The sequence below is a fragment of the Miscanthus floridulus genome, chromosome 8 (genome assembly GCF_019320115.1).
Source record: "Miscanthus floridulus cultivar M001 chromosome 8, ASM1932011v1, whole genome shotgun sequence".
Classification (NCBI taxonomy): domain Eukaryota; kingdom Viridiplantae; phylum Streptophyta; class Magnoliopsida; order Poales; family Poaceae; genus Miscanthus; species Miscanthus floridulus.
The window spans coordinates 85,066,325-85,127,272 of NC_089587.1; the positions used below are offsets into that span (position 1 = coordinate 85,066,325).

Consider the following 60,948-nt stretch of genomic DNA (forward strand, 5'->3'; position numbering starts at 1 on the left):
CTCCGCGTCGTGGTGCCCTCGTCCTCCTTCCGTGCACACGCACCCGCGTCGTGGTGCCTTTGGATGTCGATGGGAACACAAGCCAGAACCCTAGGCCCATCCTCCGCCACCGCCATCGCCATTCGCTGCATCCGTCGCTGTCCTCCTCCTCCGGGGCCGGTGTGCTCTCTGCGTGGGCACCGTGTACCTCTGTCCATGTCCCCACGCCAGTGTGCTATCCTCCCCCATCTCCCATCCTCATCTCCGTCCACCTCTCCGTCTCCATAGTCATCCGGAGCCCCGCACCGTCCTCTATGGTGGCCTAACCCTAGCGTCGCCAGCGCCGCAGCCGAGCCCCAAGGAGACCGCCCCGGTAATGTGCCAATTGCTCCCCTAATCCCTCCTATGGAGCAATGCCAACTATGGATGTTCTTCTCCGATTTTAGTTTTCCTGAGCAATGCCAACTATTGCTGCCTATGATGCAATTCTATTTATTGAGCACTTGATGCCACTGCCTATGATGGCACATGTTGAGATGAATTTGGAAGAAAAAATACTAAATGTTGCCTATGATTCGATTCTTGTTAACTGAGCACTAGATATATATGATGCCACTGCCTATTTGTGAGTACTAAATTATTAGGCATACATGTGCACACCCATGTCCTTTGTTGGATCTGCTCCTTTTAATTTGTACTACTCTTGAGTGGGTGCTCAGTTTCAGATAGCAGGAAGGGAAGAGAAGGGGTTGGATTTTTCCACTACCTATGATTTGTACTTATCTCTGAATCTAGGAGGATACTTGCTGCTACCACTCTACTGCTATCTACTACTACTATACTCTACTACTATCTGCTACTACACTCTACTATTTGATTTTGACTCCATCTATGTGGCATATATATGCAATGATGAACTTTTAAAACAAGAGCTGAGGCAGTGACTCTATCTTGATGGCCGAAGGACTTACCCTTTGGGGCCGAATTTTGAAACTATCTTGATGGCTTTTGTTTGGTATTTGCAATGATGATTCTTTTCACACTTCTAAGCTGAGGCAGTGGCATATGCAATGATGTGAACCCTTTTATGCTGAGGCAGCGGCGATGATGATCAAGTGCCCCCGCTAAACTAGGATGGCTTGTATACCAGATACAAGCAACCAGTTTAAAAGCGATGTGATGACAATGGGGCAAATCTGAGCCAACTACTACTACTTTACTACTCTAGTACTACTCTACTTTACTACTCTAGTACTACTCTACTTTACTACTCTATAACTGTGTCTATACAACTGAAATATATATTCATTGTAGCTTTCCAATGGTGGAGGAACCGATAAGTGAATGGCGCGACCCTACCCCTAGTGCATCATCATCAACTAGCCTCGAGAGCCACGTGTCCGTGACCCCAAGGCCAACAAAGAAACATCGTACAGAGGACGAAGATGATCCGACCTACCAACCGAGGGACGATGAAGTTGAAAGTGCGTGGTCTCCAAACCCTGAACAGATGCCGGTGGTGCCTCGAGAATTGAATTTCGAGGAGGAACAAGTCAGGGACAACGAGCCCCCCGCTCCATCTCCAACCACTTTAGGCAAGTCTAGGGGTCAGAGGACAAAGCTGGGAAGGGGGGAACATGGGAGGCACCGGAGGGAAATCCATGGCGAAGTCCATGTGATCCATGAGGTGGGACCAGAGGGAAACCCGTTGTCGCCACCCACGGTCCTTGCCAAGTTCAGCAACCAGGTGGCATGTATAGTCAAGGACAAGGTGGAGATCACTTGGGAGGACTAGAATAATGTCCTGGTCGACTACAAGACACATATCTAGGGTGAGGTGACGAGGAGCTTCCATTATCCCGAGGACGCCGATCTTGACAAGTGCAGGGAGTGGGTCATGCACGTGGCAGAAAGAGCCTTTAGAAACTTCAAGTCCATGTTGACCAGGTACTACCTCAAGCTAGGCAAGTCACCCTATGTCAAATACACTATGGTGAAGAAACATCACTGGGAAGAGTTCTACAAACAAAGAACAACAGAAGAAGCAAAGGCAAAGAGCGCCAAGTTCAGCGCACTCGCGAAGAAGAACCTGCACCCCCACCACTTGGGCATGACTGGGTTTGCTGGTAAGAGGCCCTAGTGGCAAGAGGAAGAAAGGGCTAGAGCTGCCATCGGGCTTCCTGATCCGTACGACGGTGTAGACTTGAGGGCTAAGGACTTCGTCTATGCCCGCAAGCCGAAGAAGCTCAAGGAGGGCGCGAGCAAGTTCAATGAGCCCAAGTTCGAGGAGGTGGAGAGGGCTGTCATCGAGGCCGCTAAATCTAAGGACAGCTTCGAGGTTCACAGGGGCCAGGACTTGCTAACCCTGGCGCTGGGAACCCCCAAGCACCGTGGCCGCGTTCGTGGCATGTCATCGAAGATGAGCTGGAACTCAGTGGAGTCATGGCAATCCGACGCTGCCACATACCGGTCAAGGCAGAGGTACAAGGAGGGCATCTTTTAGAAGGGCTATGATCAAGGCGTGGCCAAAATGATCAGCTGGTCCATAAAAGAAGCCTTCACAAGCAATGACCTAGATATGGTGTCGATGAGGTCACAGATGCTTCACCAGGCTGGCGTGGTCATGCCTCAAGTTCCACAAGGGCAGACACAAGGGTAGCCACTACTGATGATCGAGGATCGCCCAACGTACCCCGTCGATGACATCCAGGAACCCATGCGCGTCCACCTCACGATCCCGTTCGACAGGGCGAAAAAGTTGACTGTGGGTGAGGGTTACATGCACCCCAAAGAAGATATCAAAGATTTCAACCAAGATCAGATCCCTGCCAACTATGCTGTCGTGATACTTACATGGTATGCGACCGAATACGAAGAATTTGAAATGGAATATCCAACTGCAGAAGGGGTAACGATCCTTGGAGCTGCCTTGGGTTCTGAAGTCCTGTGGAACAAGGATGACATAGAGATTATTCTCTCGACGCCGACTTCTACGCTGACGACGACACCAGCACCACAACCATCTATTGCCGGATCTTGTCCCCCCGATGATCTGGATCACGGCGACGGCGATGACGAAGGCAATGGTGGGGATGACAAGGGAAGCAACTCACCCCGAGGCACAAGCCCTCACCCTCGTTCTCCTCCTCCAACAACAAGTCCACCTCCACCTCCCGGCAGTCCGTCTAAGGGCACGAGCAAAGGACTGGGAGGCACAAGCCCTCACCCTCATTCTCCTCCAACAACAAGTCCACCTCCACCTTCCGGCAGTCCATCTAAGGGCACGAGCAAAGGACCAGGAGGCATGGAGGAACTAGGGGCAAAGACACCGCTTGCTACCATTGCGAGCACAAGCCACTGTCCTCCACCGTCGGCGAAGACTAAAGGCGACCAAGGGCAGCTCACATACTCACTTGAGTTCGAAAGATATGGTAGCGGCGAGCATAATTTGCTAATAACTTTTCTTTGCCATAATATGGTACTAACATTTCTATCCTAGGCCGAGATCACCTTTCCATCTATTTCCTGAATCGGATGACTGCCCCGGCCATTACGGGCATGGGAAGTTCATGATAACCAAGGCCCAACTCGTCGATGAGGAAAGGTGGGAGACAAGGAGGTTTCATCTCTAGTACATGGAAGCGGCAAAAGCTGGCCTGCATGGTTTTCTAGTCAAGGTTGTGGCGGAGTACTTCCACTTGCCCGGCAACGATGTAGAACTCCCCGTGGACTTCCACGACATATATAGACTACTGCGGGAACAAGACCTTGACATCGCCCAAGTCACCTTGTTCTCTATGTAAGTGCTGAATTGCGAGTTTCACATATCACCTGCCTTTGAATCTGTCAAGACTACTTATATATGCCACAATGGCTTGTCCTTGCAGGTTGATGGCCTATATATCTAAGGAACTAAAACTTGATGTTATCTATCTATCTCCAATGCATATTGCTCAAAGAATCATCATTGGTTACCACCTAGATGACAATTATCCAACCATGAAAGACTTGACCAAGCGACAGAGAGAGGCGCACAGTAAGAAACTGATGGACAATGAGAAGTTGAACATTTCAAGATACATACTAGGAGCAATGAAAAAGATCAGGGGAAATGGGTGTATCCTAGCTGCCTACCACTTTGGGTAAGTCGAAGACATGCCTGTAGATATAAGTGGGTAGCTAGCTAGTATTATTATTTCTCATCGTAACCTATATTTTGTTTCAATGGCGCAGCCAAGGCCTCGAGGGTCACTAGGTTGCATTTATCATCTACCCTCAAGATGGCAGGGCCTGCGTATTTGATTCGTTGACAGTGCCAAACTTAAAAGGGTACAAGGCCTTTGAAGATTGCCTCAGAGTGTAAGTGACTGAACTGTCTTCTCATATGCGTTCTAATGCCCTACCTAATACTAGTACATTTCATATAGCGCTTATAAGGAGTACATGAAGGATCCTAAATGCTATGATCGAAGAACAGAGAAATTTAAGGCTAAGCATAAGAACCGTATCAAAATCAGACGCAACTTTCCGGTAAGTATTTGAAAGGTTTAATTGTGTTTTTCCGTTCATATGCGTTCTAATGCCTGTGTTGTAATGCTTGCGTATCGATCATGTAGTGTGCCAAACAACCGGTAGGATCACAAACCTGTGGCTTCTACGCCTGTGAGTTCCTGAGGGTGTGCAAGCAGTACAGCAGCAGTTGGAGGGTGCTCAAGAATGAATTGAACTGGTCGAGAGACATGCAGAGCATCCAACACAGCTTCAACCAGACAAAGGCGAACATATGTAAGTTTGTCTTAGACAAATACATGCTTGAAGGGGGCACGTTCTTCCATGAGAACAGCCCGCTAGCGATTTTACCAGAGTACGAGAGGCTGAGGAAATGGCCCACGATGATGCGTCCGCAGGATTACACCTTAGCGCATGTATAACGACTTTAATATGTAAATGTAATAAATTAACGATGACAAGAACGACAAAGTGAATGTATATATATGTATATTATCTCATATGTAATGCCTGCATACTTTTTAAGTTTAATCTGTGAAATCTGGATGTGATTTGGATTTGGATTTGAATTTATATGCCTGCTGTATTTTATTTGAATTTATATGCCTACTGTATTTTTTTTAATTCAGAAAATAATTTACCGAGGCGGGCAAATAATAAAGCCTGCCACGGCTAATCCACATAACCGCGGCGGGCCACAAAAGGTGTCCGCCGCGGTAAAATAATTTACCGCGGCGGGCGGTGTAACGTGCCCGCCGTGGTAAAAGTATATTTACCGCAGCGGGCACGTTACACCGCCCGCCGCGGTAAATCGGTTTACCGCGGCGGGCAAAGCCGCCCGCCGCGGTTAAGCCACGATTTACCGTGGCCTCTAGGCCGCGGCGGACGGCTTTGCCCGCCACGGGAAACTCAAATCGTCTGCCTCCAGTAAAGTTTGTGTAGTAGTATGAAGGGGTTTCCCAACCGGGAGTACATCTTGTTTCTATACTAGTGAAGCCCGACTGGTGTTGGTTTGTTGTGAGAGAAAAATATTGTACCATGACTGATAAGTCTTGGCTGAAACCAACAAGTAAACAAGACTAAATGAAGAGGGCCAGCAGCGGATTTAAAGATGTGTAGCCTTGTACGTATAGGATGGAGCACATGGTATCAATGGTCAATGGAAGAGTGCATCTTAAGGCAGGGGGCCATCATCAAAACCCCTTCCAGTCTGCCCGTGGCATGCTATTTCTTTAGAGCAAATATAAGAAGATGATGTAAAGGGGGTCATCATAAAAATGTCATATCAGATTTGTACTAACATAGAATAGAGAGTATAAGAGAGAGCAAAGAAGGCGCAACATGTAAAACTTATAGTCAGCTAATGTATAGCTCCGAAAACTTATAGTCATTAGCTAATACGTAGCAGTAATTGTTATTAAAAGGCTCCAAGAACGAATGCGGTATCAAAGAATTCTCCTGTTGCTGCATCATATCAGTTATTACTGGTGCAACCCCCCCCCCCCCCCCCCCCCCCCCCACCCCCCCCCCCCACCCACACACACACACACACACACCTCGGGTGGATCTCCAGTACGTGATGCAGTCCCCGTGGCCGTTAGGAAGGTGTTCCTATGGACTATGGAGCACGCCGGCCCCACGTCCGTCCGGTGCGCAATGGCAACTAACGTTTGTCATCGACACCGCCAGCCAGCACCCAGCGAGCGAGGGGGCGGAGCGGGCAGGCCGTTGGCAATTGCAAAGCTGCTTTGGAAGAAGAAGAAGAACGCAATCGTGATCAGACATGTCACGAATGAATAATGAAGAAGTTAAGCAGAGCTTATTATCCTATCCAATCATGTACGGCATGTGTGTAGAGGCGGGCAGCAGAGCACCTTCAATTCGACGACGTTTTCTGTTGTGCGGGGCCGGGCACGTACTGTAGGCTTTTGTGCCTGGCTACTGTTCGTTCACAAAGGCATTTGTACGTGTATGCTTTTCAGCTGAATATCCAGGAAGTATACTGTACCTTCGTTGTCTTGTTCTCGCGTAGCACTTCCCCAGTATAAACTAGCGCAGCTAACTAATAGTACGTCTCGTGGCGTACACGTCCCATCGGGCGGGGCGGGCGCACACACGTGACACGCCACACGGCAGCGTGCTGTGCTGTGTGTCTCTCTGTCTGAGGCTGTGTTTAGTACCCAAAAAGTTTTCTAAAAAGTGATAATGCAGTCATCACATCGAATCTTATGATATGTGCATAAATCATTAAATATAGACGAAAAAAACTAATTGCACGGTTTGGTTGGAAATCGCGAGACGAACGTTTTGAGCCTAATTAGTCCATGATTGAACACTAATTGCCAAATAAAAACGAAAGTACTACAGTAACCAAATTTTTACTACAGTAACCAAATTTTTAAATTTCGCGACCTGACCTGACTACTGTGTGATGTACTGCTGGTGTGGTAGCTACACGACCATGGACCACAGCAGTTCCGAACTTACGGGAGAAAGACACTGTCCTTTCGAAAGTTTCTTCTTCCTCCTCCTTCTGTGAAAACCACTTCAGCTTGGACGCCCCGTTCGGCTTATCCCATATTTGGTTTGTTCGGCTTATTTTTTTAGCTAGAATAATGTTTTTCTCTCACAACAATTTAGCCAGAATAGTGTTTTCAGCCAGTTTTAGCCAAAATTTAGCAGGCCGAACGGGTGTGCGTGTTGTACTATGAGGCGGCGATTGGTTGATGGAACCAAATCATGCATGTACTGGTGCATCCTGGATAACCATGTGGGGCCCACCTGTCCCAACGTTTGGTTGCTGGATTGAACAACCCGATCCATGACAGAAGCAACCAGATCCGATCCATGCGCTGAAAAAGAGCGAACAACGACACCCAAGACAAGACTATCGCTGCCCCGGGGAACCGAATTTTTTACATTTTAGCTCTTTTTTTAAGTTTTTCATAAATAGACTTCTGGTGGAAAGAATTCAGAAAATGGATCCTTAGCTCGGCGTCATTGGTGCTGGCGCCGAGCTAACACGTCTCGGCGTCAGCGTCTCTAGCGCCAAGCTCCTGGGCACGGTAGATGACATGGCACTGAGCTTGGCACTGTAGATCTTGGCGCCGAGCTCGGCGCCAAAGTGACTGGCGCCAAGCCTTGAATAACTATGGCCCACGCCTCTCTTCCTCTCCCTCTCTCACCCTAGGATAGCCGAGCTCCGCGCCGCTGCCCGCGCCCTTCCTCCACCGGCCGCCCTCGCCCGCGCCGCGCCGCGCCTGTGCCCGCGTAGCTCCCGAGCCCGCACCGCGCCTGCGCCTGCTCCCGCGCCCGCGCCGGTCAGCACCACGCCACGCCCGCTCGCTTGCCCCGAGCCCACTCGCGTGCCCCGAGCCCCGCGGCCGCCCCACGCTGCGCCCCCACCTTGCCGCGCCCCGCCTTGCCACCCTCCACCACCGCCCTCAGCCGCGGCTGTCGTGCCTCCCACACCCGTCGAGCCGGACTCACCGCGTGGAGCCCCGGGCATCACGCGCCCGCCGCGCGCCACCGCTGTCGTCGGCCGCGCCACCGCCGATCCCGCCACCCGCAGCGGCCGGCCGTGCCACCGCCGGCCCCGATCGTCGGCCTAACCCACGCCCTTCGTCCGCTGCGACTCTGTCAACATCCACGGATCAGTCGTTGGAAATGTAAAAATTATGAATATGCAATGTACCTACTTAGTTGGCATTTGTTATTTACTAGTTAATGTGATGACTCCGGTAGTTAATTTAGTTAGTGATCTAGTGAGATATATATGTCGATAGATAGAAACATAGATACATAGGTACATAGATATAGTTAGATAGCTGTTTAGATATGTAGTTACATATTTAGTTAACTACATATGATCTAGCTATTTAGTGAGTACACTGTATATATATATATATATATATATATATATATATATACATACATACACGTAGTTATTATCTTATTTACTTAGTTTGTAGTTAGAAAGTACTTGTTAGGTACTATCTATCATCTAATTTAGACTAAATGACATGTGTTTCGTTACATGTTTGAACTAGATGGACAACCTAGTTACCATATATCATGGAGGTACCGTTGAAAGCGATCGCTATGGATATATTGAGTTTGTTGACATACAAAGCGTGCCTGTGCTATTCAATGATAGGCCTTTATTTAGTGAGATGGTTGCAAGGGCTCGGGAGGAGCTGCATTGCCTTAGAGACGATGGCATTGCAGTTGACGGTGTACTGCACCTAGGTTCTTCTCCCAACATATTCAGGCGAATGATCTCAATTAGTTGTGCGGATCAGTGTGAGAACTATGTGAGATTGGCTATGAAGAGCTAGCTACAATGTTTGGACGTGGTTGTGCGTCGGGTGTTAGTTGATTCCATCCCTCATGGGTTTACCCTAGCAATAGATCATCAGGCACATATCGACCCTCCCATTCCGAAACCTTATCTGCATGTGGAGATTGCACCTATGGTTCTCGATGCTCAATCTGCCCCCAATGCGGTAGTTGGAGATGGTTGTCAGACTCATGTTTTCGTGGCAGATCCTCCTTATGAGATCCCTTTGACACAGAATCATCCGAGTAAGTGTCTTAACCGCATGGTTTTTGGGAGCTTACCTCGTTCCTTATATCTATTTCTTTCATTCTTTTCTCATTTCTCTACTGATGTTGCAGGAGACATTCCTGAGAATGTGGATTTGCCCCCTGTTGCTGCGTAAGTGCATTTTGGAGATGAATTCCGTGGCTCCAATAGTATTGAAATTATGCATGATTCAGAGCCATATGAGATGGCTAGGGCTCTTGATTCTGATGATGATCGCCCTATTGGAGAGCTGACAGAGAGTGATGTTGAGATGATGAGGCATATCTTTCCCGGCCGTCGTGATCCTAGAGTTCACGAGTTCAGCGATCTTGCTCATTCCAATTAGGCGTTTGTAGAAGGACGTGATGATGAGCTCCTAGAAGCTCCTAAGGCCGGTCCTAACATGGTAATTGAGAATGGAAGGGTGTTCAATGACCTCCCTGCTTTGAAGAGGTGGTTGTAGGCTTTTGTGGTGATATGAAAGAGGCCTTATAGGGTATTGCATTCATATACAGAGCGCCATTACATAGTTGTGTATGACAAGGAACGCTGCCCATGGAGGGTTTGTGCAAGGAAGCAACAGGTAACCAAAAAATGGAAGATCACAAAAGTTGTCGAGCCACACAATTGTGCTGACCATGAGCTGACACTGAGGCATCGGCAGTTGACATCTACCCTCATTACCAAGCGGTTGATGGGAATTTTGCAGGGAGAACCCAACATGAAGGTGAGGACAATTATCAGGACCGTTAAGGCGTTGTATGGAGGATATGTGATAACTTATGGTAAAGCATGGAGGGCTAAGCAGCGAGTGTGGAAGATGATATATGGGGACTGGGAGGATGGGTATGAGCAGCTATTAGTTCTTTTCAATGCAATCAAAGCTGTGAATCCAGGCATGCATTATGAGTACATCCTAAAACCTAATGCATGGAAGGATGGGAGGCAAATATTCTTCCATGTCTTCTGGTGCTTCCCTCAGTGTGTCGATGCCTTTAGGCACTGTCGTCCCGTCTTCTCCATTGATGGTATGTTCTTGATTGGCAAATACCAGGGCACACTTCTTATAGCCATATCCTATGATGCGAACAACAAGTTGGTTCCTTTGGCATTTGCTTTGGTTGAGAATGAGAACAATGATAGTTGGGGATGGTTCTTAAGGCTAGTCCGGATACATGTGGTTGGGCCTAGTAGAGAGGTTGGCGTCATATCTAATAGGCACCAGGGCATACTTAATGTCGTGCGAGAGCAGATAGAGGGGTATGCACCTTTGCACCATCGTTGGTGTACTCAGCACCTTACCGAGAATCTACTCCGGAAGGATGGTGTGAAGGGTAACTTTGATTTGTTCCAGGAGACTACTCAATAGCTTGAGGATAAGTACTTTCTAGAAAAATTGGAGTAGGTCAAAACCGCATCAAATGTAGAAGGTAGACAATGGATCACAGGTTTGATGAGGGATTTGGAGAAATAGACGAGAGCTCATGATGCCGGTGGATGGAGGTATGAGTTTTAGTGCAGCAACATGGCGTAGTTATTCAATAAGTTGCTATTGGGGATACGTGGTATGCCCATGAATGCAATCGTTCAATTCACTTTCTATAAGCTTGTTGCCTGGTTCAATGATAGACACGCTCATGCATTGCAGTTGTGGAGTGATGAAGAGATATGGGCTCCGAAATCAAAGGCACACCTAGAGAAGGCAAGAGAAAGGGCTAGCACACATGAGGTTACATGCTTTGACCACGCCATAGGGACTTATCAGGTCGAGCATAGGGCGGTACAATGTCTGATGGTGAGGTCCGAGAGTCGAGGATACATGTGGTTGTCCTCCAAGATTTCAAGTGCACTTGTGGTAAACCAAGGCAGTACCACTTTCTATGTTCTCATTTGGTGGCAGCAGCTAGGCATCGCAACTATAAAATCAAGAGGAGGATGCCTCACGAGTTCAGTGTCGACACACTTGTGCACACATGGAGCCCCCGCTTCGTGCCTTTTCGGGACCCTAGAGAGTGGCCTCCATATGATGGGCCGAAGTACATTGTGGACCCAGTTTACCATTGGAACAAGCGTGGATCAAGGCAGAGGACGAGGCACATGATGGTTATGGATCAGATACCTGGAAGAACGAGGCATGAGAGAGAAACTCCATTTGTTACTGACCCCGAGCAGTACGAGTGCGGCAAGTATGGTAGACTTGGCCATAATTCATGAAGTTGCCATTGACATATTAGTGAGGTGGGACTATTGGTTGATTTTATTATTTTATATTTGTCGTATTCATTTAATTAATTATTCATGTATCAATTTATGCTTGTATTTGTGTCAATTACTTATACATTTCTAAGTTCATGTTTCATTGTATATTGAAATTCTAATTCATTCACTTTTTTCTAGGATGGAGCAATTCCACCTACTCGACCCGACGTACGAGGCGACCCACCGAGGACATCTCATAGCACTAGGGCAGGTAATAATCTTTAAGTTTTGTTCAAAATTTGGTGAGCGTACGTGTGTTCGTGAAGTAACAGGAGACTTTGTTTTGTTCGATGCAGGACCTTCCGCTCCTTTGTCCTAGAACGCACAATGGGTTCTTGGACATGCGGTACGATGACAGGTACACTCCTTTCCTACAAAGAGTTGCCCAAGTTCAACTCAGCGGCCATAACTGCATTGGTTGATAGGTATTAAATTGAATCATTGCCTCCATTCATGGCCATTTGTTCATGTGATTGACTTTTTGATAAGTAATCTTGCTTTGTCTTTAATATAGGCGGCGGCCGGAGACTCATAGCTTCCACCTATCTTTCGGGGAGATGATAGTCACGCTCTAGGACTATCAGAAGATGCTAGGCCTAAGGATTCATGGCAACCTAGTCACCGGGCAGCGCAGGTCAGAGGGCTAGAGAGCATGAGTGGAGGCCTTCCTTGGGCGTGAGCTTGGCAAGCAAGGGGCTCGCACTTCTAGAGTTCCCATCTCCTGGCTACGGGAAGAGTTCGCATAGTGCCCCGAGAAGGCAGATGAGGAGACAGTTGGGTACTACTGTAGGGTATGGATCCTACACCTATTTGCCCGCGTTCTCTTCCCCGACGCCATGGGTGATAGTACGTCCTGGATGTGGATCCACTGCCTCAGTGACTTGGACCAGGTGGGTCACTATAGCTATGGCTCTGTAGTCTTGTGTTTTCTATACCGGCAGCTATGCGAGGGGTGTCATCGGTCTTCATCCAACCCATCACTTGGTGGATGCGTGTACCTGTTACAGCTGTGGATGTGGGCTTGTCTTCCAGTTGGTCGTCCAGAGGTTCTGGCTCGTCGTGAGTGGTTCCAAGGTTAGCCTCCAAGTCGGCAACCGATGTGGGCGTACCTTTGGGACCAGATTAGGGTTCCATATGCGAGGTTAGACCGGGCATACATTGAGTTCATGAACAAGCTAGACACGCTGACGGTGTCTAGCGTAAGTAAATTTTATTTTCTATGCTGCTTTGACAATGATTAGTATACCATCTAACATCCTTTTTGGACATGTTGCAGGTGGAGTGGGAGCCGAACGGTGGAGAGGGCGCACTTCCTTTTCAGTTGAGCAACGTTTGTGGGTTCGACGACAACTTCTATAGGATGAGGTGCCCTCTAATCTGCTTCTATGCTGTCGAGTTTCACCTGCCAGATAGGGTTGCACATGAATTTGGAGTGAGACAGCTTTGGCCTATGGCTCTGTTCTCGACTAGCGTTGACTTACACAATTAAGTGTTTTGATATTTTAAATGTCTCATGATGGTCCATTTCTATTAATATGGTTACATGTACATGAATTCAAGTAACGATGACATACGTGCTGGTTGGATCGTCAGAAGAACAAGAAGATTTTTGACTGGGAGAGGCACCACCAGTCCTTCATTAAACAATGGGAGAAGATGCACGACAATGTGGACGGCAACAACGAGCCGCACACAAACCGTGAGTTTAGGCGGTACTAAGCTTGGTACCAGTGTGCTACACATTGCAGGCTGAGGGTATAGTGGACAGAAGATGACTACACTGACATCGAGTCCTCCGACGATGAAGACACGGCGTATGACCAATCGACTCGTACAGGAAGGCTGGTGGAGGCAGGACCGATCTTAGACAGAGTGATAAGGCAGTTGCCTTATTTTTTTACGTTAAGTTGCACAACAGTACATTAGGCGTTCTTGACCAACATTAGGAGTTATCTATTTTAGTTAGTGCCATCTTCGAGCTGTATCACCCATATAATACATTAGATTCTTGTACAAAAGAAAACAAAATCTATTGCTATCTGTTCAGAAGTATTATTACTGAGAACTTTGTTGTAGGGCAATACACTCAAATGCTCAGTTGAAGAGATTGAGCGTATTCGGCCGAGAGTCAGTGATGACTACATACTTGGCTTCCTGGACGTAAGATTAAAAATATTCTTTCAAACATATCATTAATACGTTAGATTCTTTAAGTTAACATAGTTTTGTACAACAGAGGTTGTCCCATCGTCTACGCCGTGTGGCTGGTCGTTGTGGTTGCAGGGCAGACACGACGCAAGATGTGTACGTTCCTTCTACATGCAGAGGAGGCTTAGGTTCCTCTAGCCAAGCAGCTACAGGGGACGGGGACGAGGACAAGGAAGACGACGACAACGACGACGTGGACAAAAGGCACGAGGAGCTTGGCCCCTCTTAGCTCCATGATGCTCCCTCGACTCATCCTACACCGCCTCTATGCACTAGGCGATGCCATCCGCGTGATCCTTACACTCCAGGTACGAGCGCTCTAGGTCACAAGGGTAAGGACAAGAGTAGGAGGCAGTGAGGGATTTGGTACCTGTTAGTATGCACTATTATGGATTTTGTATTTACTTTTGTATAACTATTTGGGACTGTATGGATATTGTGGACTATTTGGACTGTGCATGACATATTATGTTGGTTGCGATGTTCGTTGTGGTTGCATTTTGCTCCTTGGATGATGAAATGTTTGGAATATATAATGATGTCTCTGTTTGTAACTGTGGATGCTCACAAAACAAGGGAAACCCTTGCGCTTTTTTTCTGTGAAACATTAATCATACTATACTGCTACAAAGACACAAATATAGTACAGAGATTAACTATAAATTTATTAGAATGTGTATAATCCAAACATACCATACATATGCTTTGTAGATGAATCTAGGGTTACCAAGCAACAGTGAATGAATCTATGCTTTTTAGACAATAAAAATAGACTTTTCAGATACAAGGACAGCAGTGATTTATCACATCACTGACATAGTACTGGCATGCAAGGAAGCACAACTCCACTCTATCTCCACCATCCATCTTATGACTGTTTGATCCAAGGGCCGAGGTGAAGAGGCACACGAATCGCTGGCATGGCACATTGAGAGGCCTCCATTTCTCCTCTCAACCTATAAATAACCACTCGCTCCCTCTCATTCACACACACAACAAGAAAGAAGAACACTCCTCAGTATTTTATTTCGTTGTAGTACCAATGTCTGGAGGGTCGTCCAGAGGAAGAGGAAAGGAGAAGGGAACTACCATTAGGTGGGAGGGTCCTCTTGGTCCCGATTTCTTTGAGGAAGCTCTTTATGAGAGGTTCCTAGTTGAGAGCAAAAGTGATTTCACTAAATAGGCACCACTGAGAGGATACGATAAACGAAAAGAAGAGTGGCCAAAATGCATGCATGGTGAGGACTGCCTAGTGCAGATGTTCACCGAGGGAATAGATGGAGGTCATCGTTTCTTCAAATGTCCGCGAGCATGGGTAATTGCTATTACTATTAGTTTCTTCAATATGTTCCTCTTGTATATAACTTACACGACATACTTATTATAGTCTTCCTTGGCTGAAGACAACTGTGGGTTCAGTAGGTGGGTCGATCCTCGACCTATTTATCCATATGCGGAGTACATCTACTACCTATAGGACCGTATCTTCGATCTAGAAAGGGAAGTTAGCAGCAGTTACAAGGACGACAGACAGGACGACAACAATAATGGTGCTGATTCACAGGAGGCACTCTGCAATGATCCATATTGCACCTGCCCTAACCACAAGAACAAGGGGCCTCCCCCATCACCCCCGCCACCACCACCAACAACAACGGGAGGCTACTATAGAGAAGGTGCAACACAATTTGCTATGTGGCCACACTACCAGGACGACTTTATGTTATTCACATGCCACATCTATGTGCTTGTTGTTTGGTTTAATTACCTAAGGCATGTTAGGTTTACTCGAATGAAACTTTGTACCTAGGTTCGATACATGTTCTCACATGCCATTTCATTTGTTTCGTGTGTTGAATTATATAATGTCGTACGTCATTAGGTTTTATTTGCAGCACATGTTCACATTTCAATACATCCGTATCATTAAGTAGAATAGTAAGACCATAAATAATGAAAACAACCACATAATTAAAAGTTCAATACTATGCCACATTACACAATATAATAATACTAGAAGTACGTGCCAACAGTAGACATAGGGGTAAATGCACTTCTAAATCCTTAGTTTGAAATGTACTGAGTAAGCAACTCATCATCCGAGTACCAGTCCTCTACTACAACCCTGTTGCCATGACTAGGCTCACCCGTGTTGCTTTGACCTACCTATCACCTGTAGTAAGCGGCCTCCGCATCATCTAAGGCCACTGCAGCCTGAGTGAAGAACGCATCGTTATCCTCCTCCGCCTGTAAGCCCACCTCTGCTAGACCGATGAGCTCGCTCAGTGTGCCAGTGTCTTCCTCTACCTACTCCGCCTACAACCCCGCCTCTGCTAGAGCGATGAGCTCACTCAGTTTGCCAGTATCGTCCTCAGCCTCCTGCACCTGCAAGTCCATCTCTGCTAGAGTAATAAGCTCACTGAGTCTGCTAGTGTCGTCCTTATCCTCGTCCCTCTCATCAGACAACACAATCGGTGATTGAACGGTGCGACCAACTCACGATCTATGCTCATCTAACTTCTTCTCCTTATACCTTACACGAGCCAGCTCTACGGCATGTTCCTCGCTGCAACCAATCCCTTCATGTATAAAATGCAACAAGTTAGCAACATGATTATATTATATTTAAAATCATGCAACAAAAAAAATACTTTGAAGCACTCACTGCCACATAATGCAACAACATGCTCGTTCAAGACCTGCATCTGTACTCTTGTCTCCTCCCTTGCCTCATTCCTTGCCCTCTCCTCCTCTAACGTCATCCGTCTCTCCAATCCTCATTTGTTAAGCCCAACATCGATCGGGTTACAAATACCGCGTTGTCTAGCTTTTCATACATCTTTTCTTTGTGATGTTTAACGAATAGGTTGACGTAGTCAGATCCATATCCCCTCTTCCGTGCAATTACTTGCCTCTTCTTCAGTTTATCCAAGAACTTAGCTTGACCATCATAACATTCCCACCTGCATTTCATAGTGATCTGTTCAAACAGAAAATTCTATCATATATGTCTTAGCAAAAGAAACAAAATACGATTTCATGTTTACCACAAAAATAACCAACCTCATCATACTCAACCATATGGCCGCAATAATGGCCTATTCCAAGCTCCGAAGGGACTAGGCCATAGTTGGATTTAACACCACATTCGCACATGACAGGAGGTGCTTTGTAAATTACCCTTTCTTTCTTCTTTTCCTTAACCTTTCGTGGTTCTTCCGGCCATTGGTTCTTAGGACCATACAACCACTCCTTGAAACGACACTTCGCCATTGAAAACACCTAAATAAGGAGACATTAGTACATGAACACATATAGCTCAACATTTCAACACATACACACTTACTTCATGCTTGTTTGGACACACAAACTCCAACGTATTCTCAGGGTTTATCACAGCTCGATCTCCATAATCGCACAGAGGAGGTTTCTCGAGTCGTCTAACTGTGGCTAGGTGCTTCTCCTTAGCCGTCATTGGCGGAGGGTTAGGGGGGGTGGAACCCACCGCTTGAAGTGCTCATGTGGATGTCTCCCTCTAAACCAATCGTCGAAAAGGAGGTACCTAGGATCAAACTTGTCTACACCGTCGATCCACTAAAAGAAAAAACACCTCTCATGGTCCTACACAACGAGATTCCAACATAATATTAGTAGCACACTTACACAAATAAAGAAAAAGGATAGTGGAAACAATTTCTTACATTAAAACGTCTGCATGTGTGGAACCAACGCGCCGCTGTGTCTGGATGTTTCGATTGAAAAACATGGGCCGGGAAACCACAGTCACAGTTAGGGACAGGGAGGTCAGAAGGGACGGGGCATCTTTGCTAGACGCGTCGGGGTATAATTCTCGAGGACGACCCTGTTTTCGCCAAAACTCCTCCCGAAATATTTCTTGCATCTAACAAAACGGATGTAATTTAACAAACATAAATCAAAACATCATAAATAAATGTCAATGAGAACCATAACTACAATACAACTAATTTCGTTCTAAGAACCCAAAGCAGTTAACATTAAACCATAAACCTAGGGTTTTCCATTTGATGCACAATAACGAACCCATAACATAACTACATGCGCCTAGGTTTGCTAGCTTTTCCACGCCTTGGCATCATCCCACGGTTGTATAATACATATATTGATGGATACAATGAAACCCTAAGTGATGACGATTATTACGTTCAAATATTCGACTAATACATATCGAATCGATGCGAAAAAATTAGGAGGGGAGCGAGGATACGTTGCTTTCGAAGATCTATGACTCAAATCAAAGTTCCCAAGGTCCAATATATCGATTCGTGAGGTAGCGTGAAGTGGGGAGAGAAAAAACCCGAAAGGGAGGAGAAAGAAGAGAAAGAACGCTCGGGGGTTGGCCGGGGTTAAATTGCAGTGAGCTCGGCGCTAGAGTGACTGGCGCCGAGCTCAGTGCCATGTCATCTATCATGTCCAGGAGCTCGGCGCCAGAGACGCTGGCGCCGAGACGTGTTAGCTCGGCGCCAGCACCAATGGCGCCGAGCTAAGGGTCCATTTTCTGAATTCTTTCTGCCAGGGATCTATTTGTGAGAAACTTTCAAAAAAATGGTCAAAATGTTAAAAATTCGGCCCGGGGAACAAAGAAATATTTGCTGGGAAGTTATCAGGAGCATTGAAGAATTTTAATTTATGAAGCCATGTTTCTAGAAGAACGGTGGAGTACTACGTTTTGCTCTGTGCGTATTCACTTTGTCAGATCCAATCATCTGTATTGCAAATTGTAGATGGAGGATTGGCTTTTTTACACGTCAACCCATGCAACCAACCAAACATGATCATGTACCAAATCGTATCATTCCATACGACCATCCTAACAAAAAAAACATGTGTCGTGTCATCCTATTCAAGTAACCAAACAATCAACATGTACCATTTTATCCAAAATGACCTCATCCATAATCTAGGGGACGGTACTGTACCGGCCTGTCAGCACAACGCTTTTCATTCGCTTTGTTAAATAAATACGTATGACACTCCTATTCCTAATATATACTCCGTAGTAACTGAGAGCAGCTTTTGCTGTTTGCTGAAGGTGTTCGTTCGTTGATAAGGAGGACGCCCCGCCCCACGTCCGGAGTGCTGCGTCTGCTGTCTGCAGTTGCAACTGTCGTCGTTTGTCATCGACCACCGCCGGCAGCAGCGAGCACGGCTGCCGGGCTGGAGGACGGTGCCCATGCCTCGCGCGGCCCCACACCAGCTGACCTGACCCTGACCAGCAGCAGCGACTGCCGAGTGCCGACTGATGGGGCCGCCGCGCGCTGTGCCTGTGCGTGTCTCTTCACTTTGCGTGGGGGAGTCCCAGTCACTCTCACCAATCTGTCTCCGGGAAAAGGAAAACAAAAACCGCTAGTACGTACTTGTAGAGTCTCAAACAGCGTATCATATCAATCGGCAGAGCAGAGAGATGAGGTCGTCGTTGGCATGCAATGCAAAGCTGTCTCTGCCTGTAGGCTTGTGCTTGGATACTGTTTGGTCACAAGGCAATGTACGTATGCAGATGGCCATATATATATATGGAGTGAGTCCTTTTCAGCTCCAGGAAATGTACCTCCTTCGTTGTCTTGTTCTCGCGCCCTGTGTACTCCGTAATTAAACTAGCGCAACAGCGTGCTGTAGTGTGTGCCTGCTGTGTGGTGTGGATGCGGTGGATAGATACTCCTACTACACGTCCAGAGCAGCTAGGTGCAGGTCCTACTAAGCCCTGTAACTCGGCCGTCAGATGGTTCCTAATCAGGGTTCTACTTCTAATGTAGTCTAATCTAAACGCCATCCAATCCAATGATACCGCCCACTAACAGTAACAGTGTAGCACGCCATAGATAGCTAGGGGACTCTACCGTTACCTGTCAGCATCACAACGTACGCTTTCATTCGCTTTGTTAATTATAATTAAAGAATGAGAGCAACTTTGCTTAAACACTGAGACGACGAGCAGGCAGGGCCTGATCTCATCTCATCTGAGAGCTTTGTCGGAGCTGGTGGCATTCAGCGAGAAAAGGTAGCGGTAGCGGGGGCATGCATGGCGCGCGCTTGGACTGACATGACGCGGCAATGACCACTCCGACCGACCGCCAATCCGCCATGTGTTGCTTGGGCGCATGCATGCACAGCGACAGCGATAGCACCCATGTGGTGTGGATGTGGACCGACCTGTGGTCCGTGCTAGCTGTGCTGCGCCTGCTGGGCTTTCTTCGGTTTCTGTCTCGCGTCGCTGGTGGAAATCGGAGAAACTAAACTGTTGGTATCATATCATAGAAAGAAAGAAAGAAAGAAAGAAAGAAAGGTGCGGTGCTTGTGGTCTCGTCGTGGACATGCAAGCATAGGCACCTGCGCCGATGATGATGAGCAGCGTGCGTGCCATCGTCGCTCTCTTTCTCTGGGCTGGAGGTGTGAGAACGGAAAGCGCGACCTGCCGTGCCGGGGGCATGTGTGCTGTGGGCGCCGTGTGCCGAAGTGGGCGACCCGCCCGACCGTCATCATCGTTCATCAGGCAGGCGGCGCGTGCAGCTGCAGGTGCAGGGCGTCTCCAACACTCTGCCTGAGAAGTGAGAAGGAAATGCTTGCCGACGCAAGTGCCGAGAACGAGGCGGGATACGGGCGGCCACCGCGAGGAATCTACTCTCCTCCCCGGCCCCTTTCAGATATGCCTCTGCCCGGGGGTTGTCGTCGTCGGCTTCGGTTGCGGGCGCGCGCACCGCGACGCACACGGCGCCGGCGGCAGCCTTTTCTTTCGCCGGGACCGAAAACACGCACGGGGCCGGGGACCGCGAGCGAGGTGGGTTGTGAACTTGTGACTGTGTTGTGGGGGCGTCGTGGGATAGGTGGAGTGGGGCAAACCGGCAAGCCAAAGCATTGGGCAGCAGCAGCTAGCAGGAACCGCGGCCGAGTAAAGGCGCCCGGTGCGGTGCTGGCCCGGCCGGGCCCCGGGATGCTGGAGCCGACGCCGGCCGCTTTCCGCTGCCGCAAAGCAGGCAGAGCCGCAGAGGCAGGCTTCCGTCGCCCCCTAGATCTCACTCACTGTGGCCCGCCTGCAGGCCGGTCCCTCGCCTTCCTTCCTGCTGCTCCCTCGCACTCGCAGGCTCGCGCACGGCGCACGCACGCTCCGTCGTCGACTCGTCGGCCTCGGATCTCTGTCTCTGCCGGGGCGAGGCCGCGAGGGCTGCATTTGCATCGGCGGTGGGCTGCCCTCTGCCTGCGGGCTGCAACATGTTGCGCCGCTCAGGATAACTGGGCTGGGCCCTCGGGTACGCTGGGCCGCTCTTGATTGTATCCGCGTCACGCGTTTCAGAGAGGAACAGGTTTATTTGCCCTCCCTCAACAATCACATAGGTTTTGCTAAAAAAAAAAATCACAAAGGTTTGATTTATCTTCCTCACTTAGGAATTCGGTTTTCTAGACTCCTTCAACTATTGAAACCGTCCGATTTATCTCCTCGAGCGGTTTGGAGAGTGGTTTTAGCTGATGCGGCGCAAAGTTAGTCACAGAGGAGGTAAATCAGACTTTCACGATAGTTCAAGAAGATCAATTAGATTTTATAAAAAAATTGTAGAAATAATTTTCCAAAACCATTTTGTCCCTTAGAACCCCTTAGGTATAATTTTTGAATGCTTGAATGAGCCATATTACAGGACGAAGGGAGCCGGCATGTAATCTACTACATGTTTCCTATAAAAGGTAGAAATCATGTTGTCTTCTTAATGCATTAAATTTATAAGTGTTATTTTGTTCCACACCTATGTAAAAGGTATATAAATGTTCTCATCTCATTTTATTAGACTAGAACAATTAATGTGCATAAAAAATCGACTTGTCATTTAGCTTTTGAGCCATGTTTATTCCTTACCAATGTGGGAGGATTTTTTTTCATGTTGCAATGTACAGATATATTTGCTAATCTAATGCTAAAACAAGATTTTCCGAAAATTGCGGTTGGCATTCTATCTTGTTTGTTAAAAATTACATGGCCTATCGATAATATTCGGAGAAAATTAATTTTTTGGCCCTAAATAAAGTTGTGCTTAGTTTTTTGGCCCATTTTTCGTTTGAACTTTCCTATCTGGACCTAAAATTAATTTCATTTAATTTCTTGGCCCTTCCGTTATTTGTAACGAGGTTAACTTGTATGTGAAATTACTTTTTTACCCCTGACGCCAAATGTAACAGATGGAGTCTAGAGCCGCCATTGGAGTCCATGTGATGAGGACATACAGCCTTATGGATTACCCAGGTTTGGTTGGAACACTTTTAAATTTCATTTCGAATTAAAACTTAATTTTGAGCATGTGCTTTGTTAAGGAACTTTTGATTTTACCTACAGGTATATACACTGATAAATTTCTTGAAATACTACTTTACATACCATGAATATAGATGTTTTTAGTCCATTTTAAGGCTAAACACCTAAGGCTCGAATATAACGTTACGAGAAGAATTTTTTAATTTCAATTCAAAACTACAAGAGGTATGATGCAACTCAGTCGTGGCATAACTTTTATAGCATGACTAAAAAGGCTACTTTTGAAAATTTATTAGTTTGATACTTCCTCCGTTCCAAATTATAAGTCGTTTAGACTTTTTTATATATCCATTTTATTACGTATCTAGACATATATTGCATAGCAAGATGGATGTATAAAAAAAAGTCAAAATGACTTATAATTTGGAACGGAGGGAGTACATGCTTAGTATAAAAGCTTGTTTTTTTAGGTTATTCAAATAAAAAAATTTCGGTTTCCTCTGCCCTCGTTAGGCCGCCGCCGCCGCCTCGGTGCTTTTTAGTGTTCGTGCTCGTGCAATCCTGTGAACTGCGAAGGCGGCACTCTCTCCCCCGCGGCCCTCGGCGTCGTCTCGTCTTGATCTGCCGCTATTCCTTTGCTAGACGGCCTGCTATTCGTATTTGTTAGATTAGAGTTATCGCGGCATGTCTTCATTGAGTTCTCGGAAATCGCCCAGCGGCCTTGGTCGTGTGTAGCAGTACGCGCCGGTGGCGGAAGGTTACCGCCGCCGATTCATCCCCGTGGGCGTCTCTGCACGAGGATTTGGTGAGCCTAGTCGGATGGCGAGTGCTAGCCGGTGACTTCCAGGACTACATCCTCTTCCGAGCCGTGTGCCGCCACTGGCGGTCTAGCACAACCTGCCCGCGCGGCCACGGCATCGTCGACCCGCGCTTCTACCCGCGCCGGTGGATGATGCTACCGGAGGGCCACTGTCAGCGGTAGGCAAGGAATAGAAGTAGATTGGGAAGAGGTTCAGACGAATAGCACAGTAACCAGGCAGGAAAGGTAGGCAGGAAGGACGAGTGCTTGATAGTTTAGAATCTGATTACAATTTTCCTGATCTCCTCTCCTCTCTCTGGTAGCATCTATTTACAAGGCTTTTCGCCCGTAGGTGCTCACAGGCACACTCAACACCACTCAGCACCAGCTAGACGAACGTTGGGCCGGCGAGCGCGTGATCCAACCCAAGGTACTTGGGCCGCTTCTTCTGATGTAGCTGCCGTAGATGGCCGTTAACACCCCCCGGTCCTTGGAAACCTGCTTGTCCCCAAGCAGGAGCTCTTAGGAAGGCTTGACGCAGGTGAAGTAAATTCTCCCAGGTTGCCATGTCCGATGGCCAGCCGGACCAAAGGATCAGGCCTTGCTCCACCGAACCATTAGCAGTAGGAATGACACAACGCTGCAACACTTCCATAGGAATCCGAGGCAACTCAATGTCAGCCGGTAAGGATGGAGATACCTGAATAGGAGGAAGAACCGTAGCTTTCAATTGCGAAACACGAAACATCGGGTGGATAGCAGCTGAACTGGGCAACAACAACTTATAAGCCACAGAACCAATGCCCTCCATGATCTGGAATGGACCATAGAATTTGAAGGACAGCTTCTGATTAGATCGAGGGGCCAGAGAAGACTGAACATAAGGGTGAAGCTTGACAAACACCATATCACCAACAGTGAATTGACGTTCAGAACGTTTCTTGTCAGCTTGACGTTTCATACGTTATTTGGCTCGAGCGAGGTGCCGACGGATCAAATCAGTCATAACTTGACGATCTTGAAGCCAAGAATATAGTTTAGGTATAGGCACATCATCCAAGACAGATATTCCAAAATGAGGAGGTGGGTAGCCATAAAGAGCTTCAAAAGGAGAACAGCCAAGAGCAGAATGAGGAGTAGCATTGTACTAGAAATCTGCCAAAAGCAATCCAAGCGGACCATTTAGCCAGGCATGCATTGACAAAACAACGTAAGAATGTCTCCATGGTCTGATTGAGGTGCTCAGTCTGACCATTAGACTGCGGGTGGTAGCTTGAACTCATCTGCAAAGAGACATCGACCAAACGGAATAGCTCACGCCAAAATTGACTGGTAAAGATACGATCCCTATCAGATATAATGGCAGTTGGCAGACCATGCAAGCGATAAACATTGTTGAGAAATAGCTTAGCCACCACAGAAGCTGTAAATGGATGGAGCAAGGGCAAGAAGTGGCCATACTTAGTGAAGGAATCTACCACAACGAGAATGCAGTTAACATTACCAGAGCGGGGCAACCCCTCAATGAAATCCATAGATATAGTTTGCCAAGCAGCGATAGGTACGGGCAGAGGTTGAAGGAGAAAGGGCAAATGAGTGCGATCGGGCTTAGCCTGTTGACAAGTAATACAAGCTTGAACAAAGTCTCGGGTAGCAGATTTCATGCCACGCCACTGGAATATCTGCTTCAACCGAGTATAGGTGGCTAGAAATCCAGAATGACCCCAAGGCGCTGGAATGGATGGCATGAAGAATTTTCTGTTGCAGTACCTTGTTGTCCCTAATCCAAATACATGGACCTTGACGGAGAACACCATCTCGTAGAGAATCCGGGCACAGCTGCAGAATCAATGGTTAGCTTCGCTATCATCTCTGATGACATAGGATCAGCAGCATACCCTGACACCACCTCCTATATCCAAGTAGGGGCAACCATAGAAATAGCAGCACAGGATGAATCATGAAAACTCTTACGAGACAAAGCATCAGCTACTTGGTTTGCAGCACCAGGCTTGTATACAATGCGAAATTGGAGACCAACGAGCTTAGAAAAGAGTTTCTGTTGCCATGATGTATGCAGACACTGGTCAATAAGTTGGACAAGGCTCTGCTGATCAGTAAAAATGGTGAATTCAGCATATTGAAGATAAAACGCCACTACTGCACAGCCATCAAAACCGCCATGTATTCCTTCTCATAAGTACTCAGCCCATGAGAATGGGGTCCCAAGGCTTTGCTGAGAAAAGCTAATGGATGACCTTTCTAAGTAAGAACAACACCAATACCACTGGCACTGGCATCCATCTCAATGCTAAATGGCTTGGAGAAGTTAGGCAAAACAAGGACTGGTGAAGAACTCAGGGCCTGCTTGAGTGCTTGGAAGGACTGATCGTGGGAAGAAGTCTAGATGAACAAGGTGTTCTTTTTAAGCAACTCAGTCAACGGTTTTGCAAGGACACCAAAATGGCGGACAAATTTTCTGTAATACCCGGCTAGACCCAAAAACTGCACAAATCTTTAACTGTCTGGGGAGTACGCCAATTGACCACAACCGCTACTTTCTAAGGATCAGTGGTGTCGGTGTTTCGGACCGGGGGGTCCTCAACCAACCAGTGAATTTGAACTATGTGCCCCTAATCCCAGATGGTGATGCAAAGAGACATAAGGTTTATACTGGTTTAGGCAATCGATGCCCTACGTCTAGTCTGAGAGATCGATCTTGTATTCCTTGCACCGAAGTGCTCATAGTAGGGGGTTACAAGCTAGGGGAGAGAGGAAGCTAGTCCCAGGTCTCGGCAAGGTGTCATGTGGGCCGTCTGAGACGTTGCTCTCAGGCGGCTAGGATGTGTGCATGTGTTACAATGTGTTCCTCCCTTTTCCCCCTCCTTCTAAGTGGCCTAAGTCCTCTCCTTTTATAGTTGAAGGGAGGACAAGGACAGTACATGTGTTTAACTATGCGGCGTCGTGCCAACAGGGGCGGCATGTCCGAGCCCTATGGCCTGTTCCTATGGCGGTGTGGTCGTCGGAGTGGTCTATCCTTGGATCACTGGGGCGGCATGCCAGTCCCATCTGATCCTATGTGTCGTGAGAGCCCTAGGACTGCCTCGGAGTGGGTGCGGCGGAAGATGTGCAAAGCGCTGTGGATGGACTGTGTACGAGGCTGAGGCTTGGTCGGTGCCGAGGCTACACTGTAATGGGGGGTCTCGGCGGGCACGAACCCCGAGATAGACGAGGCCTTGGTGCACAGTGCCGAGGCCCCGAGTTGGTGGTTGATCTGGTGCGTCGGCTTGGAGGCGGTGATGACCCGGGACAAGTTGCCCGTGCGATGTTGATTTCGAGGCGGGGATCGCGGGACACAGTGTAGTGTGGGCGCTGATCATGGGCGCAGCGTCAAAACATAGTGGCCAGTAATCCCCACCATGCCCTGTCTCAGCCGTTATGGCGTTGATGCGACCTCAGGTCTCGTCGGCCATTCTGTGGCATCGAGCCCTCGTCCGACGGAGATTGCGGGAGTGGTTGAAGTATTAATGAGACACGACGTGCTATCGGGAAGGTTGGCCGAGGCGGGGGGGCGATGGGCTATGGATGAACTGGCCTCGAGCGATACGAAGAATGAGGCCTCGCGTGAGACGGAGATCAGACTCCTTGCTGAGGCCTTCCGCGAGAGGCCTTGCGCGACACGGAGAATGCACCCCCTGCCGAGGCCTTCCGTGGGGAGCCTCGCGCGAGGCGGAGATCGCATTCCCTACCGAGGCCTCCTGTGGAGAGCCTCGCGCGAGGCGGAGATTACGTCAGGACGCCGAGACCTCCTGTGCGAGGCTCGAGGCGAAGCGGAGGGCCTGGTGGGCTCGGACGTGGCGGGTGAGGGGCCCAAGGCTTACCTTCTTGCTTTGTTTTTTGATGAGACTTAAGTGACCCTTTTGATGTTCGCTTGGGGTACCCCATTCTATGGTACCCGACAGTAGCCCTCGAGCCTCCGGGGGAGTGCGTGCACTCTCCCGGAGGGTTTGCTGAGGCTTGGTTTATTCCCGCTCCATAGGAATTGGGTTTTGTTTTTTGAGGTTCCGGTGGGTGCGCACGAGCGCACCCGCCGAGTGTAGCCCCTGAGGCCCTGGAGGAGTGGAGTTACTCCTCCAGGGGCTTTTTTTATTTTCATGTTTGAGCGAATGGTTTTTATCGCATTTGCCGAGCCCATAATCGCAAGTTCGGGTTATGGGGGTCTCGGCGAGGCTGCAGGAAGAGCCCTCTAGCCTCCACACAGAGCGAGAGGTTTGTTAGGGGCCCCCCTGACTTTGGGTACGACCCTCACGCTTCCTTTCGCTTGGAAGGAGGGGTGGAATGTGCCAGGCTACCCTCGATGGGCATGAGCGTGGACACTTCCGGTGAGCTGTTATCGGGTGAGTCCGAGTGGAGGCCTGTACCCTGTTCGCTAGGGGACGGTTAGCGGTCCAGAGACGCACTCCAAGAGTACCAGAAGGTTTCTCTAGTGGGTGCCGAGGCCGTTCGCTGGGCCTCGGTGGCTCGGTGCCTCCCTACGATGGGATCCCATTCGAAGACTTCCCTGCCGGTCTTGGACATGACTTAGGACGCCTCGACCAACTGTTCGCTCGGGCCTGGGCCATTTGTAGGCTCGCCCCAAAGTCATCTCTGACTCTGTTGCCCTGGGGCGGCTATCAAAACCTCTTGGAGGCCTAGCCTTCGAACCCCTTGTTGACACTGTTTTTTGCACGTGTCAAAATTATCAGAGTGGGCTAATCGGTAGGAGGAAAGTTACTGTATACGCTGACGGCCGATGAAAATCAGCTTGTAAAGATGGTTGCCGATGAATGGTGGTGATCGATGGAAAGGTTGATTTAGACTTGGGCGTTGCCGATAAGGTTGGAGATGTTATTGTCGATGTCGATGAAGGAAGGCTTGAAAACTACTGCCAATGAAACAGGAAGTATGCCGATGGAAAGGAGGTCGGTGAGAATTCCATCGTAATTGAGGCGGACAGGGAAATAGATAAGAGTTGATTTCCTTTTCTATATTTAGAGTATGATTCATGTAAGAGTCGCGTGTTTCCTTAAATATGGACTTGGTGTCCTAGTCGTATTTGGTTATGTCTCTTTAGATCAGGGTATAAATATAGATTGAGGGGCAATGTAATGAATAATGAAGCAATATCAAAACCAATTTTTACTCCTATTTGCATCTACTTACTTTTCGGCGACTTCGTCAATTTGCATATTTTTCCTTTTTATGAGTTCTCATTGATTCGGCGAGTTGCATCGCTTCAGTGCGACCTTCGAGAGTTCCGCGTGAGTACTTCTAGGCCATGACTTCCGGGCGTATCGCTGTTGTTAGGACCAAAGTGCTCGTATCTTCATCCTTGTCGATTAACAGGTCAAATCGACTGGCACGCTTTGGATATCGATTCGGGTATTAGCCCTTTGTGTTTGCAGATCCACTTTTACATCAACACATCTTTTGGCACGCCCGGTGGGACCAATCAATCCAATCAATATGTTCAATTCTGAGATCAATTCAGGGAACATTATCATGGTATTAGAAGAAGATCTTAAGGAAGAGCAGAGGCAGGCTATGGAAAAGGCTGTAGAAGAATACAGACAGCTTTGTCTGAAATCATTTAGCCTGAACAAGAGTGGACAAGTCATCTAGAAGCAAGATTTGCCATTGCCTCGACAGGTCACCTTTGACTCCAATCCTGGTAAACTTCAAGAGATGGTTAATTCTGCAGTAAATCATGCTTTGATTAATCATTCCAATGTGCTGTCCAATACTATTCATAATGCTGTGGTTCGAACTCTCAAAGAAGGACAAGCGTCACCACATTACGTTGGGCCTGCCTATCACCAACTAGAGCCGGCATCTATCAATACTCCATCGGCTCCCTCGGCCGTTGTGGGTACAGAAGTTACTTCTCCTCTAGTATCGGCAGGCTTACCTAATATTCAATCTACACCGATACGATCAGATCCGGTACTACCAGGAGGACGAGTTCAGCTTAATACAGATCTATCGGCATCAGCTATGTCAGGCCCTGTGTCTTAGAATAGCCAGATTCCTGCTAATTGGTGGGGATATGGTATGCCTCTGGAGTCATCTGCTTTCAATCCTGGGTTACCTTAAGTGTTTGATGCAGTAGGAAAAGCTCCTATACCATCGGCTGTTTCGCCGATGACTCAAGTGCCTCAATATGCCACAGCAACTACTGTGCAACCAACTCCAGGAGGTTTCCAGATGCCTTTGGTTCAAACACCCAATTCAAGTCCATCGGCAAGCTTACTGCTGATGTAGCAGAAAGCCCCTACTATGAGTCAAACTAGGGTTCAGTTCATGCCTCAAGCTGGTTATAATTATCCAACAATGTCAGCAAATTACCAGCCATCGGTAAGTTTTGTACCGATGAGTTCTAATAATGGTTGGTCAGGACAGTTACCTGTTCAGCATACAGTTCAGCAAAATCAATAGGTTGCAGGGATTCAACAATGTCATATGCAAGTTGGTTTCCAGAATCAAGCATCGGCAGCTCAGCCGATGAATCCTTTCCAGCAGGTTAATGGACCACAAGTAACGACAAATATGCCGATTGCTGGAGATCATGGGCCACAAAGATATGTGGAGGGATATCAGCAGGCACCTCCTGTAGAAATTCAGCCAGTTCGTCAGCAGAAGGCTGATGCTTTTTGGGCCGATAAGATAGCAGAAATTATGAAGGATCAGTTTGGGATAAAACCTAAGGTCAATACTTATTCTTATCGGACTCCATACCCTCCTGCATATGATTTAATTCATCTCCCAAATCGGTACAAGGTACTAGATTTTACTAAATTCTCTGGGCAAGATGATACATCAACAATGGAACACGTCAATCGCTTCATTATTCAATGTGGAGAGGCAGCTAGCAGAGATGAATTAAGAGTTTGATTATTTTCATCATCTTTGTTTGGATCGGCATTTACATGGTTCATTTCATTCCCGCCAAATTCTATTATTACTTGGGTTGATCTAGAAAAACAATTTCATAAGTATTTCTTTGCTGGAATCCATGAAAAGAAGCTTACCGATTTAGTAAAATTGAGACAGTGTAATGATGAATCGGTAGAAAGCTTTGTGCAAAGGCTACGAGATGTAAAAAATAAGTGCTACAGTCTGGTGCTGGATGATCGGTAGCTTGCCGATCTGGCTTTCCAAGGGTTATTGCCACATCTTAAAGACAGATATGCTTCTCAGGAGTTTGAAAGCCTCAGTCATCTTGTGCAAAGGATCTCTAATCAAGATACTAGGGTTTTTGAACCTAAAAAGAATTGGAGTAAAAAAGTATCATTTGTTGAAGAAGTAGGAGATTCTGATTCTGATGAAGAACTAGTTATCGGCTTAGCTGAGTGGGTTAAGAATAAAAAGCCGATATCTTGTCCCTTTGGTCAGAAAGAACCAGAAAAGTTTACCTTTGATATCACCAAGGCCGACAAGATACTTGATCTTCTGCTTCAAGAGGGCCAAATTAAGCTGTCACCTAATCATGTGATCCCATCGGCAGAAGAGTTGAAGAAGATCTTGTACTGCAAATGGCACAATGCAACTTCACACAGTACAAATGAGTGCAAGGTGTTCAGGCAACATTTACAATCGGCTATTGAATCTAGGAGAATTAAGTTTGGTACTTCCAAGGCCCAGAAGCCGATGAAAATTGATCAACACCCTTTTCTAGCAAATATGTTGGAGGCCAAAGGGAAGACCAAGGTATTGACGTCAGAGGCTGCTGAGAAAAACGCATCAGTGGATCCCCAACATCGAATAACTACCGATGATGCAAAAAGTAAGGGTTTGCTGGGAGAAAGTAGTAGTTCCAAAAACCCTCCTCGACCTGGCATTATGATTACCCATCGAAGGCAGTAGGAGGGTTGGCGTCAGCGTAAGGACCGATATCGACAACAGCAAGAAGAGAGACGTCGGGAAGAATGGTATCAGCATAAAAATCATTGGAGGTGCCCATTTTTCATCCATTGCTGGGAAGAAGGTATTAAATTGCCAACTGTTGAAAATTGCCCTGAGTGCAATGGTTATTATGGGGTCAATCGGTCAGAAAGGAGGTTTCAACCTGGCAATCAGGGTTTATTTATCAATGAGCCGATCAAAGGCAGAGCATCAGTGCATGATCGGCTGGGGGGCAGACTTAGTGTACATGAAAGGCTTGGTAAACGCGCTAGATATTTTCCAAGGAATCAAGTGGAGCTTGAGAAGATGGCAAACGCAAGAGTTCCCGATGAAGAAATATTCTATAGGGACCCTAATATACACCGTATAGAATCAACTGGGACCTGTTATCAGCCGGTTTGAAAAACCAAGTTTTCTCGATGGTGCCCGGAGTGTCTGACAAAGACACAGAAAAGGAGGATGCAATGTGAGCATCAGGAGGATTTATACCGAGAGGAAAATTCCTCCAATGAGAGGTCCGGTCATCAGCAGTGGCAGGTAAAACACAAAAATAAGGGTCCATCGGCAGATGTTAATATGGTATTCATGTTGCCGATGGAGTTTTTGGCACTATCTGATAATAAGGAAGAAGTTGTTCTCTCTAATCAAGTAGCTCAGTTGACACTAGATCCAATGATGGCTGTTTTTGAGAAACCTACCGATGATGAGAGACAGCATCTTAAGGCTTTGTTTGTGAAAGGCAGAGTTGATGGGCAGCCTGTATCTAAGATACTTATCGACGGAGGGGCTGCGATTAATATTATGCCTTATGTGATGTATCAGAAACTTGGTAAGGGAGATCAAGACTTGACCAAAACCGATATGATGCTGAAGGATTTTGAAGGCAATGTGTCACCGACTAAAGGGGCAGTATGCGTTGAATTGACCATCGGCACCAAAACCTTGCCGACGACGTTCTTTGTCATTAATGGCAAGGGTGCATATAATCTGCTTCTAGGGAGGGATTGGATTCATGCTAATTATTGTGTTCCTTCTACAATGCATCAATGCCTCGTACAGTGGATTGGGGATAAGATTGAGTTTGTCCCTAGTGATTCTTCTTATATCATCGCATCGGCAGAATCAGATACTTATGAGCGAACTAAATGCATATCAAGAGAAGTTTAGGAAAAAGAGTTCCTTAGAGTTGCTGATTATGAAATTCCACCGATCCAAGCAGTCGGTTCTGAAGAAGAGTTTTAATGGATAGGTTTGTCGATGATGGAAAATTAGGTCAAGGGTTCACATCGGCAGATGATTTAGTAGAAGTAGATATTGGTGATGGCGATAGGCCAAGACCTACTTTTATTAGTGCTAAGTTAGATTCCAAGTGTAAGCAGCAAATAACTGATTTGTTAAAAGAGTATAAAGATTGTTTTGCTTGGTATTATACTGAGATGCCTGGATTAGACCGATCGATAGTTGAACATCGGTTACCTATCAAATCTGGATTTCGGCCACATCAGCAGCCAGCGCGCCGATGCAACCCTAATATACTTCCTGACATTAAGGCTGAAATAACTAAATTAATTGAGACAAAGTTTATTCAGCAGTGTCGATATGCAGAGTGGATCTCTAATGTGGTTCCTGTTTATAAGAAAAATGGAAAACTTCATGTTTGTATTGATTTCAGGAATCTTAACAAAGCCACACCGATGGATGGCTATCCAATGCCGATTGCTGATTTATTGATTGATGCTGCAGCCGGACATCAAATTATCAGCTTCATGGATGGTAATGCAGGTTACAATCAAATATTCATGGCTGAAGAAGATATTCCCAAGACTGTTTTCAGATGTCCAGGTCATGTAGGGTTGTTTGAGTGGATAGTCATGATGTTTGGTTTGAAAAATGCCGGCGCTACTTATCAAAGAGCTATGAACTTTATTTTTCATGAATACATCGGCACATTAGTGGAGATCTACATTGATGATGTAGTGATTAAGTCTAGAGATATCACAAAACATCTAGCCAATCTACGAAAGATACTGGAGTGCACAAGAAAGCATGGATTGAAGATGAATCCTAATAAATGTGCATTTGGTGTATCGGCAGGTCAATTCTTGGGTTTTATGGTGCATCAGCGGGGCATCGAAATCAGTAGGAAGTCTATTGATGCAATTAACAAGGTGGTTGCTCCTGCCAATAAAACTGAATTGCAATCTTTGATCGGTAAGATTAATTTCATTAGAAGATTCATATCTAATCTATCGGGTAAGATCAAGGCTTTCAGTCCATTACTTAAATTGAAAGCCGATCAGGAATTTGTATGGGGAGCTGAGCAGCAGTTAGCCCTAGATGAAATTAAGAAATATTTAACAAATCCTCCAGTGCTAGTTCCACCTCAACACGGGAAACCTTTCAGGTTGTATTTGTCAACTGATGATACCGTTATCGGTTCAGCTCTTATTCAAGAATTTGAAAGGGAAAGAACGTGTTATTTATTATTTGAGCAGAAGATTAGTGGATGCTGAGACATGGTATTCGGCCATCGAAAAATTATGTCTGTGTTTATACTTTTCTTGTGTCAAATTAAGACATTATTTGTTATCTGCCGAATGTACGGTCATATGCAAAGACGACATAGTCAAGTATATGCTGTCGATGCCGATATTAAGTGGTAGAATCGGCAAGTGGATGTTAGCATTATCAGAATTTGAACTACGTTATGAATCGACTAAGGCAGTTAAGGGGCAAGTTATGGTTGATTTTGTCACTCAGCATTGTAATACAGTGGACTCTCTGGAGGTTGCTCCTTGGACACTTTTCTTTCGATGGGTCCACATGTGGTGAAGGAGCAGGTATCGGCATTGTGTTGATTTTACCTCAAGGAAGGAAGTATGAGTTTTGATTGCCGATTGTTGCTACATCGACAAACAATCAGGCTGAATACCAAGCCTTGATAAAAGGGTTAGAATTGCTGAAGGAGATATGTGTCGATGCTGTTGAAATCTTTGGTGATTCTATGTTAGTTATAAATCAATTGGCTAGGATTTATGAATGCCGAAGTGAAGTTTTAATTTCGTATTATGAAAGATGTTTGCAATTATTGAAAGGGTTTAGAGATTTTCGTCTTGAACATATTTCTCGACTGCATAATGAAGAGGCTAATCGACTAGCTCAGCATGCTTCAGGGTATCAGCCTATTCAGGAAGTGCTAACATCGGTAGTCGATACCGATGACTAGAGAAAGGAGATTGTCGATTATTTAAAGGATCCATATAAAAAGGTTGAAAGACGTATAAGGTTCCAAGCTACCAAGTATGTGCTCCTCGATGATGAATTATATTATCGAAACTATAGATGGAGTTTTACTCAGATGTGTTAGCAGTGATGAATCGAAAAGTTTGATGGGTGAAATTCATGAAGGAGTGTGTGGAGCGCATCAATCGGCTTTCAAGATGTAGTGGATGATCAGAAGGAATGGATACTGTTGGCCGACTATTCTTGAAGATTGTTTTAAATATTTTAAAGGATGTCAGGGGTGTCAAAAGTTTGGTAATATTCAAAGAGCGCCTGCATCGGCTATGAACCCTATAATTAAACCTTGGCCGTTCTGGGGATGGGCTATCGATCTCATCGGTCAGATTTATCCGCCATCGAGCAAAGGACATAAATTTATTCTGGTTGCTACCGATTATTTCACAAAATGGGTTGAGGCAATTCCTTTAAAAAAGGTGACATCGGCTAATATGATCGATTTTGTGAAAGAGCATATTGTTTACCGATTTGGTATTCCTCAAACTATCACTACCGATCAGGGTACTATGTTTACATCGGGAGAATTTGATGAGTTTGCTCAAGCTAATGGTCAGGCTGAGGCTTCTAACAAAGGGATCATCAAACTCATTAAGCACAAAATTAAAAAAAATCCTAAGAGGTGGCATACAGTATTAAATGAAGCCTTGTGGTCATATCGGATGTCATGTCATGGTACAACCGGAGTAACGCCTTATCAGTTAGTATATGGACACGACGCAGTATTGCCTTGGGAAATTAAAACAGGCTCTAGGCGAATACGTTCTCAAAATCAGCTGACAGCCGATGATTATGATACTCTTATGAAGGATGAGTTGGAAGATGTGGCGGGTCATCGGTTAAGGGCTTTAGTTAGCATCGAAGAAAATAAGAAAAGAGTAGCCAGATGGTATGACAAGAAGGTGAAGGTAAAGGAGTTTGCCGATGGAGATCTGGTCTGGAAATTGATTTTACCGATTGGGACTAAAAGTTCAAAGTTTGGAAAGTGGTCTCCTAATTGGGAAGGTCCATATCGGATAAATCAGTCTATTCCTGGTAACGCATATATTCTATAAACCCTCGAAGGGGTTGTGTTTCCCAGAGCATTAAATGGAAAATATTTAAAGAAATATTACCCTAGTATCTGGATGGATGCATAAAAGTATAAGTGCCGATAACAGTCCTATCGGCTAGAATTATACAAGGATGTCAATGTCTCATAAAGTGCCGATGCAATAGACAAGGATTTACAAGTTTAACAAGGATTGGATAGCCAATATCGCACGCAGGCGAATCTGGTCGGCTTCCTTCATTTCTTTGATGTCTTCATCGGCAGCACCCTCCACAGGCTTGAGTTTTTTCTTCATGGCCAAGGCTTTGCGAGCCTGGATGTCTCTTTCTTGCTGAAGGGCCTTGATGGCATCGGGTAGCTGGCTTTCTTCTTGTTGGGCATGAGTTAAGGCTGCCTTGACTTCTTTCAATTCAGCCAATAGAGCCATCCTCTTTGCCGATAAATCTAAGATTTTCTACTTAAGTTCAGCGCCCGAAGTCTGCAAGTTGCCGATGCCCTTGTGCTTCTCATCGGCAATCTGTTTTAGTTGTAGCATCTCTTCTTTGAGTTGAGCCTGAGCTGCTCTAGCGGCAATGCGTTGAGCAGCCCATTGATATTGCAGTTGGCGGCTTTCTAAATGGGCTGCTGGGAAGAGTGCTTCTTCAACATCGGCAGGGACCTAGCCACGGATTGTTTTGAAAATTGCCTTTGCGGGGTCCTGAGTCATCTACCAGTTGGGCGGTATCCTGCTATAACAAGTCCAGGAGAGCTTCCAACTTGGACTTAATTTCTGTCGATATTGTTCCCAGTGCAAGGGAAGAACTTGTTTTCTCTCCATCATCGTCAGAAACGTCAATGGCAAAGGAAAATAGGCTGTTTGGGGAGTCTTGTTCCTGAGAAAAAGAAAAAGAGGTCAGTTAAGGATAAGTATGAATATTATAACTCGACTAGGTCAATCGACTTACCTGTTTCAAGGCAATTTCCTGTACTTGGCTGGAGGAAGCAGCCTGGAGTATGCCGTATGGAGGATCGGCTGAGCTTGCTGATGGGATATCCTCTGTGGCCTCATCGGTGGTTGGCCCTTGGGGTATGATGACCGATGGTATGTCCTGTACAGGAGGATTAACTGCTTGCTCAGTTGCATCGACTGATTCTGGCCGGCTTGCAGACGTTGGGGCAGATGTGGGGATCGGCATGGACTTCTGTCGTTTTGGCTGTGCATCGGCATCTGTTAAGGCTTTGCGCTTTGCTTGGGCCTCAGCAACGGTTGGCTGGGGGGCATCGGCACTTGTTGGTTGTGGAGCTTGAACATCTGGTACGCTTGCCGATGTACCATTTGTTGCTGCAAAACAAGTGTAAGGTATGATATTTAACAGATAAAATGTAAAATCAAAGGAATACCTCTGAAGGTTTGTCAGAGGTAGTGGTGCTTGATGTCGGAGGAATTGCCGATGACGATCCAGCAGCAGGCTCTTACACCCTGATGATTAATGTTAATATAGTCTGTGATCGGCATGAGTAGAAATAAACAGGGTTGTTACCTTGAATGCCTTGATCAGGGTTGTAGCAGCAGCCAATGGAGTGGCCCTAGCTATAGCCAATTTGGACATTGGAGGTGATGGTCTTGGCACTGGGTCTTCTGGTGAGTCAAAGCAGCTAAGGTGGGGGCAGTTGTAGCCGATCGGTGATATCAGGGGAAATAGGCCTGAAGAGTCGAAGGGTTTCCCACTTTTGCTCATAGATGGTGCTGGGTTGTTAACCTGTCACGAGAAAGTTAGTTACCGATATATGAAAGGAAAAAGCAGAAGGGAGTTAAAAGAAACTTACCTGCGTCATCGGAGATAGCAGTATTCAGGGTCGATCATGTGCCGATATGTGTGAGCAAATGTTGCAAACAGTTGTTCCCTCCACTCTCGCCACCATTGCTTATATGATTCGGTGATGAAAGATGTTGGCGTCCAGATGGATATATCGACACCTGTAGTATCGGCATCGGGGGAAAGTCGCACTACCCTGCTCCAATATGTTCTGCAGGTGATTGTTTCTCTGGGTTTGATCACATCGGCAAAACAAAGTTTGATTGGCAGTTGCCCAAAAGCCAATTGACGGGATACTACCGATGGATTGTAAAATTCATATGTGATATTGGTGTTTTTCCCGCTACCGAATGTGTTTACTGGGATTGCCCTGGGAGTAATGATGGCCATCATGAGTTCATTATCCTAATTCAGAGTGTCATCGGCAAAGTTGAAAAGAAGGGGGAATCTGTTTTCTTCGTCAATATAAGGGAGGACAATTATGGCTTCACCAAAATTGAGGGGTGAGCATGTTGCCGATTCCTCATCCCCAAGCACATGGTCTTCAGCAATTTCTCGTGGGAATTATTGGGCAAAGAAGTCCCATTGCAAACATTTGTGCATATGGGCATTCAGCCACATGTTGATAAACCACCACGGGCCTCCTAAGTTGCCGATGGGTTCGCCAAGCAAAAGTTTCTGAGACACTTGATGAAGAAGATGATAAGTGGAGCTCAGAAGGTATCGGCCAAGAGGGAACCTTACACCATTGGCCAAAAGTTCAGCCGCGGGGAGGAAGGCATTGGTTGGTCCTACTGATCGACCATAGAAGATAATTTTTCTAACCACATATTCAAGAATGTGGCATGTTCCGTCTGGTTAACTGTCCCGGTCCTCTGGCATTCTTGAATATATCCCGTCCAACCGCCGATGTTGTGGGTATTTACCCTATATTCAGATTTTTTGCCATAGATGGAGCCTTCATCGGCAGTTGAAATGTCCAAGCCAGTGAGCATGTAGATATCGGCAAGTGTGGGAGTAGCTGGGCCATGTCCAAACATGAAAGTGTTTGTTGTGTCTGACCAGAAGTAAGCAGCTGCAATCATCATTGACTCGTTTCTTTTGCATATCGGCAATGGATAGCCTAATGCATTGGTCTAGCTTCCGTTCTACCCAGTGTACTTGCATCGACCTGTTGACCCTCAAGTACCAATCTTTCCACCCTTTGGTGGTTTTGGGCCAAGATCGGAATGTATCTTTCCATAAATTCAGAGAGAAATTTTGGGCTCTAAAAGGGATTCTGTTAACCTCTGCATTAATCAGATCAGTTGGATCTAGGTTGCCCATTGGTCCTAGGCATTGGAAATGCAGGCTGATCAGGTTGGAATAACTAATTTGTTGCGAAGTTCCTAAGTTTAGAGGATCCGAAGAACAAAGAAAAAGAGAAAAATTACCAACTGTATGAACTCGCAAAGACCAGAGGAATCGAGGTAAAAAGTAACTGGAAGTGGAACGAACCGCAGGGACGTCGAAGTTGATTGCCATTATCTTGAGGTAGATAGGGGGCACTGAGCTGGAGACTCGAGGTTGACGCTGGAGAAAAGTTCTTGTTGGTTGAGGTCGCGCAGTTGTTCGTCGGAAGTCGCCACCGGAAAGAGAGAATGCCAAAGATTGGAGTCTGAGGGTAGAAGACGAGCGTTCCGGAGAAATCTATTTATAAGCCGCTTGGAGCAGGGGTATTCTGGACTTATCTCTATGCCGCGCGCATGTGGGTCGAGGTGGTTCAGATGGATATGGTAACTGTTCGCACGATAATCAAGGGATTGTACAGATGATTTGATGGCAAGTAATCATGACTTGGAAGAGATCTCGGTACAGGATATTTTAATTCTGAAAATGGCGGCATTATTATGTTAGGATCTTGCCGATGGATTATTGTTTCGGTATCTTAACCATAATCAGGGCAAGAGTGGATTGGAAATTGTGCGATATTTACTGAGGTGCGTGAATCAGGACTAGATTTGATTAGATTTGATAACAGATCAAGTTTTGGCTTGGAGGATGAGTTACGGTAATTGGGCGAAGGCAAACGTTATCTAGGAGTAAATTTCAGAGCATTAATGGTTTTATACTCCGAAATTGGGGGCATGTGTTGACATCAGTTTTTTGCACAGTGTCAAAATGATCAGAGTGGGCTAATCGGCAGGAGGAAAGTTACTGTATACGCTGACAGGCCGATGAAAATCAGCTTGTAAAGATGGTTGCCTGATGAATGGTGGCTGATCGATGGAAAGGTTGATTTAGACTCGGGCGTTGCCGATAAGGTTGGAGATGTTATTGTCGATGCCGAATGAAGGAAGGCTTGAAAACTACTGCCGATGAAACAGGAAGTATGCCGATGGAAAGGAGGTCGGTGAGAATTCCATCGTAATTGAGGTGGACAGAGAAATAGATAGGAGTTGATTTCCTTTTCTATATTGTTAGAGTATGATTCATGTAAGAGTCACGTGTTTCCTTAGATATGGACTTGGTGTCCTAGTCATATTTGGTTATGTCTCTTTAGATCAGGTATAAATATAGATTGAGGGGCAATGTAATGAATAATGAATCAATATCAAAACTAATTTTTACTCCTATTTGCATCTACTTACTTTTCGGCGACTTTGTCAATTTGCATATTTTTCCTTTTTACGAGTTCTCATTGATTCGGTGAGTTGCATCGCTTCAGTGCGACCTTCGATGATTCTCGAGTTCCGCGTGAGTACTTCTTGGCCGTGACTTCCGGGCGTATCGCTGTTGTCAGGGCCAAAGTGCTCGTATCTTCATCCTTGTCGATTAACAGGTCAAATCGAGTGGCACACTTTGGATATCGATTCGGGTATTAGCCCTTTGTGTTTGTAGATCCACTTTTGCATCAACACCCCTGGACCATAACGGGCTCAGTGCCCTTTATCGTATTTTGTAATTAAACCTCTAGCGTGGGCTGGGACCGTTTGTCTTGGTCTTGGGTGCAAGAAGAGCCCCCGAGCCTCCGCCTGGAGCAAGAGGGCGGTCGGGGGTCCCTTGACTTTTTCATCCAACCCTCACATATCCTTTTTGTTCGGATGGAGGATTTGTTTGCTGAGCCCATTCTAGTCTCGGCAAGGTTGTAGGAAGAGCCCCTAGCCTCTGCGTGGAGCAAGAGGGCCGTCGGGAGTTCCCCTGGCTTTTTATACGTTCCTCGCGCGTGAGGGTTTGTTTGCCGAGGCCCCTTTTGGGCGCGAGCCTGGGTTGTGGGGTCTTGGCGTATTTGCAGGAAGAGCCCCCTAGCCTCTGCATGGGGTGAGAGGGCCGTCAGGAGCTCCCCTGTCTTTTTGTACGACCCTCACGCTTCCCTTTCGCTCGAAAGGAGGGTTTGTTTTGCCGAGCCCCTCTGAGTGCGAGCCAGGGTCGCTGGGTCTCGGCAAGGTTGCAGGAAGAGCCCCTTAGCCTTTGCATGGAGCGAGAAGGCTGTCGGGGGTTCCCCTAACTTTTTGTGTGACCCTCATGCTTCCGTTTCGCTCAGAAGGAGGGGTGGAATGTGCCTTGCTGCCCTCGATGGGCACGAGCGGTGGCACTTCCGGTGAGCTATTATCGGGTAGTCCGAGTGGAGGCCTGAACCCCGTTCGCTAGGGGACAGTTAGCGGTCTAGAGACACACTCCAAGAGTACCAGAGGATTTCTCTAGTGGGTGCTGAGGCCGTTCGCCGGGCCTCGGTGGCTCGGTGCCTCCCTATGGTGGGATCCCATTCGGAGACTTTTCTGCCGGTCTCGGACATGACTTTGGGCATCCTAAGCGTTTCGCTTGCTTGGGCCTCAGCCCCATATAGGCTCGCCCACGGTCATCCCTAACTCTGTTATCCTAGGGCGGCTATCGAAACCCTTTGGGGCCCAGCCTTCGAACCCCTGGATCGTAATAGGCTCAGAACCTGGTTCCTTCATACGAAAGGAATAGGCCGCAGGGAATATCTTCCCTATTGGCTTAGCAATGGGTGGTGCACCTTTTGAGGCGGTTTCATGGGGAGCGAAACGATGCCTGCTACCATAGTGGCCGAGCATGACGTGGTGGATGGGACATAACTGTCCTCGCATTTAATGCGGGAGACGTGGGCACGTGGGCCGACGAAATGGGCTCATGGTTAACTACGCCGGATCAGGGGAAAACCTCCCCGATTTCGTCGCTCGTTCATTTCGCCTCCTCCCTACATAAATACCTGAAGAGTCTCACCCCTCCTCGTCTTACCTTGCCTGCATTAGCACCGCCTCCGTTGAGCCATCGCTAGAGCAGCGGGTGCCAGGATGAAGAGGAGAGAATAGCGAGCCTAGGGAGAAAGTGAGAAAAAAAGCGAGAGCGTGGGAGAGAGAGAAAAAACTCACCACCGCACCTGATTCCTCCATCGCACCCATGGCCGATGACATCATCATTGTCGAGGCGGACCCCTGGGATCCGTCGGACGTCACCGAGGAGATGCTTCAGTCGCTTGTCGATGGTGGACTCTTTCGCCCGGTGATAGACCCCACCAGGCTAGAGTGGATTGCTCCATACAGCGAGCCAGAGCCGAGGCCTCACGACGGCTACGTCGTGAGCTTCGTCTCCTTTCACGAGCATGGCCTCGGCGTCCTGGCGGACCAGTTCATACGGGCGCTCCTGCACTACTACGGCGTGGAGCTCCACAACTTCAATCCCAACTCCATAGCTCAGGCGGCTATCTTTGTTGCCGTCTATGAGGGGTATTTGGGGATTGCTCCCCATTGGGAGTTGTGGCTCCACTTATTCCGGGCGGGGCATACTACCAAGCCGACAGGCACGTCGGGTAAGAGGAAGGCGATGAGGGCCGGCGGCTGCACTCTCCAAGTGCGTCAGGACCGCCTGCACCTCTACATCCCAGCCCAACTCGCATCCTCCAATCGCCGGTGGTACACGAGTTGGTTCTACCTCCGCAATGATGACGGAGGACTTCCCCCCTACACTGGGCGGATTGTGGGGAGTTGCCCGGAGAGGTGGAAGTACGGTGTCCCAAAGGACGACTAGCCCAAGCTGCAGCCGCTTCTAGAGGGGCTGGCAAGGCTGTGGGGCCACGGTCTCACCATGGCTGTGGTCGTGGCCACCTTCCACCATCGGAGGGTGCTGCCGCTGATGGCTCGGTGCCGACGGCTGTTCGAGATGAAGCCGGGTGAGCCCATTGAGGGCACCCGGATGTCCTCCTCTGCCCTTTCCGACGAGGAAATTCTTTGTCGGGTGGGGGAGACGGTAGAGGCGAAGCTGAGGGGTGGCAACTTGACCCCTATCGCGATGCGGCCATCACGGGGGTTCCTTTTGCTGGTAAGTCATGTGCCGCTGTAGCCTCTGAGCCTCCTTAATCTCCCCTTACCCCTTGTTTCCTTATGCGTGTCCGTCGTTCCTATAGGGGATGAGGGACGTGCGCTCCTCTCCTCCGCCCATTCCCGAGGACGCGAGGCGGTAGGTGATCAACCGTGCACACGCCGACGTGCAGAAAAAATAGAAAGACGCCAAGGTGGTGAAGCGCACGAAGCAACTCCTCGCGCGCGAGGAGCTGGATAAGCGCCGCCGTCAACAAAGGAAGGAGGGTCTCCCGCTAGAGGAATCCCCGTCGACGTTGCTGTCGACGAAGGCCTTGGACGGGGATGACGGGGGTGAGGTGGGGCGAGGTCCCCTGGACCACCTTCCTGACATAGTGGAGGTGGTGCCCAGGTCATTGGCAAGCAGCCCGGCACTCTCGGGAGGGGGAGGAGAAGCGGACCTGAGGTCGGCGGTTGCCGGCTCCGGGGCCGAGGCCAACACGCCCGAGGCATGTGTGTTGGGCAAACGTGCCGTCAGCCCGCTAGGCTCGGTGGCCGTGGTGGAACAAGCAGCGGTGGAGGCGACGCCACCGCCCCTGTAGAGGACCGAAGGGGCGCCGGGGTCCATCGAGGACCGATCGGCGCCAATGGATATGGAGGCAACGCCTCTACCGCCGCCTCCGCCGTTGCGGACGAGGTTTGCCGTGGCAAAGCGGTTGCTACCCCATTCAAGGTAAGTGTATTTTTGGCATGGTCATAGTGCCTTTCGTTCGCTTTTTTGGTCTCGTGCTGACCCTATAGGTTATTTTTCTTTAGTCAGAAGCGGCCTACGGACGAGCTCCCCTTGGCGCCCCTTAAGGTGCTCAAGGCAAGCCCTGGCTCCTCCACCCACTAGGTGGCGGAGGCCCAAGCCGCTATCCAACGTGGCGCGGCGTCGGCGAGGGTCGACCCGAAGGAGCCGGCCGCCCAAGGAGGGGCTGCCGATGCCAAGGCGACCCCTACACGGATGAGGGAGGGAGCACCTCTGCCCCATGGGGGCGAGGCTCACGAGTCAGATGGGGCCAGCGTGCCCTTGGTTACCGAGGCCCCCGGGGTCTCCGAGGCTGAGGTGACGGAGGACAGGGCGTGTAAGACCACCGAGACCACAGTGGCCGCGGTCATTGTTTCTGCGTCCTCTGAGGCCATGATGGCGGAGGTTGGAGCCCCCAAGGCCACCGAGGCCATCGTAATGGCGGTGACGCCGTCTGTCCAGGAGGCGGAGATGAAGGCGGCGGAGGCCTCAGAGGTGCCCTTGGTTCAGGGGTCGCCGTTGTTGCGAGAGAGCGCCCGGGAGGCAGAGGTCTATCCGATCTCCTCCGACGATACTTCCCAGGTGCGGGAGGTGGTTGACGCCAAGGATGCCGGTGTCGTGGAACAGCCGGTGCTGGTCTTGGACGAGGGGAACTCGGCCCTCATGCGGGCACGACCTGAGCCTCATGAGTGGGATCACCCGCGGGTATAGTGGCAGAGTCGAGACGACCCTGAGGGGGAGCCTCTGTTCGTCCTCAAGGACGCAGCCAAGGGCGGGCGTTGGGGCACCTTCGAGCAATACCACCAGCTAGCGGAGCGGTCGCTATGGACGGCCCTGTCCATGGTGGCCAACGAGCTGCCCGAAGTCGCCCAGGTTTGTGTTTTCCTTTCCCGCACGACGTTGTCCTTCTCTGGTTTTGTTGCAATCAATGACCCCTGTTCTGCTTCCTCAGGAGCTCGAGACCCGGTCCCTTGGGAAGTCGGTCTTTCTCCGGTGGGAGAGGGGCATCTGGGACCAGCTTCAGCGGTAGAAGGGCCTTCTTGCCGGTGCCAATGAGCTCCTGTCGGCGTAGAGCGCGGAGGTAGAGGACCTCCGCCTTCGTTGTGCCGACACGAAGGTCGAGGCATCCATGGCCCAGACACAACTCACCCCTCTATCGGCGCGGGTTAAGGAGTTGGAGGAGGAGCTCACCCGTGCGGTCAGCGACCAGGATGCCTTCAGGGGCCGAGCCATTGAAGCTACGGCCTCGACTGTGGCTCACGCGAGGCAGCTGGGGGCGGAACAGGGGGCGCACCAGCTGACAAAAGGTGCCTTGGACGAGGCCCTTGCTGTAGCTAAGGCCTCATGGACCGAGGCTGTAATTTGGAGGGGGACGGTCGAGGGTGAGTTCTGGTCCCCTCATTTTGTTTTCTTTTCCTTATGTTCACTCCCTAACTCCCTTGTGTGACACAAAGTTGGGGAGCGAAGCTTCGAGGGTGGCCGAGGCTTCTTAGGTCGAGGCCCAGCGCTTGAAGGAGGAGGCCGAGGCTTCCAGCGCGGTGCAGACGGTGCTCGAGACTGAGATCGGGGAGCACGAGGCACTGAAACGTGCTGCCCTTTCCACCTGCGAGGCCTTGGAGGTTGAAGGGGTTCAGTTAGGCAGCTCCCTGAGGAGCCGTTTGATCGCGCTGAGCAACCAGATGCACGAGCGGCTCCGAGGAGCGCTGCATACATGTGTCAAGCGCGCGCTGGCCGTCATCTCTTCTCACTATGTCGGCGTCAACCTCCCGACCATCAGTGATGGGTATGTCCTGCCTGATGAGGAGGAGGAGGCTGACGCAGCGGTCACAAAGCTGATGGAGGCGGCGGAAGGCCCTAGCATGGCACTGGTGACGCTCTTCGAAGAGGAGGTGGTTCCTCCCCTACCACCCACCGGTGTTGAAGGCTCTGAGCCTTGATCTGGGCCCTAGGGGCTTATGTAAAAATAGAGTAGGAGTTATTTTTGTATCATAATGCTTGTGGCTATTGAGGCCTTTATTTCTGAAGTATTTGTGTTTCTTAGTTGTTTTTCTTATGTTTCCGAGCCTCTGCCCTCTGTTGCTTCTGATCAGATTTTGTTTGCAAAACACCCCTTTGGGGCCTAAGTCGTCCCTTGGGCGAGAGGTAGTGAGGGAGTGCCGTAGCCCGGAGGCGTAGGCCGTCTCATGGCTCTACCAGCCTCTTGCCTAGGAAACAGACCTTGGTCCGAGGAATTTTTACAACTGATTTGTCAGAGCCTGCTAGAGTCTTGGCGTAGGAATTTTTGTGAAAAATAACTAAAGAATGGTGCGTGGGACCTAGGGGGGGAGTCCCCCATCTAGCCCCCGAGGGAGGCTTAGTCCTGCCGAGGCAGAGCTGAGCCTCCCTTGCCGTGTTACTGAATTGCCAAGACCTACGATGGGCTCGGGGGGTTACTCGAAAAATTTAGACCAACTAAAGAACGCTTTTTAATTGTATTTTGAGAAACGACATATACAATGCTTGGAAATTTAGGGATAAAAGCGACGTAGCTGTTCTATGTTCCAAGCATTGGTGAAGACTTCGCCCTTCTCGTTGGCCAGCTTATAGGTCCCGGGCTTTAGTACTTGGGCGATGATGTACGGTCCTTCCCATGGCGGGGTCAGCTTGTGGCAGCCCTTGTTGCTCTATGCTAGCCTCAACACTAGGTCGCCCACCTTCAAGTCTCGGCTTCGGACGCGTCGGGCCTGATAGCGCCGTAAGCTCTACTGGTATTTGGCCGAGTGTAGTAGCGCGATGTCTCGGGCTTCCTCCAGTTGATCGAGGGCGTCCTCTCGGGTGGTGCGGTTACTTTGTTTGTTATAGGCTTGTAGCCTCGGGGAACCATATTCCAAATCGGTGGGGAGGACAGCCTCGGCCCCATAGACCAGGAAGAAAGGCGTGAACCCCGTGGCTTGGCTTGGAGTGTTCCTCAGGCTCCAGATGACCGATGGGAGTTTGGCGAGCCATTTCTTGCCAAACTTTTTCAACCGGTTATGAATCCTTGGCTTGAGGCCTTGTAGGATCATGCCGTTGGCATGCTCTACTTGGCTGTTGGTCCTTGGGTGTCCTATGGCCGACCAGGCCACACGGATGTGGTGGTCGTCGCAAAACATCAGGAACTTTTTGCCGGTGAACTGCGTCCTATTGTCAGTGATGATGGTGTTGGGGACCCCAAACCTATGGATAATGTCAGTGAAGAACAGCACCGCCTGCTCAGATTTGATTCAATTGATTGGACGAGCCTCGATCCATTTGGAAAACTTGTCGATTGATACCAGTAGATGGGTGTAGCCCCTGGGGGCCTTTTGTAGAGGCCCGACCATGTCGAGCCCCCACACGGCGAACGGCCATGTGATGGGGATGGTTTGCAGGGCTAGGGCCGGGAGATGTGTTTACCGAGCATAGTACTGGCATCCTTCGTAGGAGCGTACTAGCTTGGTAGCATCGGCGACCACCATCGGCCAGTAGAACCCTTAGCGAAAAGTGTTCCCTACAAGCGTCTGAGGTGCCGCATGGTGCACGCAGGCGCCTATGTGCAAGTCCCAAAGCAGGGCTTGGCCCGCCTCAGCAGTGATACATCGTTGGAGGACACCTGAGGGACTTCGCCTATATAATTCGTCATTGTATAGGGCATAATTCTTGGCTCGGCGCGCAAGCCATCGTGCTTTGGTTCTATCGCCAGGAAGGTCCCCCCAATCAAGCCAATCGAGGAACAGGATTCGCCAATCTGCATCCTGATTAGTCTACGGAGGCTCGGTGTTGACTTCCATGATGTCGGGCTCAGTCGAGGGGGTCTCAGCAGCAGAGGGGGCGTCGAGCTTTGCCATGGGTTCCATAGGTGGGCCCTCCTCTATTGTGTAGCCAATGGAAGGTTTGTGGAGGTCTCTAGCGAAGACGTTCGGGGGACTAGGGCCCTTGCCAAAGCCATCTTTGCCAGCTCATCGGCGGCCTCGTTGTACTTCTGCGCGACGTGATTTAGTTCGAGACCGTTGAACTTGTCTTCTAGGCGTCATACCAACTTGCAGTAAGCCTCCATTTTGGGGTCGAGGCAATTTGACTCCTTCATCACTTGATCTATGACGAGCCGCTAGTCGCCTCGGACATCGAGGCGCCGTGCCCCAAGTTCGATGGCGACTTGTAAGCCATTGATGAGGGCCTCGTACTCTGCCATGTTGTTGGAGGCGGCGAAGTGTAGCCGCACCATGTAGCGCATGTGTACTCCGAGGGGCGAGATGAAGAGCAGACCTGCGCCTGCCCCGGTTTTCATCAGGGATCTGTCGAAATATAGGGTCTAGCACTCTGTCTGAGTTTGAGCCAGTGGCAGTTGGGTGTCTATCCATTTGGCCATGAAATTAGCCAAGACCTGAGACTTGATCGCTTTCCGAGGTGCAAAAGTCAAGGTTTCCCCTATAAGCTCGATGGCCCACTTGGCTATCCTGCCCGAGGCCTCCTGGTTATGAACTATCTCTCCCAGTGGGAAAGATGATACCATAGTCACTGGGTGAGACTCGAAGTAGTGACGCAGTTTGCGCCGGGCCAGGACCATGGCATAGATCAGCTTCTAGATGTGGGGGTAATGTGCTTTGGTCTTGGAGAGCACCTCGCTGATGAAATAAATAGGTCATTGGGTGGGTAGAGTATGTCCCTCTTCTTGCCTCTCTACCACTACGGCAGCGCTGACCACTTGGGTCGTTGCAGCGACGTAGAGTAAGAGGGCCTCGTCCCTGGCCGAGGGTACCAGGATGGGAGGATTTGTGAGCAGCCTCTTGAGTCTGTCAAGGGCTTCTTCAGCCTTGGGGGTCCAGGAAAAACGCTCAGATTTTCTTAAGAGTCGGTATAGAGGCAAACCCTTTTCGCCGAGGCACGAGATGAAGCGACTTAGGGCCACAAGGCATCCCATGACCCTCTGTACTCCCTTGAGGTCTCCGATTGGTCCTATGCTGGTTATGACCGAGACCTTCTCTAGGTTGGCTTCAATGTCGTGCTCCGAGACTATGAATCCCAAGAGCATGCCTCGGGGGACCCCGAACACACACTTCTTGGGATTGAGCTTGATGCCCTTCTCTCTAAGGCATTTGAAGGTTATCCTCAAGTCATCGATGAGATCCTCGGCCTTTCTGGTCTTGACCACGATGTCATCTATGTAGGCCTCGATAGTCCGCCCAATGTTGTCGCCAAAGACCTAGGTCATGCACCGCTGGTACGTGGCACCTACGTTTCTGAGGCCAAAAGGCATAGTCATGTAGCAGTACATGCCGAATGGTGTGATGAAAGAAGTCACAAGCTAGTCTGACTCTTTCATCTTGATTTGATGGTAACCAGAGTACGCATCAAGGAAAGACAAGGTCTCGCACCCTGCCGTGGAATCAACGATTTGATTGATTCAGGGTAGTGGAAAGGGGACTTTTGGGTAGGCTTTGTTCAAACCGGTGTAGTCCACGCACATCCTCCATTTCCCATTTTTCTTCTTGACTAACATAGGGTTAGCTAACCACTCGGGGTGGGACACTTCTTTGATGAATCCAGCCGCCAAGAGTTTCTGTATCTCCTTACTGATGGCCCTATGCTTTTCCTCATTGAAGCGACGTAGGCATTGCCTCACCGGCCTAGATCCGGCCCAGATGTCCAGGGCATGCTCGGCGACCTCCCTTAGTATGCACGGCATGTCCGAGGGACTCCATGCAAATATGTTGGCGTTTGCATGGAGAAAGTCAACAAGCATGGCTTCCTATTTGATGTCGAGGGTGGTGCCGATCCTCAGCGCTCGGTCGTCGGGGCAGGCGGGGTCGACCGAGACGAGTTTGATGGCTTCTGCGGGCTTGAACGCCCCCGTGCAATGCTTGGAGTCAGGTGCCTCGCCACTGAGTTGGTCGAGGTGGGCGATGAGGGTCTCGGCCTCCACAAGAGCCTCGGCGTACTCGATGCACTCGACGTTGCAGTCGTATGCATGTTCATACGTGGACTCAATCATGATACCACTGGGGCCTGGCATCTTGAGCTTGAGGTAGGTATAGTTGGGGACTGCCATGAACTTGGCATAGCATGGCCACCCTAGGATGGCGTGGTAGGCTCCCCCGAACCCAACTACCTCAAAGGTAAGGACTTCCTTGCGGTAGTTGGAGGGAGTGCCGAAACAGACGGGAAGGTCGATGCGTCCGATGGGTCGCGTGCGCTTCCCTGGCACGATGCCAAGGAAGGGGGCGACATCGCCTTGGAGCCTCGACCAGTCAATCTCCAAGAGCTCCAGGGTATTGACGTAGAGGATGTTGAGGCTACTGCCTCCGTCCATCAACACCTTGGAGAGTCGGGTGTTGTCGATGATCGGGTCGACAACCAGTGGGTATTGCCCGGGATTCAGAACATGGTCAGGGTGGTCATCTTGATCGAAGGTGATCGCCTCTCGAGACTAGTCGAGGTACTGGGGGGTGGCCACCTTGATCAAGAAGACCTCTCGGCGTTCCCTCTTGCGCTGCCGCGCCGTAAGGCACGCCGAGGGCCCACCGAAGATCATGAAGGCGTTGCGTACCTCGGGGAACCCGTCGTCCTTGTCTTCATCCTAGTCGCCGACGCTCTTCTGCTTGGAGTCATCGTCAGGGAGCCCGAGCCTAGCGTAGTAACATCGCAGCATGGAGCAATCCTCGAGGGCGTGCTTGACCGGGCCTTGGTGATAAGGGCATGGTTTCTTGAGCATGTCGTCGAAAGGTCTAGGGCCTCTGGGGCCTCAGGGATTCTTGCATTCTACGGCCCTGACCAGATCAGCCTCTAGGACCTCCTACTTCCCTAGGTGCCCCTTTTTCTTTCTCTTGGGGAGGTGGGAGGCCGAGGCCGAGGGGGCCTCGTCCCTCCGCTTTCCCTAGCAGTCACTGTCGGGGAAGATGGCTCTGACAGCCTCCTCGCCCGAGGCGAAGTTGGTGGCGATGTCGAGGAGCACAGTAGTGGAGCGTGGTACGTTCTGACCTAACTCTCGAACCAGGTCTTGGCAGGTGGTGCCGAAGAGGAAAGCCTAGACGATCTCCGAGTCGCCGACGCTGGGCAACTCGGTGCACTGTTTAGAGAAGCGCCGGATGAAGTCTCGGAGAGACTCGTCCGGCTTCTGGCGGTAGCTTTTAAGGTCCCAGGAATTCCTAGGGCGCACGTATGTGCCTTGGAAGTTCCCAACGAAGATCCTAACCAAGTCATGCCAGTCGTGGATTTGTGAGGGAGGAAGGTGCTCGAGCCAGGCTCGTGCTGAGTCTGACAAGAGCAAGGGGAGGTTGCAGATGATGAGCAGGTCATCATCCATGCCACCTAGCTGGCAGGCCAGGCGGTAATTGGCAAGCCAGAGTTCGGGATTGGTCTCGCCGCTATATTTTGTGAGATTGGCTGGTTGGTAAAACCGGTCTGGGAAAAGGGCAGCGCGGATGGCCCTGCTGAAGACCCGAGGGCCTGGCGGTTCAGGAGAAGGACTACGGTCCTCCTCGCTGTCATAGTGACCGCCTTAGTGTGGGTGGTAGCCCTGAGCGGGCCCCTCGTTGTCATGGCGTCGTCGCCTACTGACCACCTCATGGTCTCCCTGCACGTCGTGTCGATTGCCGAGGCGGTCAAGAAGCACGAGGACCCTGTGGGCTATCGGTGCTCGAGCGGGCTCACGACGAGCCGAGGCTTCCCTGTCCTACCGAGGCGGTGCCGCGGGCAGGTTCGAGACACCCCCGTGTCGTCAGGAGGTGGAACTCTCGGCTTGCTGAACCACGGTGGTCTCTAGGAGATCTCGGAGCTCGCCGCGGACCCACCGCCCCTCCGTGGTAGAAGGCTCGGGCATTGCATGGACCAGCATTGCCGCAGCCACGACATTTTGGCTAGCACGATTAAAGACTGGGGGTTGCTCACTCCCTTCGTCATCATGGATGCGGTGATGCACATCGCGGGCCCTCCGTCGGGCTCCCCCGCCTTCGCCACGACCTCACTGTTCCTGTTCAAGAGTGTCTCGAAGCTACTGCAGAAGGAGCTGGTCTTGTTCAACCTTGGCCTGGAGCTCATGGAGTTGTTCTAGGTCTAGGCATTGAGGTCGCGCAAGGGCAGGGGTCTCGTTTCGTGCGGCCGGCAGGACAATGCATGGAGGTGTGGCAGCGCCTGTACCTGGGCGAAGCGGGGAACGGCTACCTACCCCATCGTCCTCCTTGCTCGCTCTTGGCATCCAGAGCCCGATGTGAAAACACTCGCGAGTGGGGTCGTAGGTACCCTCATTGTCGGAGTTGGAGTAGCCGAAGCAGTAGTCGCTCACGACCAAGAACTGGCGCATAGCCCCGAGGTCGTGGAGTCTAGAGAAATCCACTCCAGGCCATGCCTCGTCCTCCTCCGAGGAGTCGGCGTGGGTGCTCAGGTCAAGAGCGAAGCGCTGGCAGTGTTCCGAGGGATCCTCGTGAGCGGTAGTGTAAGCGTAGGCATGAGAGGCGGCGACATTTCTCAACCCAAAGGGGTATGGGGATGGTGCCATCGCCCGACTCCGCTCAGCCAGGATCGGCTCCTTAGGGAGTGGTGGAGCGGATCTTGATGACTGGGCATCACCGCGTGCCACCTGCGATTTTCCTTTATCCAAGCTCAGGCTAGATAGGTCCCCAGCCAGGGACCCTGTACTAACAGCTAGTCGTAGGATATCAGCGGGGAGCGGCGTGCTGCCCTGGATTCATGTAGTGTCGGGGTGGTCTTGCTTGCGTCGTGCCTGGCGAGCGCGGCGAGAGTGGCCGCCCGGGCGTCGCTTGCGCCTAGGCTGCCGGTGCATGACTTCATCATCAGTTGGTGGGGCTCGAGGAGTGAGGAGTACCATGTCGTACTCATGCCCTAGGCACATGAACTCTAGGCTCCCAAACCAAACCACCGTGCCGAGACGCAATGGTCGTATAGGGTCTGCCATTCGAGACCTGTTGGGATGATGAAACTGACACGCAGAGGCCCCTACCTGGCACGCCAACTGTCGATGTTTCGGACCGAGGGGTCCTCAACCAACCAGTGAATTTGAACTGCGTGCCCCTAATCTCGAATGGTGATGCAAAGAGACACAATGTTTATACTGGTTTAGGCAATCGATGCCCTACGTCTAGTCTGAGAGATCGATCTTGTATTCCTTGCACTGAAGTGCTCGTAGTAGGGGGTTACAAGCTAGGGGAGAGAGGGAGCTAGTCCCAGGTCTCGGCAAGGTGTCGTGTGGGCCATCTGAGACGTTGCTCTCAGGCGGCTGGGATGTGTGCGTGTGTTACAATGTGTTCCTCCTTTTTCCTCCTCCTTCTAAGTGGCCCAAGTCCTCTCCTTTTATAGTTGAAGAGAGGACAAGGATAGTACATGTGTTTAACTATGCAGCGTCGTGCCAACAGGGGCAGCATGTTCGAGCCCTGTGGCCTGTTCCTATGGCGGCGTGGTCATCGGAGTGGTCCGTCCTTGGAGCACTGGGGCAGCGTGCCAATCCCATCTGATCCTATGCATTGTGAGAGCCCTGGGACTGCCTCGGAGTGGGTGCGGCGGAAGATGTGCAAACCACTGTGGACGGACTATGTACGAGGCCGAGGCTTGGTCGGTGCCGAGGCTGCACCGTAATGGGGGGTCTCGGTGGGCACAAACCCCGAGATAGACAAGGCCTTGGTGCACAGTGCCGAGGCCCCGAGTTGGCGATTGATCTGGTGCGTCGGCTTGGAGGCGGTGATGACCCGGGACAAGTTGTCCATGCAATGTTGATTTCGAGGCGGGGATCGCGGGACACAGTGTAGTGTGGGCACTGATCGTGGGCGCAGCGTCAGAACACAGTGGCCGGTAATCCCCGCCGTGCCCTGTCCCAGCCGGTATGGCGTTGATGTGACCTCAGGTCCCATCGGTCATTCTGTGGCATCGAGCCCTCGTCCGGCGGAGATTGCGGGAGTGGTTGAAGTATTAATGAGACATGATGTGCTGTCGGGAAGGTCGGCCGAGGTAGGGGGCGACGGGCCATGGACGAACTGGCCTCGAGCGATACGGAGAATGAGGCCTTGCGCGAGACGGAGATCGGACTCCTTGCCGAGGCCTTCCACGAGAGGCCTTACGTGACACGGAGAATGCACCCCCTACCGAGGCCTTCCATGGGGAGCCTCATGCGAGGCGGAGATCGCGTTCCCTACCGAGGCCTCCTGTGGAGAGCCTCGCACGAGGCAGAGATTGCGTCAGGACGCCGAGACCTCCTGTGCGAGGCTCGAGGCAAAGCGGAGGGCCTGGTGGGCTCGGACGTGGCAGGTGAGGGGCCCAAGGCTTACCTTCTTGCTTTGTTTTTTGATGAGACTTAAGTGACCCTTTTGATGTTCGCTCGGGGTACCCTGTTCTACGGTACCCGACAAGTGGTAACCCCTGCTGGAGTAATGACATGGCCGAGATAGGCAATACTTTGCTTGGCGAACTCACATTTAGCAAGTTTGATCTTCCAGTCATGATCTTGAAGCTGCTAAAAGACCAACTAGAGGTGATGAAGATGTTCCTCATAGGATGAACTGAATATCAGGATATCATCGAAGAAAACCAAGACAATTTTTCGGAGAAAATGAGCCAGAGTTGAATTCATGGCATCTTGCAATGTTCCAAGCACTCTAGTGAGGCCAAACGGCATGACTCTAAACTCGAACTATCCAAAATGAGTTTGAAATGCGATTTTGAACTCCTCACCAGGCTTCAACTGAATCTGGTGAAAACTAGAGCGCAAATTGAGTTTAGAAAACCAAGAAGCTCCAGCCAACTCATCTAGAAGCTCATCAATGATGGGTACTGGATATTTGCCTTTAACGGTGATAGCATTCAGTTGTCGGTAATCGACACAGAACCTCCATGTATTATCCTTTTTTCTGACCAACAGTACTGCAGAAGAGAAGGGGCTGGTGCTTTTTTGAATAATACCAGAGGCCAACATTTCCTTGACTTGCTTCTCCACCTCATCCTTGATAGCTGGGGAGAAACGGTAAGGATGAGAATAGATCAGAGCTGCTCTAGGAACTAGGGGAATTGAATGATCACAATTGCGAGAAGGAGGCAACTGATTTGGTGGATCAAACAATCATGAGTAATCTTGGATCAATTGCTGAACTTCGATAGGATAAGCAAGAGGATCAGAAGAATGCTCAGAATCAAGAGAACATAGCTGTAAGACTGCTCCAGCTGTCAGATCTGGCTAAATACCCACTAAATAAACAGTAATGCCCTGATGTTGGAGCTGAATCCACTTCTGACCCCAATGGACTTTCATCGGACTATAGGCTTCAAGCTAGTCAAGACCCAAGATCATGTCATAAGAGGATAATGAAAGCACCTTCAAATCTGAGGAAAACTGACAACCTTGGATAGACCAACTGGCATCAGGAATGTGTGAAGAACATGTGAGCACCTGCCCATTAGCTACCTAGACTTGGAAGGGAAGAGGCAACTGTTGCAGAGTTGGATAGCCCGAAGCAACAACTGAGCTGATGAAAGTATGGGAACTACCCAAATCAAGCAGAATTTTAACATGTTGATCACCAAGAAGACCCCAAAAGCACATGGTTCACGGTTGAACAGTTCCAGTTACCGCTGCCACTGATAAAGAGAGAAACAACTGCTCTGGCTCTGTTTCCTAGACTAAACCTGCAGCTTCAACAGGATTGGCTTCACGAAAAACATCCAACAGCTCTTGAACAACATGTAGCTGGACTGCAGCAGTGCATTGATGATCGTGACTCCATTTTCCACACCTCACACAGAGGCCTTGAGCACGCCGAGTCGCACGGAGTGCGGACCAGCGTTCATCCAAAGAAGGTCCATGCCCAGCGTCCACAACCGGCTTCACCTCGGTGCCCGGAAGTGCAAGACGGGGAGGTGGAGGAGGTAGAGGAAGCGCTCGTGGATCATACGGTCGGGGTCCCATCGGATGTTCCGCACGCCTGAAGTCCCACTTCTTGGCAGGATCAGCAACCTCCTCCTATAATTTAGCAAGAATGCAAGCAGTATCTAGATTTTGGGGATGATGCAAAGCCACTACAGCTCTAATATAATCTTCCAAACCATCAACAAATCTCATAGCATAGTATAGAGGATCTGGGGTACCACCATAAGCTGATAAATCATCTACGATAACAATGAATTGGTCTATGTACTCCTGAATAGAATTAGTTTGACGGATTTGGAAAAGTTGTCTAAGCAAAAGCTCATGCTCATCTTGGCCAAAACGATCAAGGATCAGGCGAGTAAAAGTAGGCCAATTAGCAGTTTGGAGCTGGGATTCAACAGAAGGGTACCAACGCTTAGCAGCATGTGTGAAATGCATTTTAGCAACCCTAACCCACATGTGAGGTTTAGTACCATATAGATCAAAGTAATCCTTGCATTGACTAAGCCAGTATTTGGGTTGAGATCCATCAAACTTAGGGAAATCAAATTTAGGAAGTTTGGGTGGCTGGAACCCGTTATGCCCCACCCCGGTGGTACCACTACGAACTCCAGGATCATCAGTAGACTAGAAAATAGATCTCGGGGAGGGAGGAGTGGGGAATGGTGGCATACCCTTGACCAGGGAATGAATCAGGGTAGAAACTACCCCAAATCCACTCGTCCGATGGTGATTGTCGACACAGTGCCCGTTGGGCAGATTTGCTGGAGCGTTGACGCATGTACGCTCGACAGCGGACAGAACGGCGGCGAAGATGCCCGGTGTGGTAGCCGGTTGATCTAGGATCGCCCGCTCCTAGTTGCGAGAGATCTTCGACACCTCCAACTTGGACTTCGAGATGTCGAGCTTCATGTCGTCAACGATGCCTTCAATCGACGGCCACCACTCATCGAGCGACGCGGTGACCTTCTCTAGAGCCACCATGCGCCCCTCCTACACCTACTCCAAGTCACGGATCTGGCGAGAAAGGTGCATATCCTGATCTGCAAAACAAGAATCCCACTTCTGGTCATGCTCGTTGAAACGGCGGTTGATCTCGTCGAGGATGATTTTGGTCTCCGGGTTCATGATCCCCAGTCGGTGCTGTCGTCGGGTGAAGTGGTCGTGGGCTAAAGGTTGGGAACGATCCAGATCGACCGCAACCACAAGTCGATTCGAGCGGAGAAGGGAATTACGGCGACCAAATCCCTAGCAGCAGCTCACTGCTAGAAACGAGATCGAGCCAACCGAATCAATTGCTCAAATCAACTGATGGAATAAGAGTGGATCGATGAGGAAAACCAGAATCGGTGTCTCTGATACCAATTGTCAGCAGTAGGCAAGGAATAGAAGCAGATTGGGAAGAGGTTCAGACGAACAGCACAGCAACCAGGCAAGAAAGGTAGGCAGGAAGGACGAGTGTTTGATAGTTTAGAATCTGATTAAAATTTTCCTGATCTCCTCTCCTCTCTCTGGTAGCATCTATTTACAAGGCTTTTCGCCCGCAGGTGCTCACAAGCACACTCAACACCACTCAGTGCCAGCTAGATGAACGTTGGGCCGGCGAGCGCGTGATCCAACCCAAGGTACTTGAGCTGCTTCTTCTAATGTAGCTGCCGTAGATGGGCCGTTAACACCCGCGGCCTGCACCCAGGCCACGGCAAGCTCCGCGGCTACGTCCGCTTCTTCAACCTCTCGACTGGTGCCTTCGTCCGCGTCAAGCTCCCCCTTTTCAAGGATCACTACGTCCTCTACTCTGTCGACGACATCCTCCTGCTGCGGAGGGAGCATGACACTGCCATCCGCCTCCTTCACGCCTTCACCGGCGATACCGCAGACTTCCCGCCGCTGGAGACCCTCTCGCGGTACGTGCGCTGCCGCTCGGAGGGGGAGATGTGGCACTTTCTTAGAAAGATCTGTGGTGCCAGTATCAGCGTGGGTGCAGATGAACTCGTCAGAGTAATGATGCGGCCAAATCAGGTGTATAGCCCCGTTCGCGCGCCCTGAAACTCGGCTTGATCCGCTTATTTTTTTCATCCGGAACCGTGTTTTCCTCTCACAGATTCATCCAGATTCCTTCAAAATTCCTCCTAGCGAACGGGTATATGCTTTGCTACCTCTGGTGATCAGCAATGGAGGGTCACAACAACCTGGGAGCGCAGCAACCTTTCTTCAAATTTGCCATTCCAAGGAAAGCTTTATGTGTTGCTGCGAGCTCAAACAGTTAGAGATGAGCGTGTGGTCATACAGATCGATCCACCCCAGCAGGAAGGTATGGACATTGGCTCTTTATCGGTGCCATCACCAAAGTTGGTTGCAAAATTTAAATGGCCAACAAGCGACACAAGCTATGCATCGTTTTACTACCGTCTGGCAGAATGCAACTCGGAGATTTTGGTGATTGGCACAAAATGGGATGCGGTTTGCTATTCAGTTTACAGGCTAGCTGATCTTATGCTGGGAAGGACTGTCCCTCTGACATCCATAAAATATAGACCTGCGAGGGTATAACCACCCTCAGGCATTGCATTAAGAAGAAGATTTTCTCACGCAAGCCCAGAAAATCCCTAAACTTCTGCCTCACCCTTACACAGCGGCACCGTCGTCTTGTGAGAACGGGCCGGTCCTTAGACCTGTATTTTGACGTGGGACAGACGAGGATATTTTTTTAACCCCAACCTGAAATTCACTTCTATGGGGAGTCAACCCCAGGACCTGAGGAGTAGCTCCTCTGACACCCATAGATGGCAATGCACTCTTCATTGGTAGGAGGTCACTCTGTGTCAGCTCTAAGGTGTTTCCTACCATTGTGCCTGACACCATTGTCATGCGCGAGTCCAAAATTTATCTTAGCCCTTGTTTAGTTGGACCCCAAAATCCAAAAAGTTGCTACAGTACCTGTCACATCGAATGTTTGCGGCCCGTGCATGGAGCATTAAATGTAGACGAAAAGAAAAACTAATTGCACAGTTTGGTGGGAAATTGCGAGACGAACGTTTTAAGCATAATTAGTCAATGTTTGGACACTATTTGCCAAATAAAAACGAAGGTGCTACAGTAGCCCCAAAATCCAAATTTCGCGAACTAAACAAGGGCTTAGTCAATACCACCTCAGTAATGGCACGTTATCACAAGCAACAGATGGAGTAATCGCAGAAGAAAAAGATATTCCAGGTCCTTATAGCATCATGTGCCATATCATAACCTGCTGCTCTCCTCCATGCTGGTTGGTGCCCTGGTTTTCGTTTTCAATCTTTGTTCAAGTAAATTGCGACTGTTCCTTTCACTTGAACATTTTATTTATGTTGCTATGCAAGCTCACTCCCTTCCCCTATCCTCTCTGCTGTAGGAACAAAGGGAAGATATTATGCAAGGAGATGGCGCCCAAATGGAGGGTGAAGAAAAAGTTTCGTTATGGGGTAAAGTCTCACCTATAGTGCAATGATTCTGTTGTATTTTATGCATCTTTAGCTTTTACTGCTGGGGTTGCCATATTTCACCAAATAATAAAAGCTTTCTGTTTTTTTGCTGAAAGACACCGAAGAAACTTATCTTTGCTGCTGAACACAATAAACATGGTTTAATGTTCTCAATGGATTTTTTTTAACATTTACTAGAGAACAATTAATCCTGCGTAGCAGCAAATATACGAAGGGTGGGCCTAGTGCAAGCGGTAGAGTCTTACCGTCTGTGACCGGAAGGTCCCGGGTTCGAGTCGCGGTCTCGTCGCATTGCACAGGCGAGGGTAAGGCTTGCACTGACACCCTTCCTCAGACTCCACACAGAGCAGGAGCTCTCTGCACTGGGTACGCCCTAGCAGCAAATATACAAAATGTTGTATTAGTGTCTAATGGCAAAGATTTGTTTTTTGGGTTCTTTTCAGCAAGAGTGACATGTTTTGAGTGTCCTGTGGCAAAATTCTCCTCTACATAGCTTTGTGTGCCTTGTACAGCTTCTTTTATTTTATTAATATAAAAGCTTACAGCGGGGGCTTCCCTGCTGTACTATTTTCAAAAAAAAAATCTCTTTTACAAAGGCTCACCACAGTTAATTAATTCCTTGGGTTTTATAAAGTATTAAAGTGACACAGAGCACAGTCTCAAATCAGCAGGGTAGCTGTAGATTTTGCTTTTCATTTGTATCATGTGGCAATATGTACTCATACGACATACCATTCTCTACTGGGGTTGGTAAACTGCTAACAAAATTTGTATTTACCAGTGGTGATTGCCTACTTTGTCAAAAATTTACTGATCTTTTTATTGGCATTGGTTATAATTATTGCTAGTATTGTTATGTACAACACAAATTATTTAGGTAAAATTCTTAACAAGTTAATAAGTTTTGGCTACAAAAACGAACATATCCAATGAGAAAAATAAGATGTTCAGTTCAGGTTTGTATTTGCATTTCACCACATATATGGACTTTTATTTGTCACAACAATAGTCACAGAAATCTTGTCGGCTAGGTCACGGGTGTCTAAAAAGCAAACCATGGGTTGATGAACTTTTGTATGCCACGAATTGTAGGTTTTTTTTGAACGTAATGGCGGGAGCTCTGTCTTTCAATTAAGAAGGGTAAAGAGGTTTATGTATAGAGCAAGAGGGACATTGCCCCCATTAGGATTACACGATGCCTCCCGCGATATTGCCCCCTCCCCAAGCTAAAGCCCTATTTCTTTGCTCAATATCCTCTTTTACCCTTAATGCCACTTGCAATGCCGACTCGTGGGCGTTGTTAAAAAATCTCTTGTTCCTTTCCTTCCATATGTTCCATAGCGTGTAGATGACCATCCCGTTGAAGCGCCTTCTTTCTTGTTTTGCTATCTTGGTTGCGGCCTCTTCCCACCAAGACTTCAGGTGAGGTGGGTCTTGAGTGGGGTGGATCAACTGTGCATCGAAATGCTCCCATGAAAGAACTTGGCTCCACACAGCCTTGGTGAAAGGGCAAAGGAGTGATAAGTGAAGGCATGTTTCCAAAGGACCGTTACATAGGGCACATCGGTCCTGATGAGGCCAGCCTCTCTTCTGAAGATTATCCGTCGTTAAGACTTTTTCCCGCACCAGGATCCAAACAAACACTTTTCCTTTATTCTCCGCATGTGCTTTCCAAATGAGGTCATTTTGGAATCCGCCATAGGAACCTCTGAACTAGATCCTGTACGCTGAACGGGTGGAGTAAGAAGCATCAACTGTCCACCTCCAGACTATGGAGTCATGAACGCCCGGTGTCAACTGGATGTTTTGGAGCCTTATCCAAAGGGAGACAAACTCCTCAACTTGGACAGTGGAGGTGATCTTGCCCCTTAGCGATTGGATCCAACTATAGTTTTGAAACTCCTGTTGGTCCGATTTGTTTTTCCTTCTCACCAAGTCGAACAAGTGCAGTGCTAAATATTTGGGTGCTTCACCGTCCAGCCAGCTGCTGTGCCAGAAACGGGCCTTTGTGCCATCGCCAATCGTGACCTTGGTTGATGAGTTGAAGAGCAGCCGGTCGGCTTCACTGCAAGGCAGTTCCACGCCCGCCCAAGGTTTGGATTCGTCCACCCAATCCTGCCAAAGCCATCGTAGGCGAAGCGCCCTGCCAAAATTTTCTAGATCTGGTATCCCCAAACCACCAAGGTCTTTGGGTCTAGCAACTGTTGGCCAGTTCACTAGACAGTGGTCGTTGTTTGCATTTTCTTCACCTTTCCAAAGGAAGGATATCCTCATTTTGTCGATTTTCTTCCTAGCCCAAGCCGCAAGGGGGAACACCGTGAGGTGGTAGGTCGGCATGGATGAGAGGACCGAGGAGACTAGAGTGAGGCGACCAGCTTTATTTAGCCATCTCCCTTTCCACCCAGGCAGCCTTTGGCCAATGCGCTCTATAAGCGGTTGCACATGAATTTTCCGGAGCTTACGGACGTGCAACTGCAGTCCTAGATACCGGCAAGGGAATGCACCTCTGGTTCCTGCAAAAGGCCACGAATTGTAGTTACAGAAGATAAATACAGAGTATTAGAAAAAAAAAAGAACAAGGCACATTAAATTGGGCAGCATATGGTGCCCATTGAGCTTACTAGCCACTAACTTAACCCTAACAACGTCACTCACGAGACAGCTGCCTTCTCCCTCGTGGCTCTCTTCCTCGCCTCCTGTCTCGTGTGCTCTAATCCATATATAGAGCCAGAGAGTAACACTAATGGCCTTGATGTCCAACTGCAATACAATTTGATCAACCATGCATCCTCCTACCTGAACGCAGAGAGCACGTTCAGT

At 49.0% G+C, this 60,948-nt stretch overlaps 1 protein-coding gene across 1 annotated transcript; it reads left to right on the forward strand.

Moving 5' to 3' along the window:
- Positions 1-12,168: 12,168 nt before the first annotated feature.
- On the forward strand, positions 12,169-58,326 carry LOC136469513 (uncharacterized). Its single transcript, XM_066467680.1, has 10 exons — positions 12,169-12,222; positions 12,365-12,406; positions 12,609-12,697; positions 22,551-22,793; positions 56,311-56,668; positions 56,783-57,168; positions 57,425-57,546; positions 57,782-57,914; positions 58,038-58,107; positions 58,306-58,326. Exons 1-10 carry the CDS (start codon positions 12,169-12,171, stop codon positions 58,324-58,326), a joined length of 1,518 nt encoding a protein of 505 aa, XP_066323777.1.
- The last annotated feature ends 2,622 nt before the right edge of the window (positions 58,327-60,948 follow it).

Coding starts and splice junctions, on each gene's coding strand:
- LOC136469513 (XM_066467680.1), top strand. CDS start 12,169: ATGGGTGATAGTACGTCCTGGATGTGGATCCACTGCCTCAGTGACTTG. Junction 56,669..56,782: donor TAATGATGCGGCCAAATCAG/GTGTATAGCCCC, acceptor AATTCCTCCTAG/CGAACGGGTATATGCTTTGC. Junction 57,547..57,781: donor CAAAATTTATCTTAGCCCTT/GTTTAGTTGGAC, acceptor GAACTAAACAAG/GGCTTAGTCAATACCACCTC.